The sequence below is a fragment of the Nicotiana tabacum genome, chromosome 20, assembly GCF_000715075.1.
Source record: "Nicotiana tabacum cultivar K326 chromosome 20, ASM71507v2, whole genome shotgun sequence".
NCBI lineage: Eukaryota > Viridiplantae > Streptophyta > Magnoliopsida > Solanales > Solanaceae > Nicotiana > Nicotiana tabacum.
This window is the reverse complement of record NC_134099.1, coordinates 87,363,819-87,435,907: the sequence shown is the minus strand read 5'-3', so window position 1 is coordinate 87,435,907 and position 72,089 is coordinate 87,363,819. Positions and strand designations below refer to the sequence as shown.

Genomic DNA, 72,089 nt, shown 5'->3' with positions numbered 1-72,089 from the left:
TTTAGGGTGTCCCAAGTCACCAATTTTAATCCCGAATCGAGGAAAATAATGACTCTATATTATAGTCTGCGTACCAGAAATCCGGATAAGGAATTCTGTTAACCCGGGAGAAGGTGTTAGGCATTCCCGAGTTCCGTGGTTCTAGCACGGTCGCTCAATTGTTATATTCGGCTTGATTATCTGATTTTATACAAGTACGAACTTATGTGCAAATTTTAACTTTTAACCGCTTTATTATTATTGTTTTTACGAGAATGTGAACGTCGCTTAAAACATAGGTCTTTGGACTGCGTCACATGAAATGCACCCACAATCCGGAACATATTTTATTTGACGTTTTGGGATTTGGATTTGGGTCGCATGAAATGCGCACCCCAAGTTTTAAGAAAGTAAATTATTAAACACGCGCCTAAAGAGACTATCGCGTCATTATTTTGCGGAGGCCGTGAAATTCGCTAAACGACCCTCCTGAAATCTAAGTAATTTTAAACAAGTATTTACTGGGGGCCCCGCAATTTGTATTTTTGTTTGTCGAGGCTCGTCTCATTCTATTTATTTAAAGGAATTTGCAACGTCATGGAAATGCATCTCAAACCACGTCACAATCAATGCACCCGTGATTAGAGACATATTTCGATTTTGTTGAGATTTGGATTTGGGTCACATAAATGTGCACCCGAGTTTAGGGAGATACATTATTAAGACGCCCCTAAAGAAACCAACGCATTATTATTTTCGGGGAGGGCCGTGAAATTTGTTAAACGGCCCATCCCGGAATCTAAGTATTTAATACATATATTTTGTGAGGGCCCCGCAATTTGTCCCTTTTATTCGGCGAGGCTCGTCTCATTTTATTCTTTATTATTATTATTATTATTATTTTTTATTTTTTATTTTTTTAAAAAGGATGCCATTTTTATGTCTTTAACAATACTAAAACTTACGGCCTCTTTACAACTAAAATCCCATGACTTGTTAGAAGTTTAATAAAAGGAGTTTAGTGAATGAGTGTTTCGGTAGTAGTAACAGCATGCACTAATACTATTTTTTCGAATGACCTAACCAAAGGAAAGGACGAACAGATTAACGTCAAACTTGTGTCATAGAACGACTAGTCCAACTTAATTAAACGACATCAAATAAACAAGAATAACATAACATGAAAATGAACCAAAATGCAGACAATGAATCATAGGCAGAAAATTTCCATACCAATTTTTATATTGCATCTCAAACATTCAACGTAAAGTTTATTTATCTAATACATCGAGGTTTACTGACCTTTGCACCTCGACAAACTCAAAACGACAAACACGATTCCGACGGAACTCAAGCCGGACCTCTCTGAACGAAGAACAACGACGGAACCTCGGACAGCACCTCGACGTACCGGACCTCGACGAATCAAAATCGACCTCGACGGAAAACAGAAAACTCGGCCAAGCAAGATCGCAGCAACCCACCGCTGCTTGGAGACGCAACTACGACTGCTTGGCACGCAGCAATAGCTGCTCGTCGGATTGAAAATGGCAGACTGGTTCTTGGCTACGGCGAAGGAGAAAAATGGTCGTGAGGCTGCTTGGTTCAGCAGGTGGTGATGGAGGTAGGAGTTGGTTGTGACGGGCTGTCGACGATGGAGCTAGGAGGAGGAGGAAGGGTCGTAGGCAATTTGGGTGGTTTGACGATGCTGAGGAAGCTGGTGGCGACGTGAGGAGATTGTGGTTGACGATGGTTATGGCGGAGAGGGAGCTGGGGAAGGTGACGGGGTGGTCTTTGGGTTTGTTAGGTTTTTGCGTTGGGGGGGGGGGGTAGGGACGGAGTGGTGTTTTTGGTGTTGGTTATGGTGGTTATGGCGTGAGGTGACGGGGAGGAGTCAGCTGGGGAGGGTTTTGGAGGTGGAAGGAGGGTGGTCGTTTGGTCGTGACTGGTGGTGGTCGCAAGGTGGGTTTGGACGTGGTGGTTCCGGCGTCGTTGGGTCGCTGGGTTTTTCTTCTTTTTTTCAGTAGGTTTTCTTACTTCCCTCTTTTGAAGAATACTTTCTTCTTTTGAAGAAGAAAGAGGAACAGTAGTTTTCTTCCCAAAAATTCAAAGTCCTCCTGGCACTTTTGCCTTTGTCCGTGTTTTGTACTGGGTTTTGCCCAGAAAAATGAGCCCACGCGTGGTGGGGTTCGAGGCATATGTCCCCCATGCGTGGTGGGGTTCCCCATGTGTCCTGGACACGGTTTATTATGGGCTAGATCCAAAAATTAGGCCTAAAACCGGGTAGTTTGAACCCGAATATTATTCTTTTGCCCGGACCCGAGAAATAGGAACACGTTGCTTAACTAGTCCTACGTAAGCAAAATAACTACCAAAAATAAGGCTAGTATTTAAACAAAACTATATCTTTTTAAATATTTTTCAAGATTTAAAATAGCTACAAAATATTAATGAAACTATTTTTTTGTAATTTTCGTTTTAAATATTAAGATAAAATATGAGGTAATATTTTTGTATTTTTCAAAGTTAAAATGACTATAGAATATTAATAAAACTATTTTTTTTGTAATTTTCGTTCTTTAATAAAGACAAAAAATATGAAGTAATATTTTTGTATTTTTCAAAATTATAAAGACTGCAAACATTAATAGAACTATATTTTTTGTAATTTTCGAATTTATATAAAGTACCAAAATAAAGTACAATTTTTGTATTTTTCAAGTTTATGAGAGATAGATAAACTAAAATTTATATATATATTTTTTGAAATTTTCTTTTTGCAACGAAATAAAGTAAAAATAGTAAAAATAGCTATACTAGACCCAATTTCACTTATTCATGCTAAAAATGTGAAAATTCTCGGGGAGGGTCAAAAATCACGTGCTTACAACGGGTACTTGTTTTTTATGGTAACCTTGTTCAACTGGCGGTAATCAATGCAAATCCGCATGGTTCTATCCTTTTTCTTCACAAACAACACTAGTGCACCCCAAGGTGACACACTAGGTCTCACAAAACCCTTTGCTAACAATTCCTCAATATGCTCCTTCAACTCCTTCATATCTTTCGGAGCCATACGGTACGATGGGATAGATATAGGCTGGGTAACTGGAGCCAAATCAATACAAAAATCGATATCACGATCCAGTGGCATGCCTGGAAGGCCAGAAGGAAACACATCGGCGAATTCCCGGACTATTGGATCTTTGGAAAGCTTTGGACTGGCTTGAAAGACTCCCCAACCATTCCATCACTACGTGGAATGAGTTGGACAACAAGTTTATCGCCAAATTTTTCTCACCGGGACATATGGCTACATTAAGGGATGAGATCTTAGCATTTAAATAGGAACCAAATGAATCCCTTCATAAAATCTGGGATATATATAGAACTATGGTCAAGGAATGCTCCAACAATGATATGACTGAAGCAATGATCCAACAGATATTTTATCGGGGTATAAACACGACCAATCAACGTGTGGTAAACTAGTTAGCAGGGTAATTTTATGAAGCTATCTTATGCTAAGGCCTGTAAGATTCTTGAGAGATGGCTGACACTTCATCAGCCTGGCCGAGTCAGGCGAATGTTCCTCAGGGGGATCCTTGTGAGCACGTAATTTTTGCCTTACGAAAACTACTCCAAAATAAATCAAAAAATAAAATAAATTTCTTTTACTGTGTAATTATTGAATTTGCGTGGTGTTAAATATTTGTGTTATGTCCGTAAATGTTTACTTTGTCATAATAAAATGAAAATTAAAATAAAATACGTGTTGCATACATATAGGATTTAATTATGCATTTGAAAGATAATTTAAATAAAATCACAAAAAATATGCATTCGTTCTATTTTTAAATATGTTACTGTATGATTAATGTTTTGACTATGTGTTAAATAGTTGTTATAAAGTAATTAATATTTTGTGTAAGGTTAAAATTGTTTTATAATTTTTATTAGGATTTTTTAATGATAAATAATAAAATAAAATAAAATAAAATAAGTTGTAAATAAAAAATTGGACCTGGATTAAAATCCAGGCCCAAATCAAATTACCCCCTCCCCCCCACAGCCCAATCCAAATAACCTGTCCGGTCCAATTTACACGAGCCAAAACGACAGCGTTTGGTCGCACTTCATCAAAGACCGTTGGATTAAATCAATCCAACGGCGGAGATCTCACCCCATTACCCGTAACCCTTTACCCGACCCAATGACCCGATCCAGGCTGACCCTGAACTTAGACCAAACGACAACGTTTGGTTAAGTGGATTGATCTCAACTGTGCATCTTAATTGATCCAACGGATGAGATCAATTCACCCCACCCCTATTTAAGGATCAAACCCCTACCCCGGCCCCTAACTTAACACCCCCCTCCTCTCACTGTTCATCATCGTTCCCAAACCAAACCCCTAACCCTAGCCGCCCCTATTCCCCTTCGCCTGAAACCCGGCGGCATCAACGCCGCCGGTCACCACCTTAACACCCCAGAACCCCCTGAACACCCTCTATCCGAATATGTTAGCCTCTTGGCTCGAATCTTCCTGAAGGTTCTCGAATCTTCATTTGAAGATTCGAGCCGAACTCAGATCTAAACCTAACAGCCCCAAATCGACACCATAGCTTCCCCTAACCACCCTAGGTATGGATCTGTTGCTTGTTTGGATCGAATCACTTCCGAGCTTCTCGAATCTTCTTTTGAAGATTCGGACCAAACAAGAACAAACTCAGATCTGTTCTAAATTGACACCAAATGACCCCTAGGTTACCCTCACCTTTGTGTCGTATTTGGTCCCCCTCGAATCTGACCAGAAATGGTTAAGTCCCAAATCGAATCTTCAAAAAAAAACCTAGACTTTTGGATTCTGTCCAAATTAAATAAAGATTGAGGTTTAATCGACCTTAGTCGAAGTATTTTCAGTGGAAAATACTTCGACTAAGGTCTGTTTGATTTCAAACAAAGTCCGAATCCAAGTTGAGTTCGAGTCCGTATGAAGTTTGAAGATTCAGAGGTATTTTTCTATTTCTTTTGTGTATTCTACGTGTATTGTTGTTTGTCTTAATAGCCTGTTAATTTTTCATGATTTTATTTGATTAATTCTGTCATCTTTGTCTCATGCCCGTCTATATGATCAAATATGAAACTATTTCTGTTGGTTGTGATTATTTACAATGTAAGTAATCGACTCGATTAAGTTCGTCGATTAGTTATAATATGAATTCTCATTTATGATAATGCTGATTGAAATAGTCTGCTTCTATTATTTTAGACTGATTATGGACAAATGTTGTAAATAGTCAACTGATTAATACTCGTCAATTAAATCATGTTTGTTTACAAATCAGTAAATTAAAATGTATGATGTGTATATATTGTTTTTTTTAACAGGGCATTGTCAGTATATTGACAATGCTCCTGTGTTTGTTTAATTTTTCGTCCAATGTTGAAATTCAGTTGAACTATTAAGCTGAATTCAGTATAATATTGTTGTGATGTTAGTTTTGAATTCGAATTTACAAAGGTTGGTTAAATACAATTGTATTAGGAGGTTAATCCTAGGAATGGTTATAATTGTTAAAATAGACTTTAAAATCTGTTTTGTAACAGATTCTGACTTTAGTTTAAAGGCTGTAAATACAGTAGTATTTCAGGTTTATTTTGGATTGAAACAGTAGGGTAATGTGATAGTGTGCTTATAATGGAATGATAGTGGCTATAATTTAAGTAATAATGGGGAACAAAGGATAATGGGGCTGCTGAAAAACAGGATAATAGCACTCAATAGGATTTAAATTATTCAAAAGCAGTTTTTAATGGAAACTTTCTGATTTTAAAAGGAGAAAAGGGTCCATCCAACACTAAAAGAGTATAGGACCAGCCCTGTATAAATACAGGGAGCTGGACAGACTTTGGAGGGAGAGATTTTTGAGAGTTCAAGAAAAAATCTGATTTAGGAGAAGAGAAGAAGAAAAATCTGATTTAGGAACCTTTTCAGACAGAAAAGAAAGGAAAGAGAGAAAATCAGTAGTTCAAAAGAAAATCTGATTTAGCAGATTTTAAGAAAGTGAAAAGTCAGATTTGAGTGTGCAAAATCAAGCAGAAAATAAAAAATGAAAATGTGAAGAGGAAAAAGAAACAGAAAAGAAACAAAAGAGAACAGTCACACACACACACACAGATACAGCAGCAGAAACAGAAAATCAGAAAAATGGGAATTTGAAACTAAAAAGAAACTGAAATCTGAAATATTGTTCTTTTGTTGAATCTGTTCAACTTTATTTGATTCCACTGTTCAGTTAAAATCTGAAGTGTCTTTAAAAAATACTGTACTGTGCATCTGGTTTCCTCGGGTCGTATTATTGCTCAAATCTGTGGAAATACTGCTATTCTGCTGAATTTGTTACTGTTGCTACTGCTGAAATTTTAACTCCTTCCTTCATTGCCAGGTACACATCTTTTAAACTTATGTTGTGATGGGTTTCAACATGACAATAAATACAGTTTGAGTTGTAATATTACTTTCTATTCATTTGAGCTCTTTAGCTAAAAATTCAGTTTTGTTTCTTGATCAAATAAGTAGTATATGTCGACAGGATGACTGTAAGTTAAATGTCATTTATTGCAGTCTGTATAAGTGTTGTAACAAGGTTAAATTTCTAAATTTTCATTAAAGTATAGTTATGATTGAATGGTTAAGATATGAAACTTGGCGTAAAGTTGGCCATTATTTAAACTTTATGGTATTGTTAGCTAGGTATAGCATAATATGGAAATATCAAGGAAAATATGCTATTAGTTTATTCTGTTAGTTAATTAGTTTCTTGTTCAAAGCTAGTTAATGATTGGTTGCGTTTTATTCATATATGGTGTAATAATGATTATGGTTAACATCAATAGTTGGAAGTTGCATTAGTATCCTCCGCTATGTTTGCAAACGTCAAAATAGGGCGAATAATGTTGTATGCAAAATTACTTATTAAGTCAATTAGGTAGATTTGTTCTCTTTTTTAAAATAACAAATGGCCTAGGAATGTTATAATGTGAAAGTTAGCAACAAAGGTTCTCATAAATTGAGAATCTAATCGGATTAATTATATATATATCTTACATTTAACCATAAGCAGAATCAATAAAATAATTAGGCCTGTTAGATTAAAAGTAAATATATGAGAAAAAGATGAGATGTACAAGCACAAGTTGCAACACTTTATATCAATGCCAATTAGAGATAGAATTTGTACTAAATAAATAAATAAAAATTGTTCAAAAACACTTCTTCCCTTCATAAATCATTTTTATGAGTTTCATATGCAATTCATCCTTTGGTATATGTATATAACGCATTTGTGAAGAATAGTATTAATTATGTTCCTATTCTTTACTTTGAATTTGAATAGTCTGGATGAATATAATTTATACGCGGAAAAATATAATCGACTGTCTATATTTAATAAATTGTGAATTCTTTTAAAAGAATTCAAAGCTCCCTTAAATGTGAATTTCTCAGGATTTTCATATAAAAAATGTGTAGATATAATAAACAATTTTGTGGAAAATCCATAATATTATTACAAAAATTTTACGCAATTAGGGATGCGTTCGCGTACCCTGATTATTTTTTTAAAAAAAAGCAAATTCGGATTATGCGTACGCGTAATTTCGAGCGAATATTTAAGAAAAGGATTTTTTCAAGGATGTTAAAATAATTTCATATAACCCGAGGTGTGCAGTTCATTATTTAAATAAAAAGGGTGATGATGTTCCTGATTTTATTTTAAATTTCGAACATATATTTTTATAAAAACTATAACATGGACAATTTTATTGTGTACACGTACGCGTGGCATGATCCCCGGTAATTATAAAAAGTATATAATACGAATATACGTACGCGTAATTCGTCCATATAATTGTAAACAATAAGTAAAAAGCGGTAGTAAAATCATGCAATAAAAACGTATTTAGTAAAATCAAGATAATTAAGCCAATAATAAAAACAGTTAAGCGACCGTGCTAGAACCACGGATTTCGGAAATGCCTAACACCTTCTTCCGGATTAACAAAATTCCTTACTCAGGATTTCTGGTTTGCAGAATAATAAACAGAGTCATATTCTCCTCGATTCAGGAATTATAATTGGTGACTTGGGACGCCTTAAAATTCCCAAGTGGCGACTCTGAAATAATTAAATAAATCCCGTTTCGACTGTCCTTCAATTGGAGAAAACTTCCCCACGCGCCCCGCGGGCGCGGTAAAAAGGAGGTGTGACAATCCTCACGTTATAAATCTTCACAAGGAACTTCAGGACCACGGACAAGCCATAACTAAGTTGACAACAACCATGAACCAGTTAGCCAAAGCACAACTTCAGCAGATTCAGGGACCAAAGCAAGTGAACACAATGGAAGGAGTTAATCTATTAGTAAACAAGAGGAGACAGTCTGGTTAACAAGTGCAAAGCAATCAAGATCAGTTTGATCAATGTGGTGGTGGTTACAACCAGGATGATGGGTATTGTGAGCAAAGTGAAGAGGTTTTATATGCCAACAACTATCAAGGACAACGCGGTAATGCTCCAAATCAACAATGGAGATCGCAAGGGAATAATAAGAATTGGGGTAACCAAGGCCAAGGAAATTGGAACAATAACAACAACAAATCCAACAATTGGGGGAACAACAATCAGAACTGCGGCAACAACAACAATTGGGGTGGCAACAACAACCAAGGAGGTTGGAATAATGGAAATCAAGGTAGTCGGGGCTGGGCTTTCAGAGGCCTCCAATGTTTCAACGACCTAACAATTCGCCTCCTTTTTCGTCCCAAGGTCTAAGTTTTTCAAACAATGAGATGGGAAGGATTGAGTTGATGTTTGAACAAATGATGAAAAAGAATGCCGACTCTGATGCCCAATTGGCATCCCATAATACTTTTATTCGCAATCTAGAGGTCCAACTTGGCCAGATTTTGCAATCTTTGAACACTCGCCCTAAGGGGGAACTACCTAGTGATACGATAGTAAACCTGAAGTTTGGGAACGATACTGGCCATGTAATGGAGGTGACCACTAGGAGCGGTAAAGGTGGTGAAGCAAGTACCTCCAAGCAAAAGGGAGTTGTGAGTGATGATGTTGAAGTGCAAAATGATGATGATCCTATAGTTGTTGAGCAAGTGAATGAAGAGAAGTTGGATGGTGAGGTGAGAATTGATATTCAGTATATTGAGGATGAGATTCAAAATGACGTGAACCCATCTATGGAACATGTGATAGACATGCTGGAAACAGTAATGCCTACTGCCAAGGCTCATTTGTCAAGGCCTCCTCCACCTTACCCTCAAAGACTTGCAAAGTAGAAAAGTGAAAACCAGTTCAAGAAGTTTATTAAGATGATGAAAAGTTTGTCGATCAATGTGCCCTTGGTGGAAGCTCTTGAGCAAATGCTCGGATACACTAAGTTTATGAAAGACTTGGTAACTAAAAAGAGATCTATGGATTGTGAGACCATTAAAATGACTCATCAAGTGAGTGCTATTGTGCACTCGATGGCTCCAAAGCTTGAAGACCCCGACGCATTTACCATTCCATGTACCATTGGGAGTGCGGATATTGCAAAGGCATTGTGTGATTTGGGAGCTAGTATAAACTTGATGCCTTACTCCGTATTCAAAACTTTGGGTATTGGTAAACCGAGATCTACTTCAATGAGATTGCAAATGGCCGATAGAACAATGAAGAGGTCGCTTGATATTATTGATGATGTTCTTTTCCGGGTGGACAAGTTTATTTTACCTACTGATTTTGTGATTCTGGACCGTGAAGTCGACTATGAGGTACTGATAATATTGGGAAGGCCTTTCCTTGCAACATGGAAGGCATTGGTTGATTTGGAAGCAGGGGAGCTCACCTTTCGGGTGGGTGACAAAAAATTTATCTTCCATATGTGCAAATCAATGAGGCAGACGAATAGTAGTGAGGTTTGTTCTTTTGTAGATCTGGTGACGGAGGTGATAATTGATGACACGAGTGCCATGATTAATGTGGAGGATCCTTTGGAAGCGGTATTATTGAACCATGATGTGACCGAGGATGAAGACCGGGTTGAGTGTGTCAATTCCTTGTATGGAATGGGTTCTTACTCCTATGAGCCCCGTAAACTCTCCTTGGATCTTGAGAACAGAAAGACTCTACCAACAAAGCCCTCCATCGAGGAACCTCCCATGTTGGATTTGAAGCCTTGACCTCCACACCTCATGTATGAATTCTTGGGCCCTTGTTCAACTTTACCTGTTATTCTTTCTTCTTACCTTACAAACGTGTAGGTAGATGCCACCCTTGAGGTGCTTCAAAGAAGGAATAGGGCAATTGGATGGACTCTAGCTGATATTCGGGGGATAAGCCCCGCCTTTTACATGTACAAGATTATACTTGAGGATGATGCCAAGCCCTCTGTGGAACATCAAAGGAGGTTGAATGAGGCTATACAAGAGGTCGTCAAGAAGGAAGTTATCAAGTGGCTAGATGAAGGGGTTGTGTATCCCATCTCGGTTAGTTCTTAACTTCACTGGTACAATGTGTGCCGAAAAAGGGGGTATGACTGTGGTCACAAATGAGCAAAATGAGTTGATCCCTACTAGGACTATCACCGAATGGAGGGTATGCATGGAATACCGTAAGCTGAAAAAAGTGACCCGCAAAGATCATTTTCCATTGCCCTTTCTTGATCAAATGCTGGATAGACTTGCTGGGCATTCCTACTATTGCTTTTTGGATGGGTACTCAGGTTACAACTAGATTATGATTGCACCAAAGGACCAGGAGAAAACCACCTTTACATGTCTGTATGGCACCTTTGCATTTTCCCGGATGCCATTTGGTTTGTGTAATGCACCGGCTACCTTTCAGTGGTGTATGATGGCTATATTTACCGACATGGTGGAGGACTTCTTGGAAGTGTTCATGGATAATTTCAGTGTTATGGGTGACTCTTTTGAAGAATGCTTGGGTAATCTTGACCAAGTGTTGGCCCGATGTAAGGAAACAAATCTAGTACTTAATTGGGAAAAATGCCACTTTATGGTCGAGGAGGGTATTTTCCTCGGCCATAAGATCTCAAATAATGGTATAGAAGTGGACAAAGCGAAGATTGAAGTGATCACAATCCCTCCTCCTACTTCTGTCAAAGGAGTGAGGAGCTTTCTTGGGCATGCAGGATTCTACCGAAGGTTCATCAAGAACTTCTCTAAGGTAGTGAATCCCTTGTGCAAATTGTTGGAGAAGGATGCAAAGTCTGTGTTTAATGATGAGTGCATGAAAGCTTTTGAGCTTCTCAAATATAGATTGACAACCACTCCCATTATTATTGCACCCAATTGGAGCTTGCCATTTGAGCTCATGTGTGATGCTAGTGACGTTGCGGTAGGAACGATCTTGGGTCAAAGAGTAAACAAGGTATTTCACCCGGTGTATTATGCAAGCAAAACAATGAATGATGCTCAGGTAAATTATACGGTGACGGAAAAAGAGTTGCTAGCAATTGTGTTTGCCATGGAGAAGTTTAGGCCTTATCTCATGGGTGCCAAGGTGATTGTTCACACTGATCATGCGGCACTCCGTTACTTGATGACCAAAAAGGATTCTAAAGCTAGATTGATGAGATGGATTTTTTTGCTTCAAGAATTTGACCTAGAGATTGTTGATCAGAAAGGTTGTGAAAACCAAGTGGTGGACCACTTGTCCCGCTTGGAGAAGGAAGGGAGACCTAAAGATAGGTCTCGAAATTAATGATGCATTCCCGGATGAACAACTCCTCTCAGTTTCTTTGAATAGTATGCCTTGGTCCGTCGATGTGGCCAATTTTCTTGTGATCGGCATTGTTCTGAGTGAGCTCTCTTCTAACCAAAGGAAGAAGCTTAAACAGGATAGCTTAGACTATTACTGGGATGAACCTTATCTCTTCAAGATTTCCAATGATGGAGTGATCCGGAGATGTGTTCCGGAAGAGGGACAAATGAGTATTCTTGATGCTTGACATTTCTCGCCCTACGGTGGTCATCATGGTGGGGCGAAAACTGCTTTAAAGGTTCTTAGCTGTGGGTTTTATTGGCCTACTCTGTATAAAGATGCCGATGAGCTTGTCAAGAGATGTGATGAGTGTCAAAGAGCTGGTGGAATCTCCAAGAAGGATGAAATGCATCTCACCACTATTCTTGAGGTTGACATTTTTTATGTATGTGGCATAGACTTCATGGGGCCTTTTGTGAGTTCGTGTAGCAACACTTACATTCTGGTGGCTGTTGATTATGTTTCCAAGTGGGTTGAGGCCGTGGCTTTGCCTAACAATGAAGCCCAGAGTGTGGTAGCGTTTCTCAAGAAGAATATCTTTACACGGTTTGGCACTCCTCAGGCGATCATCAGCGATGAGGGTTCTCAATTCTGCAATAAAGCATTTGATACTTTGCTTGTAAAGTATGGTGTCAATCACAAGGTATCAACCCCTTACCATCCTCAGGCTAGCAGGCAAGTTGAGGTCTCTAACAGGGAGATAAAGAGCATATTGTCAAAAACTGTTAATGCAAATAGGACTGATTGGTCAAAGAATTAGATGATGCTTTGTGGGCTTACATGACTGCTTACGAGACTCCAATTGGTATGTCTCCGTACCGATTGGTATTTGGGAAAGCGTGCCATCTTCCGGTTGAGTTAGAACACAAGGCTATGTGGGCACTGAAAAAGTTGAATTTTGAGTGGGATGTTGCAACAAATCTCCGGGTAGAGAAACTCAATGAACTTGATGAGTTCCGGTTTCATGCCTATTCTAGCTCGTCCTTGTATAAAGACAAGATGAAGTACTTACATGAAAAATATGCACAGAGCAAGGAATTCAAGGAGTTGACTTGGTTCTCTTATTCAATTCTAGGTTACGACTGTTTTCGGGAAAGATCAAGTTAAAATAGAGTGGCCCTTTTGAAGTGGTACATGTGACTCCATTTGGTGCTCTTGATTTGAAGAATGAAAATGGTGAAGTTTTCAAAGTTAATGGGTACCGAGTCAAGCACTACCTAGGAAAATTTGATGACAGCCACGTGGTAGCAATGATCTGTCTAAAATGATTGATGATAACCTGCGTCGTGCCGCGACGTTAAATCAGGCACTTCTTCGGTGGCAACCCATGTGTTTTTCTTCTTTTTGATTTTCTTCTTAGTGTAGGATTTGTTTTGGACTAACTGGTTGTGAGATGTGTGTAGGAATGATTGATGCAGTGCAGGACAATACTAGAAAATTTTGGTTAAGTCTGTAGCTGGACCGCTGACCGCGCTTAAAATTTTGCAGTCACCGGAAGCATTTCGCAGAGGCGTAATTTGGTAGCGGACGCGGACATAAAAAGACTAAAATGAGACTTCTCTGAAGTTTCATCCGCATCCGCAGAGGCTTTTTCATGGTCAGCGGAGCGGTTCCGCGGTCGCGCCTAGTTTTTTGCTCTTATCGGAATGTTGAACAGACAACCCTTCTGAAAGGTAAAAGCACGGACCGCGGTGGAATTCCGCGGCCGCGCCAGGTAAGACTTGTGGCCCCCTGTGCTATTTAGTATAAATAGAAGGTCCTAAGACCTTTTACCCTTTTCGCTCCTTGAAATCTCACAAGCATATTTTTTACTGTTCAGTATCTTTACACTGAGTCCTAATCAGCACAATCACCAAATTAGAAGTCCATTTCCATAACTCATCAAACAACTGGTAATTTCAATTCATCATTGTTTTTCAATTTGTACTTTTTCTTTCTTTTAGCATTAATTTCTTCATTTTTCTTTTAATTTTCACTAGGGTTAATTAGTTGTTGATTCTTTGATGCTAAATTAGTTGGGGTTAATGGGTTATTGATTGGTGATGCCTAGTAGGGATTGGTAATGTTCATAATACCCATTAATAACTAGAAAAAAATAAAACCTTAAGTTGCCCAGCTATTTTTGTTGAATTCCGTGGCCGCGGATGTATTTTCGTGGTCAGTGTTTATGAGAAGGTTGGAATTAAAATTTGTTAGAATTTCACGATCAGTGGTTGAATTTCCGTTGTCAGCAGCCTGTTTATGCGGTTACCCTTCATTTTTCGCGGACATCAGAACTTAAGTTCAGAGAAGTACCAAAACTGGGTCCGCGGCTGCGATTGTTTTTCTGCGGACATCGGTGTAACTTTCGCGGCTGCGCCCAAATTCCGCACTCAGCGGTTCTGTAGATTCAAAAGATGAGTAGTTTGATCCCCATTCCTCCACAGACATGGACCTTTTTTTATTGTCAGCGGATCTCTATTTATGAAACATTGCCAACTTTTCTTCTGCTTTTCTTTACTGATTCTTTTAGCACCAATACTAATGATCTTTCATTGATTGTGTATGCAAACAATGGTAAAATCTAGAGGTGGAAGCGAGAAACAAAAAGGAAAAGCAGAGTCCTCCCAGCGTAGGGGACGAGGACAAATCAAGTTACCCTTAGCAGTACGACAATCCTTTGGGAAAATGCGGAAGGATATCAAAGCTGCAGACAGAGCCGCATCCCACTCCGAGGGAAGTGATTATGTTTCTTCCCGAGAAGCCTCATAGGTGATTCTGTACCTACTCATGTCCTAGACTTCCCATAGAGGTTTTGGTTGAGAGACGTGCCTACACCCCCCAGCTTCACCTACTTCTCCTACTTCTTCTGAGTCATCTGATGGCTCAAAGAAGAGTAGTGAATCCTCAACATCAGCCTCTCCACATAGACAGGAGCCAATTGATGTAGATGCCGAAACACCAGATGAAGGGAGAGGGGGTGGTACCTAGACTGGAGGGTTGGAGAGAACACAGAACCCGGTGGTATGGCAGGAAAGATTCGTCAGAGAGAAAGCATACCACAAATTTCGGGAATGGTGGCCTCAGAGGTCACTCACACATGAGCGGCAATTCATCGAAAGGGATCTTCTACCTCACAACCCCAATGTGAAAAGGCAATTTGATGAAAGAGTGGGGTGGAAGTTCTTCACAAGCAAGCTACCGGAGGCCAATGAGCATCTAGTAAAAGAGTTTTATGCCAATGTCGCCCACATAAAAAAAGGGCACATTTGTGACCAAGGTGCGGAACTTTAAGATTAAATTTGATGGGAAGACTCTGAACGACTATGCTAGATTCAATAACGAGGACGAGTCGTTGCATTTGGAGAAAGTGGCCATGGATGAGTTGGCCCGCCCGTGGTTGCCATCAATAATTGCTCTCCCGGAGACTAATCCATCTTGGTTGACAACGGGGGTCCCAATCTATAGGAACACCCTGAGCTTCGAGGCGAAGGGTTGGGAGACATTTGTATGCAGTTGGTTAGACCCCCTACCCATGACAGTGACATGCCGGTTTCCTGGGCGATTATAGCGGGGGCCATCACAGCGGGGTACCCGGTCAATATCGGGAATATCATGTCCAGGGTGATCACCAGAGTGGTCAACAAAAATGAGAGCTCTTACCCATCCCCGAACTTCCTTACTATGTACTTGGAAGATCAGGAAGTCGAGGGGAAGGATTTTGATACAAAGGTAAAACCCAAGAGGTCCTTCCCATGGTACAGTCTTCAGGGTCCAGACAACCCCAAGTCCAAAGGAAAATCCTCCACTTCCACTGGCCAGTCTGAAGAGCCAAGGGTGGTGGCTACTGGTTCCGAGCCTCCTACTGCCATTCCATAGCCTCCAACCGGACCATCTACTTACATGCCTACTGTGTGCCATCTTCATAAGCTTACCCTCTCACTGTATTGCGGGTTAACCAGATACTATCCAGCATCAACAACTGGATGCAGTCAGCTACATCAAAGCTATCTGCCATATCCAGCACCGTGGTAGCTCAGGCAGTTCCAGGTCAGCCTTAGGTGCCAGCTTCCGTAGAGGAATCACTGAAGGAGCTTCTGGACAACCAGAAGAAGCTCCCGGACAACCAGAAGTTGATTATGGATGCTTTGGAGTCCCAGGGAAAAGCTATCACAGACTGAGTAAGCAGACAAAGAAGATGAAGAAGACCTGGGCTTCAAAGGAGTCGGTGAAGCTGCTAAGGAAGAAGGTGGACAAGATTACATCCGTCGGGGACATTCCATTGGAGATATTACTAGAGGACCCATTTCCAGCAACTCAGGCATCACAGACAGAGGAGCAGGAGCTTGATAAAGAGCCTATGAGGAGAGGGGTGATCCCCCAGACAGATGACTTGGTGATTCAGCTGGAGGACTCCGAGGGAGGCGACCCAGGGACCCAGCCACAGTCCCCCGTTGATGTTCCGGACCTCATGCAGACAGAGGATCCATAGGGAGTTTTCTTTACTCTCTAAACCCTCTTTGATCTTATTTTTTGTTTTTAGTATTGAGGGAAATGCTAGTTTTTATTCAGGGGGGAGGGGGGAGGGGTCCTATTTTGATGATTTGAACTGGATTGTAATTATGATACTGATTTTTCTCTATTTTTATTTTTCACTTTTGGTATGTATATAACTTTACCATTTACTTTTTGCTTCTCGTTATTTTTCAATTTCAGTATGTATATAAAGTAACTTTTACATGTATATATTCATTCCCTGTTATGTATATTCGTCTAAATTCCCTATTGTACATATTCAGTTTACTCTCCGTATTTTACTTTATAACTTCTTTTGCAATTTTCATTAATATCATAGCTTCTTATTTCATTTAGTAGCTTCTTTTTCAATTTGTAGCTTTTTATTTTTACAAGTTTTCGTAATCAATAAGCCTTTGGTTTTCTTAATGCCATAGTTCTTTCCAAAGGTGGAGTTTGTGTGAACCGGGTGGCTTTTCCCGATGATAGATGACATGACAACCTTCTTAAGAGTTTGAGTCCGTTTTCTTTTCGTTTTTGTGTAAATAGTAGTAATGAATAAAAGTGTCTCAGGCAAAGCTTCACTTAGGCCTAACACATTTACATTTGACCTTATGGTTAGAAACAAATTGATGTGTAAAGGATGGTATAGTTGTGACCTTTAGACTCTTGTGTTGGTTAAACAATCATCGAGTGTTTTTTAGGAGACATTTATGTTGCTCAATCTTAGTTAAAGTTGTTGTGGGCCCTCGACTCAATTCTCTTTAGCAATCCAATAGCTTGTGTGGTGAGGTTTTGATTTGCAAGTCCAAGTCCCGTGCCAATAAGTCTAGAACTTGCCCTGAATATTTGTCTAGGCAAAATTCTAAATGTAGTTTGACTTGAGAAATGATTATAGGCTCTCCATGATCCAAATTGAAAACTTGAAAGCATCCATAGCCTACCAAATATGAGATCCCTAGTCAAACCCGTTGAGCCATAACCCTTGTTCTTTCAATAACCACGATACAAGCTTTTATCCGTTCTAAAATGATCCTTTCTTGGCACCCGATCTTTCCTTAGCACAATTGGCAAAAGTATAAGTTTGGGGGGAGAGAGACGAGGAATGAAAAAGTGATAAAAGGTACAAAATAGAGAAAAGGGAAGGAAAAAGAACAAAGAAAGAAAAGCCAAAAGGCCAAAAAGAAAGTAAACAATGTAGAAAAAGAAGGGATTCAACAAAAGCAATGATGAAAGGCTTGGAATGATTAGAAAGGAGAAAGATGATTGTAATGAACAAGAAAGAGTGACAGTGTGTCTCTCTAGTCCCCTAGGAAGAAGAAAATGACTCAAAGAGTCAAGAAAGTGTGAGCCGAAATGAGAAAATGAAGTGCTTAAGGAAAGATAAAGCCTACATAGACCGATATATCCTACATTGAACCAAAAACCTTCATTATATTCCCGCAAAATTCCTATATGATTTCGAGTTGAGTGAGCTTACATTAGTGGTGATTCACATGAGGGACAAGCTTATGGTACTTAGAGATGGACTTGTGACCTTCCTTTAAGAGAGATAAGTGTATTTTTCCATAATCCTTGTTCTGAGTGCTATAATCTAAGGTGAGATTTGCTTACGGAGAGCAGAGGAGAAAGAGTTTGGGTTCTAAAGAGACCTATGTAGTAGAGTGAGCTTCCTTGATGATTTAAGTCAACTCTTGAAGCTCTTGTGTCGCACTAGAACCATGGTGCTAGAAAGGTTGTGTGTTGTTGATAATACATTGGTGTTGAGGGTAATTGTTAGTCCAAGTGATACTTGTTGAAGTCACCTTAGAACAACTGAAATTCTTCTTTCTTTTACTTTGTGGAGGTGGGAATTACTTTGTTTGTTTGAGGACAAGCAAAAGCTTAAGTTTGGGGGAGTTGATAGCAATAGATTCTAGCCTATCTTATGTTCCTTTTTCCTTAGGTTTTGGATCAAAAATGTGTAGGAGTATTCCTAAAACTAATTTATTATGCTTGTTTGCAGTGTTTGGTCAAAATAAGGCAAGAAAATCCTAATCAGCTCATAAAGGAGTGAAACCTGCACAAGTCCAAAGCTGAGCTAAAAGCGCCGACAACAAAAAAATAGTGTGGCCGCGGAAGTTGAACCGCTGAGGCGACCATATTCACGCTCTTAGCAGATTAAGGTTCAGAGAAGGCACTTTTAGGCTCAACAGACACTGCTGCCCGCAGTGAAATTCCATGGCAGCGGAATTATTAACGCGGTCACGGTCCATATTCCGCTGAGGGCGAAAGTTAGAATCAGAGGACCGGAGATTTGGGCTCAAATAAAAAGTGCGGTCCGCGAACATATTTCGTGGCCGCGGTTGAAGACTATGCTGAGGCGGTTAATTTTCTGCTCCCAGCGGAATCAAGTCTAGACCAAGCCCAGAGGAGAAGAAATGCGGTCCGCGCTTACTTTTGCGCAGCCGCGGAAGTCCCAGCATTGAGGCGCTCAATTTTACGATGTCAGTGAAACCTCCATACGGGCATGTTTGTCCAGTAATTTCAACTGTGTATAAATAGATCTTTTTCAGATTTTAGGGTATCTATTGTTTAGTAGATCACGTGAACAACCATTTTTGCCTTTTTGTAGTAATTTTAGAACATCTTTAGTAATTAATCTTAGATTTTAATCTTGTAATTACTTTTTATGGCTTATATTTCATCTCCATCTTTGATTTCTTCCTTGATTATGAGTAGCTAAAACCATTAGCTAGGGTTGTGACCCAACCCTAATGTGGGTATTTAATGAGTCTTCTATTTTAGGGCTTAATTGTTTATAAGTTAGTGATATTTAGCTTGTTTCATGCTTTAATTGTAGAATTGGTGGTTGCAAACACTAATTTATGCCTTTATGACTTAGAGTCTTCTTGAGAAAGAGGATCTAAGTCTAGAAAATTCAGGCTAACAAGGAATTGAGATGCACTCAGAGATTGATAGACCCAATTAAAGGGTTAAACCTAGAGATAATAATACCCGATTTGAGCCAATTTTACTTGTATTGTTTGAACACCCAATTGGGCTTGAGAAAGCCAATTAGGGCAAAGTTATTCAAACTACCGAAAGGTGTAGAGTGAGTAATTATATGTAAAGGTTATATCACGACCTCAAATATAACAAGCTTGTCCTAAATTTTAGATCCCATTAGATACTCACCTAGGTGTAAGTCACTTCCCTAGTGCCTTTTATTACTTGAGAAAACCCTTACAAAAATATTGTACTTAGCTTAGTTTCAGCATTCATTAGCATTAAAGTAGAATAGTAACAAACCAAACCTTTTTAGAAGTGCAATTAAGAACAACACACGTAGCTAGATTGGATAGAAACCCGATTCCAAACCAATATTAACTCTCTGAGGATTCGATCCCGACCTTTCGGGTAAAAGCTGCATCGACCACTCTTGCCATTCTATAGTGGTACAGGGTTAGAGCCGATCACTCCCCCAGGCTACGTAAGTAGATGAAGATGTCATCAATGAAGAGAATAATAAGGAATCAATGTAAGGCCTAAACACCCTGCTCATCAAGTCCATAAACGTCGCCGGGGCATTAGTCAAGCCGAAGGACATCACCAGAAACTCATAATGGCCATATCTAGTATGGAAAGCAGTATTCAGCTGATGATACCCCGATCTCAAGTCGATCTTAGAGAATACCCTAGCACCCTGCAACTGGTCGAATAAATCATCAATGCGCGGCAACAGGTACTTGTTCTTGATGGTAACCTTGTTCAACTGGCGGTAATCAATGCACATCCGCATGGTTCCATCCTTCTTCTTTACAAATAACACTGGTGCACCCCAAGATGACACACTAGGTCTCACAAACCCTTTTGCTAATAATTCCTCAAGTTGTTCCTTCAACTCCTTCAAATCTTTCGGAGCCATACGGTACGGTGGGATAGATATAGGCTGGGTACCTGGAGTCAAATTAATACAGAAATCGATATCACGATCTGGTGGCATACCTAGAAGGTCAGAAGGAAACACATCGGCAAATTCCTGGACTACTGGAACTGAATCAATCGTCGGAAACTCTACGGTGGTGTCCCGAACATAAACTAGATAAGCCAAACAACCCTTCTCGACCAATATGTCAAGCCTTTAGAAAAGAAATAACCCGACTAGATGTCCTAACTAAGGAACCCTTCCACTCCAACCTCGGCAACTCTGGCATCGCTAAAGTAACAGTCTTGGCATGACAATCTAGTACGTCGTGATATGGGGATAACCAGTCCATGCCTAGGATGACCTCAAAATCAATCATATCAAGCAACAAGAGATCTACTCTAGTCTCAAAACAATAGAATATGACCACACAAGACCGATAGATCCGATCCACAACCACAGAATTGCCCACATGAGTGGACACATGAACATGAGTACCCAAGGACTCATGAGGAATATCTAGGAAATGAGCAAACATAGATGATACATATGAATAGGTAGACCCTGGATCAAATAGTACTGAAGCATCCCTACCGCAGGCGGAAATAATACCTGTGATAACGGCATCTGAGGCTAATGCATCTGGTCTGGCCGGAAAAGCATAGAATCTAGCTGGAGCACCGGCTGGCTGGCCTCCACCTGACTGAACAGTAGTTGGCTGACCTCTCACTGCCTGGCCTCCACCTATAGGACGGCCCCTACCAGTCTGCCATCCGCCTCTAGGCGGCTGGATAGCCGGTGTTGTAACCATGGGCTGATGACCTTGCTGTACTGCCTTTCCTTATAGTATGGGGCAGTATCTCCTCATATGACCGAGATCTCTACACTCGAAACAACCACTCGGTGCGGTGACCTGCTACCCTGAAGTCTGACCCTGATGGCCTGTAGACCCACTAGAAGAAGCCTGAATAGCTGGTGGGTGGTATGAACACTCCGGTATAGCACTAAGGTAGGATCTGGAAGAACCCTAGGGACCTGAATACCCACAGGAAGAACCCGGGATAGCTGGCGGGTGGTAATAACTCTCTGGTATGGCACTAAAATAGGGGTGCGATGGAGCACATCAAGGAGGTGGTGGTGTTGAATATGGGGCCTGCTGGGCTGGCCCCTCCTAAACTGACCTCTGCCCCTAGCTGGGGCACCTCTAAACTCTTCGGAGAATCGAGCCCTCTTGTCCTGCTGCATCTTCTCTCTACCTCTCAAATGGTAGCCCTCAATACTCTGATCAATCTCTATTACCAGCTGATAAGGAGTCCACATATCAACCTCTCGGGCCATATTGGCCCTAAGACCAGAATGCAACTGCGTCAATAGGAAGTATCATTAGTGAATGGCGAGATAACTCAGAAAATCTTGCCTCATAGTCGGTCACGGACATTTGACCCTGCTCAAGCTGCTCAAACTGATACCGCAACTCTTCCATCTCGGAGGGTGGAATATACTTGTCCAGGAAAAGCTGTGTGAGCTGACCCTAAGTAATGGAAAGAGAACCCGCTGGCCTGCCAAGAACATAAGACTACCACCATCTACGGGCCCTTCCCTCCAGCTGGAATGTAGTGAAATCAACCCTATGAGACTCCAATATCCTCATGCTGTGCAGTCTGCCCTTCACCTATCAATGAAATCCTGGGCATCCTCATGACGCTCACCTCCGAAGATAGGAGGGTGTAGCCTAGTCCATCTATCCAATAACTTCTGCGGATCGACGTCCGCAGCTGGTCTGGGCTTAGGTGCCACAGCTACAACTGGATGGGCCCCATCTACGGGTAGTGCACCCGAAGTCTGATACACTGCAGTTGCATGACCAGGAGCCTGAGCAGTAGGGGTCTATGCTCCCTCTCCCGCCTGAGATGTGGCTGGGTCTACTGGAAATAAACCAGCCTGAGTCATAGAGTCCATGAACCGCAGTATACGGACCATGACCTCCTAGAAGCCTGGTGCTGTTATGAAATCTACCGGGGCAAGCGCTGTTGCGGGCACCTCGCCCTACTCCTTAATAATGGGATCTCCTACTGGATCCATGGTGGTGCAACTGGGGCAGCTCTGGGATGCCCTCGTCCCCTACCTCGGGTCAGTTCCCTCCCTCAGCCTATACCTCGGCCTCTAGCAACGGGGGGAGCAGCTCCTCCCGGGTTTGGAACGACCGTCGTGCGCGTTCTCGCCATCAGCGAGAGAATAGAAGAAGGAAATTTAGTATACCATCAACTGCACGATAGAAGATAAATAAAGAGTAGTTTCCTAACACCCTACAACCTCTCGAAGATAAGTACATATGTCTCTGTACCGATCCGCAAGACTCTACTAGGTTTTCCCATGACTTGTGAGACCTACGTGAACTTAGTGCTCCGATACCATGTTGTCACGACCCAATTTCCATTACAGGTTGTGATGGCACCCAACACCATTGTTAGGCAAGCCAACCCTAATCAACTAGTGAGTTCTCATTCTTTTATTTAATCATTCTCGACATTTACTTGACTTAAATTCAAAACAATCGACAATTAATAAATTAAAAAAAAGACGACTGAATCGGGAAAGACTAAAGGGGATCATAACAATATTGATACAACCCAAAAATAATAGTCTACTAATGTGTGTGCTAGGAACTAGTGTCACAAGTACGAGCGCAACTAGTAGAATGTACAAAAGAATATAACTATTCTACTGCCTGGAATAGAATAGACAGTAATAACAAAAGGAAAGTCTCCGGCATGCTGCTGAACGGCTCAGAAAGGGCAACTCACCATGAAATCTCGATCAAATATCAAGGATGCGCGTCGGCTGGGTAGCTAGATGCACCTGCCTTAGATCCCGTACAATTAAGTACAGAAGCGTAGTATATACATAAATAATATGTACTCAGTAAGTATCCAGTCTAACCTCAAAGATGTAGTGACGAGGGGTCGACTTGACACTTACTAGGATCAATAATAATATAATTTAAGTGTTACGCTAAGCATAGATAGCATGAATAGTAATGACAGTTTAAGATTATGAAGAAGTAAGATATTCTTTCATAAATAACATGTCAAGTTTCAGTCATATCATGTAACACTTACATTTCAAGCATTTAAGAAGTGTAAATCACGGAAAAATTCCAAATATATAACATGCGCACATTATGTTGAGGTCGTACGGCCCGTTCCAACATAATATTAAACTGTGCACTGCCAGAGGGTCAAATGGCGCGAACCATAGATGCATTTATTTACTACCGAGGCGATCTACACGATCCACAAATAGCAATTTATTATCAAGTAAGCACACATTGCCCATTTGTAGTCAAATAATTCATACAAGTTCTCGAGTAAGTGCGTATAGCCGTCTATATTTATTTACCAAATTTCTAACATGACCTAAGTGATCTTAGTAGCAAGCAAGGACGCAACATTTGCAAGTATATCATTATATAGGTCCTAAACTACCCGGACAATTAGCATAATAGTAGCTACGTGCGGACTCTCGTCGCCACGTACGTACGTAGCCAGCATAGATAGTCACATACATTAATTTTATTCACCTATGGGGTTAATTCCCTCTTACAATGTTAGAAAGGAGACTTATCTTTCCCCAAAGCTTACTTTTGAATTCAAGAACACGGTCAAACCCTCAAATCGGATCCGGACGATCCAAAACTTTCAAATGAGGTAAGAACTAGTCAATACATGCTCAAGAGTTCATATTCTAATCATTAAAATAGTTTCCTAACCCTAAATGCAAAGTTCCTAAAATTTATCCCCGGTCCCACGGGCTCGGATTCCAAATTTTTTTGAAGAAAGTTGTTACCCATAACCTAAATATCAAGGATATATAATTTTTACTTCATTCCATAATGAATTTCGTGGTTAAATCTTATTTTTATTAAAACCCTAGGCTTTACAATAATCCCAAGATTTTCACTAATCTTTATGTGTTAATCTACCCAAAAACCAAGTATTTAACTCACATATAGTAGAAATTACTTATCTCCAAAAGCTTGGTAAAAACTCCTCTCAAGAGCTCTAAAATCACCCAACAATGAAGTGGAAATGAGCCAAAATAACTAACTCCCGTAATAAATGAAGGTTACTACCTTCCGTGATTTCCGCATCTGCGGTCCTGGGCCGCACCTGCCCCCACCGCATTTGCGAAAAGTGGTCCGCTTCTATGGAACTTTACTGGGCCTGCTGGACCGCTTCTGCGGAGGACCAACCACTTCTGCGGAGTGAGGACCGCTTCTGCGGTTTCTGGGCTGGCCACCCATGGCCGCATCTGCGATGGCTGGCCAACCGCAGATGCAGTTATGACAGAAGCCTGGAGCTTCAGCTCCTTCTCACATTTTCAACTAAGCTCGAGTCTCGTCCGATTGATGCTCTGGGCCCCAGAGCCCCGCCAGAACATACCGACAAGTTTGGAATAATAAAACGGACTCGCTCGGACCCTTGGAATACCGGAAACAACATTAAAACTAGAAATTACACCCTAAAACCAATTGATTCAAACTTATGAACTTCAAGTTCTTCAATTTACTTCCAACGTGACGAAACACACTTGTACTATTCGGATTGACACCAAATTTTGCATGCAAGCCTTAAATGACATTATGGAACTATTCCCTTATTTCGAAATTTCGTTCGGACCTCGATATCACAAAAACCTGCTCCAAACCAAATTTAAAGAACTTCAAAATTCTTAAGGAATCAACTTTCACTATTAGGTGCCAAAATGCTCTCGGGTCATCCAAAATTTGATCTGAACATATGCCTAAGTCCGAAATCATCATACGGACATGTTGGAACTTTCAAATCCCCATTTCGAAGTCGTTTACTCAAAATATTGACCGAAGTCAAACTTGGCCTTTTAAGCCAACCTTAAGGAACCAAGTGTTCCAATTTCAACTCAAACTCTTCCAAATCCTGAACCAACCATCCCCGCAAGTCATAAATTAGTAAAAGCAAGTGTGGAAAGTCTTATTTAGGGGAACGAGATTCTAGAAAGCAAAACGACAAGTCGGGTTGTTACAACAATATTCAATAACAAGGATAAAACATTAAGGCCTTTTAATGGTTTCTAAATTTGATAGGGGTATATCAAATATGGATTTACGGGATGGCACGTTTAGGAATGACCCATATAAGTGTGAAGTGTTAGCCCCGCTTCAAGGAGAATTTGTAATGCCAGTTTTTTACGCGCTTATGAAACCAGGCTGTGTTCATGGCTGAAACAAACACAACAATGGGAACCAATGACTATAGATGATTGATTGTGTGACTTATGGTTGTCTAGGTTTACACCAAAGTTTCACAGTTCAAAGATATCAATTCTACCGATTGACCGATTATATCTAATATAAGTTCACTATGGAAAGTTCAAATCTACTTATCGAGATGCAATTAATCCTGGCTTGCGAATCACACAACTTTTCATGCATATTTCAGTTGTATAACCATTTCTCATTCATGCGGGGGATTGTTGGGGATTTTTTGTTAAAAAATGAGGTGAATGAAAAATGGAAAGAAAAATAAAATTTTGAATTTTCTCTTGTATAAAGGAACATTGTTCCATATTGGAGAATATTGGCCCATTGGAGGATGAAAGATTATGTGTTGGGTATATATATATAATTACATTTCTTCTAACTCTTAAAAAGTTGAGAAGAAGTCAAGCCTCGTGCCGTCGTCGTCGTCGTCGCTCAGCTTCGATTTCGGCTTCAGATTTGGATTTGGATTTGGTTAAATGATTTGATTGATTAATTTTTTGGACCAAATTTATTTGTTGAATATTAAAATTATATTAATATGTTTAATCCAAATCAATCATTTTTGTAACAGTAATTTAACTTTCCCTCTAATTTTATTTTTTCGTTTTATTTTGCATAAATAGCCCTTTTTGTTATATTCGTTTTATGCGAAAGACCATCTGGAAGAGTTGCACCTCTTATTTTGTACCCAATATATTGGCTATAAATACCAGAACATTCTCTCAGATTTTCCTTACGAAAATTCTGAATTTTCCTTCCTTTTGTATTGTTTTCTAACAACAAGTAAACAAAAGTAAGTGTGATTTGCTACCGATCTTTGAGTTCGTAGGTCACTGGGGTTTGAATTATCACTACACCAGCGAGGTTAATTCGTTCTAACTTGGTGGGAAATAATCCTAAACCTCGAATACTAGGAGGGATTAAGTTCCTTAAGGTAATACTATAAATTCAGTGGGCTCACATTAATTTTTGCTTCTTTTATATTTTTATTTTTCCTTGTTATTTTTATTTTCAGAATATATTTTCGAATATATAATTACTAAAAATTACGTAGAATTTTGAAACACCAGTAATTCAGCTATAATGCTAGAAAATTCTGATATGAGAAAATTCTCTTGAAAATTTTGCCACAAATACTAATAATTACAATAATTCGCTAAAATTATAATATGACACCAAGCTATTTTTCTAAAACTTCTGTTACGGGGGGTCAAAAATCAGAAGTGAAAAAAATTCTGATACATAATGGAATTCGAATTATATGGAATCACATTAGAAGTATTAAACATTAAACAATAGATAACAAAAAGTAAATATACTTCAATTGGGTTAGATATTTCCTTATATGACTATTATGACTACATAAACATTAAATAACTCCACCAAATCTCTCCCCCTCAGTTTCGTTCATTAGCTCCTTTTTCTATACTGTCTTTCAGAAGATTCGAATTCCTTCTTTCTGGACTCTTTTTGCTGCGATCATCTTCTCGGAGTCTAATATTACCTTATGCTAAACTTTTCAATCTCGTTTTCGTCAAGCAATTGTTTAATCCAGAATTGTGGATTTAGCAGACGGTTTTTAGAGATTTTCGCTTCATTTCAGATTATTTAAACTGGCAAATTGAATTTGAATTTGAGCTTGAGTTCTACTTTTGGTTGAAAGATCTTATTTATCTCGGTGAAAAATGGAAACGGTCGCATAGTGTTCATCGAACTGGCGGAAGTGAGGATTCAACTCTAAGCTTCCGGATTATCTGGCAATTTTATTTAGGTCTTTTATCGTTAATTGTAAGGGATCATAGTATCAAAAGCTTGAACCTTGTGGATCTCAGTGAAAAAAATATGTCGAAGGTCGTGTATGAAGGGTGGATGGTGAGGTATGGGCGAAGGAAGATAGGCAGATCCTATATTCATATGCGCTATTTTGTCCTCGAGACTCGATTGTTGGCCTACTATAAGAGGAAGCCTCAGGACAATGTGGTTAGTTTCCTCAATTTTGAATCATTTGTTTTGAATTTTAAATATATTTTTTAGTTTGTTTTGAAATTTGTATGTTAGTGGAAAATTTTGAGAACTTCTAGTATTAGAGAACTCGGAATTATTGACTTATTGGATGAAACAAGTAGAAAATGGAGCTAACATGTACAGTGAGAATGAATTCATATATCAGGCCCGTGGTGGAACCAGGAATTTATACTGGGGGGATTCAAATGGAGATTTGTAGTGCAAATGGAGATTAGTATCTCAGTAGAAAGTTTAGAGAACCTACAGAAATCCAATGTATTGATTATTGGATAAAACGAGTCCAAATGGAGCGAAATGTACAATGACAATTCATATATCAGTCTAGTGGCAGGGCCAGGAATTTATACTAGAGGATTCAAAATAGAGATTTGTTTACAGTATAAAATTTAGAGAACCTCTAGTGTTAGAGAACTCCAAATTCTTGATTATTGGATGAAACGAGTTGAAAATGGAGCTTTGTAGAGTGAGAATTCATATTTCAAGCCAGTGGCGGAGCCAAAAACTTATACTAGGGGATAAAAAAAATGTTACACCTGGAGTTTGAACCTTTGACCTAATGAAATTTTTGAACCCTCTTTGCAACTTTCCCTTTGTCAAGGGGATTCAACAACTTATATATAACCGAAAGCACTAGTTTTTATCCTATGTGCACAGCATAATTTTTTAACAAAGGGGATTTCAGACCTTGTATCAGATCCGAACAAGCTTGGATTCCTTGGAATTGATCCATGCTGTTATTGTTAGTTTGGTCATCCTTTTGTTGATGTGTGACTTTGAACTCAATTTACTTGACCTTTTGATTTGGGAGAGAAGGATTTCTGAATTGAATTCTTACATAAATGATGTTCTTTCAGGATATCAGCTTTGCTTAGTGTAGGATGTTGAAATGTGAGTTGTGGAACTTTGATTGGATTGTTGTTTCTAATAGTGCTGTATCAGTGGAGAAACTGGTAGTCTTTTAACCCTTAAGAGTTGATTTATAATGTTGCTTTATTATTAGGTACCAATCAAGACCCTTCCCATAGATGGCAATTGTCGAGTGGAGGACCGAGGCCTGAAGACTCATCATGGACATGTGAGTTGTTCTTTACTGTTGTTGTTTACTTTCTGATCAGTATACATGAAGTAATAACTTTCTTTGAGAGAAACTGATCAATTTAATGGAATTTTCTAGGTGTAAGTGTTAAGTTGTCATTGTTCATCTAGCATTTTTTCGTCTGGTCTTCTAATATGCATGAAAAATTAGGTAATAAAAAAATCTGAGTATGGGCGGTAATAGTTTAATTTGTTTATTCACACTATTTGCTTTATGAGAGTGTAGTCCAGTTAAGAATGTATGATAAATGCTTGTGGGAAAAAGAATTCCTCTTTTACTGTTTTATTTTTTATTTAATTAACAAGAGCTGTCCCACCACCATGGGAGGTGAAAGCCGGGGTGGATGACTAATGAAAAAAAAAGTAAACACGAGCTGTCTTTGCTATTTAATCACCAACTGTAGTTACTAAATATAACAATGCAAAGGGGCACAATATGTTTAAGATGTATAATGCTAGTATTGTTTAACCCATCAATGGTTGAACTGAGTTGTTGTATGACCTGGATGTGTCAAGTATTAAGTTGCACTGTGACTTGTGACAGATTTCTAGAGTTATATTTATTGCATATTTGAGGTTGAAAATTCTTGGAAATTGCTGGGTTAAAAAGGTTTTTATGATGGATAAAGGCCTAGGGATGCATGAACCATTGCGGGTCCAGAAAAGATGATAAACATGCTGTATTAAAGCTGGGAGATTGATGATAGTTTTTGAGAGGGAGGGGGAAATGACGGTGGAGATGTTCTAGGAGTCCCTCTTACGTCCCTTAGTCAAAACAGCGTAAGGTAAGAAATGCATCATACAATTAAAAAGCAAAATAAATCTTCTGATTAAAATGTAGCCTAAATCTGCCTAACTTAAAACATTTGAAAAGTTACTCACTAACTCAGTTAGACTCCATGAATCAATCCTACTCTAAAGAATTCCACAAACTGCACCCTCTTACATATCGTTCAATTGATTCAGATTACCAAAATAATACGCAGACCAAAAAGAGAGACGGGGTATGCACCATGCGAACAATTTCTTCATACTGTAGGAATTTTTGGAGTTACTTCTCAAATTAAAAATTAAGAAAGGTTAAATATCATATTCCATCTCCATCTTTACGATATAAAATTGATCTTCGCCGTCAACTTTAAGTTGTAAACATTCCCCCTTCCTATTTCAGTATACAGTAATTGAGGTGGTTTTGTGTGGACAAAGTCTAGTTTATTCTTTAGATTATTAAACTCCCCCATATGTAATTCTTTTAGTATTTCGTAGCTAAAGGGTCTAAGTCCAAAGTCTATTTTTCACTTTAGATTAATAACTTACCCCGGTATATAACTTTTTAGTATCAAGTTCCGCTTTCACTAGCTAAATGGAGTAAAATAATTGATCCAAATAACTAGGAAATACATTCATTAAATATGATACCGCATAACAAAAAGAAAAAGTTTTTTGGGAAAAGAAGAAAATAAGTAAAAAAGGACATGCACATCTATAATCTATTTTACAAAAATTGTGAGCTTGACCAAAGTTAGAGAAAAAAATTGATGGAATAAAAAAATAGAAATTATGAACATTCAGCCAAAATTTCAACTAGGTTGCCGAGTTATTAGGAGGGTTGTAGGTGGTGGTTGTCGCTCTGGGATGTTTTTTATATTTTTTTGTGATGGTACCTTAATAATAAAGTTTTATTTTATCGGAAAAAAAGAAGAAGGTTCCTGAGTTAAAAGAAGCACACTTGCACCTTTTCTCTTTCCAAAATTAATAATTACACTTTATATATTTATTCATGTATTATTATCTTTATTATAAATGTGAATGCATATTCTTCCTCATCATGGGTTTTACGGGGTTTGATATCATGTTCCTATCATGATATTTCATGTACTTCATTTGTCACAGCTTATAATCTTTTAATTTTGGGACGTTTCTTGTTTGACACTATTTCATGTATAATCTCATTTTATACAACTTTTAAAACATTTGAGAATACGAATTGATTTAGCTTTCTACTTAGACCAAAGAAGGTTTTAGATGCGACAATATCAACATCGAAAATGTCGTTTTTGGAGGAGAGGTTAGTACTTGATGCTGCTTTGGTGTCCTTTAAAGTGTGGAACTCCAAGATAAAAGGGAGGGACCCAAGAATCTTATGTATGCTTGTCCTAGAAAAGTCATATAATCATGTAAATTGGGGTTTCTTGGATTATGATATGGAGGATGGTTTTCATAGAAGGACGAATCGAGAAGGTGGACTGATTATTGTATATGTACGGTGAGATTCTCCATTCTAATCAGTGGGAGTCCTTCAAGCTTCTGAAATAGTTTCGGGGGATTAAGGCAGTGAGACCAACCATCACCTATATATCTTTCCGGTGATGTAAGCTCAAGGCAAGATGATGGATAAAGTGGTCACAGGAGGATTTCTGAAGACATATGATTTAAGTTTTGTGTGAGACTGCTAAATTTTGCTACGGCTAGAATTTTGGATGGCATTTCGGAGGTATTAACAAGGAATGACTTTTATGACGTATGCATGAGACCATCATATTTTTGCCCGTGCAATTATTGTGTACTTCCCTTTCCATTTGTGAGGCAGCCTGGAGCTAAATTCAATCGAGCTGTGTAGGGTAAAGAATACCATTCCATCACCTTCCTCTTCTGTTCCTCCTCTCTGAATGAATGAATTTGGTGATAGTTCATTGTTACATGAATCAAATAACCAACCATCTTTTGAGTGTTGGGATAAGAAATACTTGTGCAGACAATGATTTATCTCAGTTGAATTTTGAAATTTTGTATGATGTCCTACACTAATGTTTTTGATCCGTGTTATGATATATGCTTGATGAATAGGCATACTTAATTTTTCTCTGTGATATTAATCTCATGTATATCTTGCAGATGGTTTATGTCTTATCAGTTTACAACAAGAAAGACAAGTATAATCGTGTCACGGTGCGTGATCTTTCTCTATCCTCTCTGTTCTTGTCCCAAACAAAAGGTTTTATGTCATATACATCCTGGAGATTTAGCCAGATCATTCCCTATATATTCTTGTAGAGATGCCAAAAAATCCAATCCAAGAATCTATATCAGATACATCCTGGAGATTGCACTGCATAGCTAATTGATTCAAACCCCTAAACTTGTAACTTATATGCAAAGTCATCCTTTCATTCAAAGCATCTGTTGTCCATTCTTTCCAGAGTGCCAACAAAGCACCAAGCGGAATGGTGCTCCAGATCATTTTTCTCTGACCAATTTCCTCGTATTCCAACATAATAGAAGATCTTTAAACAACTTTGGTATTGTCCAATGTGGTCAAAAAATGTTTAAGAATTGGCTTCACAGTTGTGATGCTACTAGACAGCAAACTAGGTGATCAGTATCTTCAGCAGCTTCTCCACACAGGTAGCATCTGTTGCAAAGTGATAAACCCTTCTTTGTGAATTAGACTGAATTATACATTTAGTGTGAGCAGCTATCCAAGTAAAGCATGCTGCTTTAATTTCCATATCTTTTTTCTGTTGCCAATAATTTCTGATGTGGGAAATCAAAGTGTTGCAACAAACCTAGACTGTGAAGTTTCCACCTCTGGTTCTGATTAAAAAAAAATTCCACCTCTCTGGTCAGTCCATTTGAGGGAGTCAGGCTGCTTGAAGGTTGAGTTGCACAGCCTCTAGTTTGTTTAGAAGGTTAACCAACAACAACGACTCAGTAAAATCCCACAAGTGGGATTTGGGGAGGGTAGAGTGTACGCAGACCTTACCCCTACCCCAAGGGGGTAGAGAGGCTGTTTCCGATAGACCCTCGGCTCAAGCAGACGAAAAAGACAATATATCAGTACCAACAATAAAAAGCTTAGAAATAATAACAACATCATAAGTACCAGAAAATAGATGAAAAACAATAACAGTAACACGTAAGAAAGGCTCGGTACTATGAAAAGTGAAAGAAAAGTGTGGACACAACAATAACCACTAGCACTCTAGGACACAACCCTATCAGACTAGCCTCTCACCGGTACGAAGTAGACAAGAGCTCCACTACCTCGTAACCTACAACCCTAATGGTAGACCTCAACACCTTCCTATCAAACTGTCCAATTTTCAAGTCAAGACACTGCCTTCTGAGACTGAGAGCCCACCAATCAGTGGGTGTATATTTTGCTACTGTAACTTCAGAATTTGTTGCAAAGAAATAGAGGTCTAGATGTTGGAAAAAGTTCATTTATATTAATCATTATCTTGTTCCAGATGGCAGCTTTCAACATTCAGGAGGCACTTATTTGGAAAGAAAAGATTGAGTCAATCATTGATCAGGTTGTTTCCTCTTGTGCATTAAAGATTCACCTTGATATTCTCTCTTCAGACATAGAGTTCTTCCGTTTCTTCTTGTCTCGATATACTTGGAGGTAGTAATGTGTCTTCAGTTTTCAGCATCAGGAGTCGCAAGGAACTAATGGTAATAAGTACGTTTCATTTGAGTACAATTCTGTGATGGACAACGGGAGGAATGCTTCCTCATCAGATCATGAAAGTCAGTAAGTATCTGCTTTTGCCTTCTGCGACTTATGGGGATGTCGATGTGTTCGAATCAGAATGTAGAAAAATAGTGCATTCCGCTATTTCTTCGTGCTCTATTTCTTCTACATTCATCTTTTGAAGTTAGTTTTACTCGTGACTAGTCACTGCAACAGTAAGTTTGGTTTTTAATCTAACTGTGAAAAAGAAAACTGTGCAGAGAAAAGAGTGAGTTTGCTAAATACTTCCTAATGTTTGCTGATATTTGTTCATTAAAGAGATCAAGTCCACTACTAAATAGGATGGTCAAAATCAAAAGTAAAGGTAAATTTACTAAGCTCTGTCTTTTCCTTCCCAATGTGGCCTTTGGGGGTCCTTAAAACGGACTGGGTCTGGCTGCTCTCAATTCCAAACTTAGTGGCTTTAATTGGCATTGTTAAGCTTTAGAGAGTCAAATTTGATCTACTCTAATAAAAAAATAAATGTTTAAAGACTTTTAAAAGTGCAAGAACGTATATCCTGTAGTGTATTCATGTTTCAAGTATCTTATTTTCGAAAGATAAATCACCTTCTGGTTTCGCTTCTGAAAGTGGTTTGAATTGATTCTATGAGTGAAAGAAGACATTTGGTTTGGGAGGACCAAACAACTAATCATGCTTGCTAAGATTGTGAAGCACACGATAATAATTTGGAAGATTATGGTTCGGTTCCCGATTGCCCCTTTTACACATACAGACACATGAACATCTTATAAGATTTAGGTGGCAATGTAGCACATATATTTTAACCCAAGCACCTATCTTTCAACTGCTCCAACTTTTACAAAATGTAATGCTTCCAATTTTATAGGTTCAGCGCTGCTGAGGATGACGATGATTCTCATCCAAACTTGCTGCGAAGAACAACCATAGGAAGAGGTTGTTAGTTTGTGTCTTGCCTTGTCTTGTTTTGCTGTCTAAATGTTTTCTCAACTATCCATTTTGCATATTGAATGGACAGGTCCTCCTGAGTCTGTATTTGACTGGACCAAGGAATTAGATTCTGATTTGGCAAACCAGAATGGGAGTAACCAAGCATTCTCCAGAAAGTACTGGCGCTTACTTCAATGCCAAAATGGTCAGTTTAATGTTTTCATCCGTTTTATCTTCCAGTAAGCATGAGTTGTCTGGCAATGATTTGAATCTGTGTTTTTTTATATTCATTTCGTGTTTTTCAGTATAGTTAAGCTATAGAACATATCAAGGGTATCTTCGTTGACCATTGACCATTTTTCTCCACTAACGTGTGGCTGCAGGGCTTCGCATTTTTGAGGAGCTTCTGGATGGCGATTTACTAGTATGAGTTCATCTTTGTGTTCTATGCTGGCTCAAACATTGCCTAATTTATAGAAGTACGGTGTTACAGGGTATTTTCATGATGTAGTCCTCTTTCTCTGTGTAGCCAAAAAGCTGTAGTAGAGCAATGAAGGCTGTTGGGGTTGTGGAGGCTAGTTGTGAAGATATATTTGAGCTTGTTATGAGCATGGATGCAACACGTTTTGAGTAAGTTATCTATACTGTCTAGTTAGTCATTGTAGTTTTCGTATTTACTTCCAAATTTGTTCATTGATAGGTTTATTTCAGGAAATTATTTTTTAACTGTTTTGCCAAGAGCTCTCAATTGGCAGTAATTCCTGATGGCTAAATTTTCTCTTGTTTTTATACCGAGTTTGCTTAACTTATGCTTTTTGGAATCCAAAAATTTCTGGTTCTAGGTGTGTAGCAAGTCTAGGTGTGCTTTGGGCTTATGTTGGTTACTCTATGGGTTTACTAGTAATCTAGGGACTAACTCTCTTCATTCCATTAGGTGATTGTAGAAAAGGTATGGGATTCTGTGAATTCATGATTACTCTCTCAAGTTATTGAGAATTAAGTAGTGTTTAGAAGAACTCTGGAAAAAATAGCTACAACCCTATAATCCTCCTAATTACATATTTTCTTAAAGAGGATTTTCCTAATTACATAATTTCGGGGATAAAAGATCCTTTCAACATTTAAGTGGAGAAGGGTAGAGGGATGGGCCCATTATCCCCCGAGTTTTGAATTTCAGTTATAAGAAGAAAAAAAAAGATCCTTTCTATATTTACAGTGAATAGAATTATGGATTTTTTCATATTTCCTGATTCTTAACATTCTTAATGCTCCCCTCAAGTTGGGACATGCTTGTTCTATAATTCCAGTTTGTTGCAAATGATGGTTTGGTATGTCCAGCTTCAACCTTGAGATGCACCAGTCTACATGGTGAGTGAAGATGTTAAAGAGACAAGGTAAACTAAAATCACATGGGAGGAAGTTCTCTCGAAAGGCCTACAATCTCTTGGAATCCATGTAGACTTACGGAAAATAGAGCTCAAATCGAAGAAAAAAAATCTATATAGGCAATACTAATTAGTTAAGAATATGTTTCAGTCATACTAGTACGTTTACTTTTGGTCCTATGCTTTTTATGAGTCTTTTAGTCCTGTTGTATAGAATATAGATTACATAAAAGTAGAAAGTATTTCTAGTTTTTTTTATTATAATATTTGCCTGAGATGAGCTTTGTAATGGAGTGACATGGTCCGTGAGGATTCGTACAGCCTATCCCAACTTTTTTGGGTTTGGGGCGTAGTAACATTTAGCTTTATGTGAAGAAAACTAGGAGTGTGTAAATCATTTGTTTCTTCATTGCCGGCAGACTAGACAGATTTGGGATCTATTCCTTAATATCTATGGTGTGAAATGGGAAATGCCAAACATTGTTAGAAGTTTGCTGGAAAGTTGGCAGGGTCAATCGGTAGGCAAAAGGAAGAAAAAGATATGAATGACCATTCCCTTAGGCATTATGTGGACCGTCTGGTTGGAAAGGAACAAAAGATGCTTTGAAGATCAGAGGACCCAAATTTCTACGCTAAAACATAGTTGCTTGCAGAATCTATATTTTTGGTGTAAGGAAAGGGTAGTAGAAGACTTGGTGCAGTTATTAGATTTTATGGAATTTTAGAAGCTTTATTTGTAATTGCTATCCTATGACGTTTTGCTTGTACTTTGAAATTACCCCCTTGGTACTCTTTTAAAGTTTCTTAATAAGAGTTACCTTACCTGATTAAAAAAACATTTATCTTTCCATTTACCTATGTAGTATTTGGGTACAATGTAGTTCACCTCTAGAGGCTAAGGAAGAATCACAAGACTAACTGAAAAATTATGTTTTCTTTTCAAACTATTTTAAGCTTCCATTAACCACAACTTATGGAAACTAGACTGTCAACTGCTTTCATATCTACTTGAATAGGCTTGTGCATAGATTTGCTTGGTTAATATTTTTTTAAAGGTCTATTTTCCTTTTTCAAGTACTAGACCAAAAAATAGTTGGAGTTTTAAACAACTGACTTTTTGGTGAAAGTTGTATGCCCTTTTTGAGAAAATGATGACCTAATGTATCAAGTAGATTATATTGTTAGATATATGATCTTTGTGTTGAGTTGGTTCCTAAGTATTTCTTTGGGTAATTCCTGATATTTTTCTGAATCGATGCGTAATATGAATGTTTTTTTTTGAAACACAAAGATCATGGATCCATTATCTAAGGTAATTATCTCGGGTCTATTATCTAAGGTCACAGGGGATTGACGAGGATGTCACACATCGTATTGGAGGGGATGGATGAAATGGAGGCTCACATCCGGTGTTCTATGTGATAAGAATGTGCCGTCAAGACTTATAAAGAAAATAAAACAGAGTGGTGGTTCGACCAACTATGCTATATGGGGCTGAGTATTGGTCAGTCAAGAACTCCAATGTGTAGAAGATGAAAGTAGCAAAAATAAGGATGTTGAGATGGATGAGTGGGTGTACCAGGAGAGATAAGATTAGGAATGAAGTTATTTGGGATAAAGTGGGAGTGACCTCCGTGTAGGACAAGATGCGGGAGTCAAGGCTGAGATGGTTCGGACACGTTAAGAGGGTTAGGAGGTGTGAAAGGTTGGCCATGACTGGTTTGAGAAGAGGTCGAGGTAGGCCAAAAAAGTACTGAGGGGAGGTGATTAGACAAGACATGGCGCTGCTTCAGCTTACTGAGGGTATGACCCTTGATAGGAGGGTGTAGAGGTCGAGGATTAGGGTAGAAGGTTAGTAGGTAGTTAAAAGTATTAGTAGCATGTACCTTCATGTTCTTAGATCTATATTATGTCATGTTGTGTAGTTCGCTTCAGTGATCGTCGTATTGCTTATTCTTTTCTCCCTCTTTTTCTTCTCTCTTCCTTTTCTTTATTTTTCTTCTTCTTCCCACCTTCTTTTCTTTACTTTTCTTTTCCTTCTTCTTTTTCTTCTTCTTCTTCCCACCTTCTCTGAGCCAAGGGTCTGTTAGAAATAGCCTCTCTACCTTCACTAGGTTGGAGTAAGGTCTGCGTATAATTATCCTCCCCAAACCCCACCTGTGGGAATATACTGGTTTTCTTTTGTTGTTGTTGCTTTGTGGAATAGGTCCAAGCTTCTTTTATACTAAAATGCATTTGTGTAGAAGGATGCAGGATTCATGCATCTAATTAGGAGACTATTTCAGGCTGCATGATGTTGAAGTATGGGCTACATCATGTGATTGTGTTATTTTGTGCTACTTAAAATAGAGCTTGATGCAATACAGAAATTGAAGTTGGGTGGACAGTAAAAAAATAAAGCAAATTTTGGATTTTGTAATCATCCAAAATGAGATAAAAGAAATGGATTTTTGGCTTTAATAAGCGGCATGGTGTATGTGCAATATTAATGGTCAATGTAATTTTATTCTGTTTTTGAGTTTTTCTCTTTTAACTTTTTATAAGTGACAAGATGTTTTTGTGGAGGGAAGGGTATACAGAAGATGATAAAATGTTCTTAACACTAAGAATAAGCTACAAACAAACAAAGCTCTGCGATATCTTGACGATCGGTTATGCCAAACACTTTTTCAGATGCTTATCATGAAATATGAAGCATTCCTTTTAATTAGTCTCTCACTTTGTTGAACGAAGTCTCTAGACAAGGTGATTATATGCAGCCATTAAAAAAGGGTTACATCTATGTTAACCTAATGGTAAAAGACATTATCGTTATATTCTTTGGGTGTTCAGGATCTAACTACTGGCTAAACAGGTGGGACTGCAGCTTCCAATATGGTAGTTTAGTTGAGGAGGTAGATGGACACACAGCAATACTTTATCACAGGCTTCAACTCGACTGGTTCCCTGCGTAAGATTACATACTTCTTTGTTGTAATGGTTGCTTATCTATTTTGTATTTCTCATTTGACTAGTGTTTTAGTTTAGTTAAATTAGCTCCAGCAGCAACACCTGTTGAATGAATGCCTAGAATGTGAATGTGCTGTTAGGTGCTCCTAACCTGGCTGCTTTTGATAAGTGTGCATATGCATGTATTGTGAATGCTTGAGAAGAAATAGAACGGACGTTATGAACTTGGGCCTTGGAAAGGGTGTGCTCCACGGAGAAGTTCCTTTTCCTCTGCTGGAAATTGTTGAAATCACAAATGTCTGCTTATGCTTGCATCTTCTGTTTACGACTTATTTATATTATGGTTATGTTGCTCGTGTTTGGATTGCATTGTCCTATTTAGGTTTCCCCATGACCTTGTCCACTTCCTTATTCTAAAAATATTATTCTTAACTTCCTGTATTTCTGGATGATAGATCTTGTAAGAATATTGAGTGTTATAACTTAGTATAACAACAATGTGTCCTAACGGTATGTATACATGGTTTAAATTTAGGCTTAATACCCAATGTGATGTCTATACTTGCACAATTTTCAAATAGATATCTCAAGTTGGTTAGAACATACGATTTAAACACCTCCGGCCCTGTGTGTTCCTCACTTGCCTTGATGTGGAGAACATATCAGATCCACGTCAGGTGAATTCATGCCACTTTATCATTATCTTGCAGGACAAAGAAAAACTTTTTGTCTTCTCTTCTCCATTTTTCTTCCTCCAATGTTGAAGTTTAAGCTTTTTAATTTGTCTTCACCATTATTGATGTCTAAATCTCTCTTTCCTCTCTAAAATGTTTAGTAAATCCTGAATTTGACCCCATAGGCAAGTTTACGCAAGATTACATAGAAGCTGCAAATTCCTTTCCCTTTACTCGCTTTTCTTTTTTCCTTCAGATCTCTCCCAAGGTCTTTCAATCAGTGGAGATATCCCCAGACTTAAGTAACCTCCTGTTAATGCATAACATTTAGTTTCAAAATATCTGATACAGAATCTTAACTCCAACTTACTACTGGTGTGCTTTATTAGGCAATTTAAGGCTGTACCAAACATTTTCTTCTTCTTAAATAGGCTTCACAGTTCACACCCAGATCAGTATCACTACTGGGCTGAGATCGAGAAGCCTTTAGGCTTTTAAGAAGAGAAAACCAACAATGGGGACCCAAGAAAGAAGTTTTGCATGTGGGCTGAAACTTCTGAAAGGGAAAAAGGGCGAGAGATACGAAACAGGGAAATTGAGGTTGAAGATGAAGGGTTGCTTCTTGTGAGAAGGCACGGGAGAAAATATGATATATATTGATATTGTAGTATGTGATGCAATACAAGAGGTGCTATTTATAGCTACTCTATACAAAGGGGATACTACTCCTATTCCAATGTGGGACAATTACATAGCTATCTCTAAACACTCCCCCTCAAGCCGGAGCATATAAATCATATGTACCGAGCTTGTTACATATATAATCAATGCGAGGACTAGTGAGGGACTTGGTAAAAATATCTACAAGTTGATCATTCGATCTCACAAGCTTCGTAGTAATATCTCCTGAGAGTATCTTTTCTCTGACGAAGTGATAATCAATCTCAATGTGTTTAGTTCTCTCATGAAACACCGGATTTGATGCAATATGAAGTGCAGCTTGATTATCGCACACAAGTTCCATCCGACTAATTTCACCAAATTTCAACTCCTTGAGCAATTGTTTGGTCCAGACTAGTTCACATGTTGCCATAGCCATTGCTCGGTATTCTGCTTCTGCACTAGACCGAACAACTACATTCTGTTTCTTACTTTTCCAGGACACCAAATTTCCTCCTACTAAAACACAATATCCAGACGTAGAACGTCTATCAGAAGGTGATCCTGCCCAATCAGCATCCGAGTACCCAACGATCTGCTCATGACCTCGATCCTCAAACAGTAATCCTTTACCTGGAGCCGATTTTATATACCGGATAATGCGGACAACTGCATCCCCATGACTATCACAGGGAGAATTCATAAACTGACTTACAACACTTATAGGATAAGAAATGTTGGGCCTAGTCACTGTGAGATAATTTAATTTACCAACCAGCCGCCTATAGCTTGCAGGATCGCTAAGCGGCTCCCCCTGTCCAGGCATAAGTTTAGAATCCGGATCCATCGGCGTGTCAACAGGTCTGCAACCTGTCATCCCTGTTTCCTCAAGAATGTCTAACACATATTTCCTTTGAGAAATAACAATACCTGAGCTAGATTGAGCAACCTCAATACCTAGAAAGTACTTCAATCTGCCTAGATCCTTAGTTTGAAAGTGCTGGAAGAGATGCTGCTTCAGATTAGTAATACCATCCTGATCATTGCCCGTAATAACAATATCATCAACATAGACTACCAGATAAATACATAGACTTGAAGCAGAGTGGCAATAAAACACAGAGTGATCAGCTTCACTACGAGTCATGCCAAACTCCTGAATAACCGTGTTGAACTTACCAAACCAGGCTCGAGGAGACTGCTTTAGACCATAAAGTGACCGACGCAAGCGACATACAAGGCCACGAGACTCCCCCTAAGCAATAAAACCAGGTGGTTGCTCCATATAAACCTCATCCTCAAGATCACCATGAAGAAAGGCATTCTTAATGTCCAACTGATAGAGGGGCCAATGACGAACTGCAGCCATGGATAGAAAAAGGCGAACTGATGCCACTTTAGCCACTGGAGAGAAGGTATCACTGTAATCTAGCCCAAATATTTGAGTGTATCCTTTGGCAACAAGACGTGCCTTAAGTCGATCAATCTGGCCATCGGGACCAACTTTGACTGCATAAACCCAACGACAACCAACGGTAGATTTACCTGAAGGAAGAGGAACAAGCTCCCATGTACCACTTGTATGTAAAGCAGACATCTCGTCACTCATAGCCTGTCGCCATCCTGGATGAGACAATGCTTCACCTGTAGACTTAGGGATGGAAACCGAGGAGAATGAAGATATAAAAGCATAATGGGGAGATGACAGACGATGATAACTCAAACCAACATAATAAGGATTAGGGTTTAGTGTGGTCCGTATACCTTTTCGAAGTGCAATCGGTGTACTAGGAGCAGGATCCGCAGTAGGAGCCGTGTCAGGTGCAGGACGAGAACCAGATGGGCCTGATGTAGGGCGCGAACGACGATGATAAGTCAAGAGTGGTGTTCCTGTGGCTGGGAACTAGGAGGGATAACACTGGACTCCTCAAAAGTTGGTATGGGTGAAACCTCTGTGGTTGAAGGTGGAGGAGGATTACTAAACTCCTCAAAAGTCGGTATAGGTAAGACTTCAGATATGTCATGGTGGTCAGCAGAAGTGACATCAGTTGTGAAGAAAGGTTTAGACTCGAAAAATGTGACGTCAGCTGACATAAGGTACCTATGAAGATCAGGTGAATAACAACGATATCCCTTCTGAACACGAGAATAACCAAGGAAGACACACTTGAGAGCACGAGGAGCTAACTTATCTTTCCCCGGGGCTAAGTTATGAACAAAACATGTGCTCCCAAAAACCCGAGGTGGAAGAGGGTATAAGGCTGACTGGGGAAACAATATTGAATGTGGAATCTGACCCTTGATGGGAGATGAAGGCATCCTATTAATCAAATAACAAGCTGTGAGAACTGCATCGCCCCAAAAACGCAACGGAACACGAGACTCAATTAGAAGTGTGCGAGCAGTCTCAATTAGGTGCCTATTCTTTCTTTCTGCAACCCCATTTTGCTGAGGGGTATAAGAACAAGATGTCTGATGAATAATTCCATGAGAAGGCATAAACTGCTGAAACTGAGAAGATACATATTCTAAGGCATTATCACTGCGAAAAATGCGGATAGAGACACCAAATTGGTTTTTGATTTCAGCACAAAAACTCTGGAATATAGAGAATAACTCAGAACGATCTTTCATTAAGAAAAGCCAAGTACATCTTGAGTAATCATCAATAAAGCTAACAAAATAACGAAATTCCAAGGTTGAACTGACTCTACTAGGACCCTATATATCAGAATGAACCAAGGAGAAAACAGAGTCTGCATGACTCTCAACACTACGCGTAAAGGAAGCTCGGGTATGTTTCCCAAGATGACACGACTCACAATCTAATCTAGACAAACTGGATAAACTAGGTACCATCTTTTGAAGTTTGGATAAACTCGGATGTCCTAAACGTCTGTGGACTAGATCTGGAGGATCTGTAACTAGACATGTTGTGGAAGGACTGAGCGAGTTAAGGTAGTAAAGACCTTCTGATTCACGACCTGTACCAATTGTCCGTCCCGTACTGCGGTCCTGCATAATAAAAGAATCATCAATAAAATATATACCACAATTGAGGGCACGAGTCAAACGACTAACAGATGCAAGACTAAAAGGACAACCAGGAACATAAAGAACGGAATCTAGGGTGATAGAAGACAATGGGTTGGCTTGTCCAACTCCTTGTGCCTTAGTTTGACATCCATTGGTCTAGATCTCCCAAAACGACCGCCTCCTCGTCTATTCTCCATAGCTTGAGATGCCCGAACATCCACTGTCTGGGATGCAAGAACAGAGGAATCAAGTATCTGTGATGAAATCACTGGGTGACTTGGTGCTGCAGCAAGGCGTAGTAATCGAGAGAATAATTCATCAACTGTAGGGACAGTCGGACTCGCCAAAATCTGGTCTCGTACTGAATCAAGATCATGAGGAAGTCCAGCGAGTGTAAGAACTAGAAACATTTTCTGTCGCTGCTCTTGTTGTTTTGACACACTAGCAGAAACTGACATCAATGTCTCAAATTCCTCCATGACTGCCTGTACCTGACCCAAGTAAGTAGACATATCTAATTCTTGCTTCTTTAAGTTTGTCATCCGTGATATCACATCATAGAAGCGAGATATATCATTAGTGTATAACGTACGAGCCTTTGCCCAAACCAAATAACATGTCTGGAATGGCCGAAACAAAGGCATCAACATAGAATCAATAGAACGCCACAAGATGCTACATAATTGAGCATCAATTTTTGCCCAAAGCGCTATCGCCTTTTCATCTCCTTCGCTAGACTGTTTAATCAGATGATCTTGCACACCTTGACCTTTACACCACAACTCGACAGATGAAGCCCAAGCTAAGTAGTTTGAACCTCCCATTAAAGGTTCCGAGGTAATCATAACATTAGAGTTTCCAAAACTCATGCTTTTAGACCCAAAAACATCAATTCCCAAAGACATCTTGTAAATTATTACCAAATAAGAGAAATAATCAATTGTAATCCACTGAAAATAGGGTAAGGAACACTGAACCAGAATAGGAAACTACTGTAGCAGTTGGAAAGTTACTGTTGCAGCCGGAAAATATTCAAAGTGGACGGAATGAAATAAAAACAGTAGGGGTAGGATCGGAATTACCAGAAGACCCAACTGTTCTGAAGGAACTTATTTTTTTTTTGAAATCACTATTCACGCCGGAAAAATAAAAAAGTGGTCGGAATTTGGTGTAACCTGGATGGGTAGGCTCGGAATTGCAAGGGAAACAATCTGTCCTGAAGAGTCGTCGCCAAAAAATGGCCGGAAGGTGGCCCACGCAACGTTGGAACTTCGCCGGAAAATTTTCTTTGGACAGCTACAGTACCGCCGGAGATTTTCACTGGGATTTGGTCGCCGGACAGTGACTACTCTTGTGGTAGTGTTGGATTTTGTGCACAACACTGACCGAGACAAAGCAGACGCAAAACAACTTTGAAAGTCGTCGGAAAAAAAGGGTTCCGGTGACTGATTTTACTTCCCGGAATCGCTGGAATTTATGCACAGCGATAAATCTCTCACGATAGCTCTGATACCATGTGAGAAGGCACGGGAGAAAATATGATATATATTGATATTGTAGTATGTGATGCAATACAAGAGATGCTATTTATAGCTACTCTATACAAAGGGGATACTACTCTTATTCCAATGTGGGACAATTACATAGCTATTTCTAAACACTTCTATATCAGATGTATAAGCTCTCATTTGTTCCTCTGTCTCTAATGGTTAAATTAGAAATCCAGCAAGGTTACAGCTTAAAAATGGAGTTTCTCCCACAGGTTTGACTCAGATGTTCAAAAATGGAGGAATGGTGGAGGAAAAGATATAAAAGGAGGGCTTTCTTGCTGTTGGTAGCTATATTTTTCAGCTTCGCTCCCTAAATTCATGTATACCATGCACTTTGTCCAATTCATCCATATCAATGCCACATAAGCTTGGTCAATGGTTAGAGGCATTTAAAACAATAGGTTTGTACAGGTTTATGTGTCTGGTTGAGAACCCGTGGAGATGAAGGGCTGAGAATAGAAATCTTTACAAGTACGAATGTCAATTTGGGTATTAAGCCTTAATTTTAAGCCACTGTAACTCCATTTCATGGGCTATTATCTTTAAAATAATTTCTCTCGATTAAGTTGTGAACTCTCTTCTTGAACTCTTCCTCTAGTCAAGTACAACAAAGCAAATTGTTATGGAGCTACTTTCTGGATGCTTTATGAACTGGTATACAATTTACTGGGAAAGGGTATTCTCATATGTCATTTTGTTCAACTCCAAATGAGAAGATCTCAACAACAACAACATACCCAGTAAAATCCCACTAGTGGGATCTGGGGAGGGTAGGATGTACGCAGACCTTACTCCTACCTCGGAAGGATAGAGAAACTGTTTTCGGGAGACCCTCGGCTCAACAGAAGAGACAATAATATCAGCAAAGAAACGAAAGAAGATATCTGTAACAACAAAAGAAGCAAGAGAAGTAATAGTAATATCTTAAGATACACCAAATAAGTGAAAGGGAGTGCAATAATACAATCCTATGCAAAACAACAAAATAGTGTGAACACAACATAGACCGTTAACAGACATAGGCAAAACTCTATTAGACTGCCAGGTACAAAGAGGGAAAAACTATGAACTACCCCCTAGCCTACAACCCTAATGCTCGACCTCCACACGTTCCTATCAAGAGTCATGTCCTCGGAAATCTGAAGTCGTGTCATGTCTTGCCTGATCACCTCGCCCCAATTCTTCTTAGGCCTCCCTCTACCTCTTCCGGTACCTGCCAAAGCCAACCGCTCGTACCTCCTAACGGGGAATCTATGGTTCTCCTTCGCACGTGCCCAAACCACCTAAGCCTCGCTTCCCGTATCTTGTCGTCCACGGGAGCAACGTCCACCTTCTCCCAAATATCTTCATTCCTTATTTTATCCAGTTTAGTATGCCCGCACATCCATCTCAACATCCTCATCTCGGCTACTTTCATCTTCTGGATATGTGAATTCTTAACTGGCCAACACTCAACCCCATATAACATAGCCGGCCTAACCACCGCTCTGTAGAACTTACCTTTGAGTTTCGGTGGCACCCTCTTGTCACACAGGACTCTAGATGCTAACCGCCATTTCATCTACCCCACCCCAATGCGGTGCCTGACATCCCTGTCAATATCCCCATCTCCTTGGATAATAGACCCTAGGTACTTGAAACTTTCTTCTTGGGGATGACTTGTGAGTCGAGCCTCACTGCCTCGTCCACTTCTCCCGTCACGCCGCTGAACTTACACTCCAGATATTCCGTTTTGGTCCTACTCAGCTTGAAACCTTTGGACTCCAGAGCCAGCCTCCACACCTCCAGTCTCTCATTAACACCGGTACGCGACTCATCGATCATAACTATATCATCAGCGAACAACATACACCATGGCACCTCCCCTTGAATATGGTGTGAAAGCATCTATCGCCAGAGCAAATAAGAATGGGCTAAGTGCATATCCTTGGTGTAATGCCATAATCACCGGAAAAAGCTCGGAATCACCTCCCGCAGTCCTGACCCGAGTCAAATGAGAAGATCTCATTATTCATAATTTACTGGTTTTAAATCATTATCAGAGTTCATGCATCTCCTAGTCTCTTTCTTTTTTTTTTTTCTCCGACAAAATGTAAATTACTAAAAATTATGATTTTCTGTTGTGCTCCCCCCCCCCCCTCGACACAAGAAAAAAGAAAGAAGATAAAAAAGGAAATTTCATTGCGAAATTCCAGTCCAATCAATCAAGGAGGCTTCCATGAACTAGTTGTACTTTGCCTATATGAATCCCTGTAACCTTCTGCTTTATGCTGGCCCAAATTTTTTCGACTATTGTTAATATTTTAGATTGAATTTAACTGTGTATGCAGGTTAGTATGGCCTCGTGATCTTTGTTATGTACGTTATTGGCGTCGAAATGATGATGGAAGTTATGGTAAGTATCACCCAAACCCTCTTATTCTTGCTGGTTTATCTTTTCTTCCAGTTTATTTATGACTCTACTTGATTTGTCATCATTATTGCAGTTGTGTTATTTCGTTCCAGGGAGCATGAGAATTGTGGTCCACTACCTGGATATGTTCGAGCTCATATTGAGAGTAACCTCTATTTCCTTCCACTCATTTAGTTCACTGCACTGAATGCATATTAAACCTTATTATTGATGATTCATATATATCTTTCGCAGAAGTATTCTGAAGGTCGTATCTTATATGCTAACCACTTATCACCACTTGCAGGTGGTGGATTCAATATTTCCCCACTGAAACCTCTTAACGGGAGGCCCAGAACACAAGTGCAGCATCTTATGCAGATCGATTTAAAAGGGTGGGGCGTTGGCTATATCTCGTCATTTCAGCAACATTGTCTGTTGCAAATGTTAAACAGTGTGGCGGGTTAGCTTTTCTTATGCTCTACTGAAGTTAACATTCTTGAGAAACTTCAAGTTTGTTATGGCATACATTTTCATTTGCATTAAATTTGCTAGTGCGTCCTTTGTCAAAAAAAAAATAAAAAATTTGCTAGTGCGTCATCTGTTTATGATTTATAGTGTTTAGTGGTGGAGAGTCGCTACTGCTTGTAAGTGACTTCAGGAAGCTTCAGCCTTCCTCTTCCCCCTGTTTGCTTCTTGTTGCAGGTGAGGTAGTGGTTGTATTAATAGCTGTTTGGTCAACAGAAAAGCAAGAAGGAAAAAAGTGACTAAGTTAACGGTTCTTTTCCCCTTCTTTGTTCTTTTTCTTTTCTGTTGGTGAAACAACGACTATGGCTGAAGTGAATATGGATGGTCCACTCGAAGTAACAAACTATATGGGTTGTGTGCATGGAAAGGGATAATGAAGGGATTTGGGAGACTAGGCTAAATTAATAGATTTCCTAGTTGGGAATGGAAACCAGATACATTTTTGTCTCGATATTTGGTGTGGGGATTAACATTAAAAGTTTCCCACTGTTGTACTCCATAGCAAGTCAAGGAGAAGCGAGATTGGCATATTTGATAAGAAGGAATACAGGTGGAATATTTAGGGATATTGTCTTGAGGATTGGGAATAGCTGATACGGAAAAGCTCTGCACCATAATATAGAGATGCAATCTGGGGGAGGGGAAGGATCAAGGGCCAAAGGGGAAGGGACACAGATCACCTACATTTGATTGCAAACACCCTACGGGCTTGTGAAGTTTCATTTGTTTGCTGTTCAGCATTGAGTGGGTATATTTAAGACAGAGAGAGGCCTTTGGAGGAGAAGCAGTATTTAAAAGAGAAAGAAAGGCACGTGGAAGATTGCGCTTTATTGTTTTGGATGATTAGGAGGGAGATGAACAAAGGATTAAAAGAATTAAATAGTAGTATTTATGGAGGATCAGGAGTCCTTTGATGTTTTGTTTATACTGTGTAAAGAGATGTTCCTTTTGTGTAGATAGTTCTATAAACTTAGAAGCGTAATGTTGTAGACGAAGTAGTAAATTTTGGCACCATATTGGTGCAATTTAATGAATTGATTTGACTTTAAAAAAAAATGAAAAAGAAACTAAGTTAACTGTGTACTTTCTTACTGATCTTTTGATGATAGTTTAATGTGAACTTATGTTTTAACTTTCCTCCTCCAGGACTTCGTGAATACTTTTCTCAAGCTGATGAAAGGACTGCTGCTCCAAGAATCCCAGTTATGGTTAATATGACATCAGCTTCAGTTTCTTCCAAGAGGAGTCAAAAGTTCCAGGAGACTCTTCATCATCGTACTCGTTCTTTGGACCAAATACGTGCTGCAAATAGAAATGCTTCAATGATGGATGAGTATTCTGATGAGGAAGAAGATTTTCAAGGGGCTGATCAAGAGGTTTGAACTTTATACATATGCATAGTACTTTAGGCATCTCCTTCTGAGCATGTGGCTTGGATTTTTTCAGGTAATGCCACCCAGTCCTGAACATGAAATGAAGAAAACTGGTAGGTGCTGCCCCATACGGATCGTGGTTGTAGTATTCACTAATTATTTATACTGTCTGCACAAATATTCTTTAGTGACAATAATTTTCTACTTTTGAAGCCCTCGAAGAAGAACCTTCGGATCAAATTGATTTTTCCATCTTTTCGGGTAACCTTCGACGTGATGACAGTGATAAGGGTCGTAACTGCTGGAGAATATCTGATGGAAATAACTTCAGAGTTCGTAGCAAGAACTTTTGCTATGACAAATCAAAGGTCCTTTGACTGTTTCTCATTTCCTTGATAAGCGCCTGGTTTTTAGATTATTTATGTCACCATGCTCTAAAATCACTTTGAAAATGCATGCAGATTGCTGCTGGTAAACCTCTGATGGATCTTGTTGCTGTTGACTGGTTTAAAGATACTAAACGGATGGACCATGTTGCTAAGCGTCCTGGTTGTGCAGCACAAGTAAGAAATACATTAGTTTAGTTTCAGGGGAGGTCTACCCATTTAGGGTATTATGAGTTGCTAACTGAATGAGTAACCAGAAATAGAAAACATCAAATTGCAGTCAAGATGTTTTCCTCATTTTGTTTTGGTTCCAATAGAAAATGTTGGAGGAAGAAGTGAGCATCACGACGCTCATGCACGCCACACACACACCATTCATCAAAATTTCCAAGAACATGGCTTAGTCTATGAAGGCTATTATGAGAAATAAAAGACGCATTGAAAAAATTGAGAGAATGCGATTAGGAGCACACTTCACAGTGTGCATAACTGTGTTTTCTTGATGGAGAACACTAGATCAAGTATAGCTATTTATACTTTGCTACTTAACTATCTAAAATTCTGCCTCAAGCTGGTGCATACAAGTCGTCATACCGTGCTTGTTACATATGTAACTAATGTGGGGACAAGTGATGGGTTTCAGTTTGACTTCATTGTTACAACGTCTCCTAAAAGTTATTTTCTGTGATGAGTAACAATCAATCTGAATGTATTTAGTTCTCTCATGAAACACCAAACTCGATGCAATATGAATAGCAATTCATTATCACACTGTTTCCGTCTAGCCGATTTCTCCAAATTGCAATTGTTTGAGCAGTTGTTTGATCCATGTGAGTGCATTTGATCTAGCAACCACATTTTTTCTTACTCGTCCTAGGCACCAAATTACCTCCAACTGGAATGCAATATAGAGAAATAGAGCGACTATAAATATATAGGGAGCCAGTGGGGAGCCAGAATCTATACAAAGGGGTGTCAAAATCTAAAGAAGAAGCAAAAAAATAGAAACTATGCTGCAATAGGGAATGGAACTTGCGACCTTCAGTCACTTTTGACACCCCTAGACCGTTGCACTAGGAGATTGTCTTGTGTCAAGGGTTGTCAACCCATTGTATATATTTAATTTTTTTAAAAAAATACCTATCTACACAGTGTTATTTTCCGGCGAAGGGGTGTCAGTTGACACCCCTCGGACAAGGATAGCTCCGCCCCTGTAGGGAGCAACCACCGGGTTTGGGGGGAGTCTCATTCGTGGGCACATTTTTTCTCTTTCTAATAAAATCATTCTTATTTTATTCTTCAAAGACATAGAAGGTTATCTTATGACCTTGTGTTCTCCCAACAAGTGCTTGGTCAAATTAAAGTATTCAAATTGGACGAAGGTTGTGTGTCGTAAAACTTCACTACTCGGAAAGGTGGATATTTGATTGAGATAGAGGGAAGAAAAAGGAAGATGGATTTTTCAAATAGTAACTTATTGAGACATGGAAATGAAGTTAGTTGCAATACTATTTTGAGATGCCTTCTATTTTATAGAAAAGAAGGATATCTACCTTTGTACTTTACTATTTGAAAAATATTGACGAATTTAAACCCTCAGGGGTTGGCCTGGTGGCAATTGACTTGAGCCTTGGGGTTTGCTCCCTTTCAAGGTCTCAAGTTCGAAACCCACTGGGTGCAAACAATTTTTGAGGGTCATCGGACTGGGTAAAACCTGAATTAACCGTGGTGCACTTGCGGGAAACTCCTTGCCGAGGGCTTGTGCACCCCCGGGATTAGTCGGGGCTCGTAGAGACTCGGACAACCGGTGCAAATCAAAAAAAAAAAAATATTGACGAAGTTCAATAAGCCCTGCTTTTATTCTTCCAAGTCACTCTAATAAATGAGAAGTAATGGCTACATCGTTTTCCTCAATTTTGTTTCACTCTTACGTCAAATCACCACACCAAACATTGGATGTAAGCAGTAGCTTCTGTATAGCTTTATTTCACTGTTCATTATAGTCTCAACAGTGAACTTTAGAAGATCAAATGGCCATTTTTCCATAAGCAAGAGTTTCAAGACCAGGTGATGGCTGATAATTTTCCCTTGTAATTGGCTTATGTTGGGGTAGGGCTCTCTAGAAGACCTGTATGGTTTGCTAGGTTATAGTTTCTTTACCAAAGGCAGAAAAATCATATTCCTAAGAACAGACGTGATCCTACTTAAGTCTCCAATTCACGTGCTTTAACTTTGTGCATGCTATCAATTTTAGCTATAGCACTTAAGCTTAGCCTATTATACTCAATAGATTGATTACAACAACAACAATACTAAGCATCAGTTCCAAGTAAGCTTGGATTAGCTTTATGAATCCCCACTGCATTTAAGCTCAACTCATGTCATCATCATACCAAATAACATAAAAGTGAAAAATAAGTGAAACATATATAATGCTCCCTCCGTGCCAATTTATGTGGTACTCTTTCCTTTTTAGTCAGTCCCAAAAAGAATGTCATCTTTCCTATTTAGAAGCAGTTTATCTTTAGAATTCATACTTTACCCTTAATGAATTGATTTACAGCCACACAAATATCTATGGTTTGTTTTAGACCACGTGTTTCAAAAATCTTCCTTTATTTTTCTTGAACTCCGTGCGAATTCAAACACCACCCACATAAAGTAGGACGAAGGGAATAGTAATAATACTAATAATATTAGAAGTTTCTAACAAGTCTAAAACCTATTCCTAACTAATAGATATCACCTATATGAATCTTTTTCTTCTTTTGCATCCTATCTTTGTTGGTCTTTTGAGACAACTTTCTTCCATGTGATTTTAGGTCTACCCGCCCACTTTTAACACTTCACTCACCATAGTTTCACACCTACGGACTAATGCATATGTAGGTCGATGTAGGATATGACCAAGTTATCTCAAGAGACCTTCTCTCATTTTATCCTAAATGCATGCTACTTGCACCTTGCGAATGTGGCCATTTTTAATCTACGCACTAGATTGAGTACCATAATTTAATTTGTCTTTGTGAATTTGTTTCCAGGTTGCTGCAGAAAAAGGACTGTTTTCTTTGGTTATAAATGTGCAAGTAAGTTATGCCATAGTATTTTGTGTTAAACTTCCAAGTGCTTCAGGGAGAAATAGGTAAATAACATTTGTCTTCTGAAAGGTTCCTGGATCAACACACTACAGCATGGTTTTCTATTTTGTCATGAAAGAGTTAACGCCTGGTTCTCTTTTCCAACGGTTTGTTGATGGGGATGATGAGTTCCGCAACAGTAGAATGAAGCTCATCCCATCAGTTCCGAAGGTATCTTTTATTTCTTTCAGCTCTTTTGAATGATTTCCGGTAGTAGAATGTTGATTGATGATGTTTGTGATATTGTGACGAACACAAACCATACCGATATTTTAACTAGTTATGGTTTTATACAATTCTAGGACAATTTTGATGGTTTGATTTTAAACACATCTCTTCAGAATGTTTTTCTCATCAGTAAGAGAAGCAAGGAACATCTCTTCAGAGTTCTATGAATAAGGAACACATAACTTGGCTGAAGAGCTGGGTGGGCTGAGATAGAAAGTGTTCTCAGGTCTATATGATGATTTGTGGGTAGAGGATGGCAACGAAACAGCATAAGTGAAATAACTCAAAATATTACTTTGAAACTTTAACCAGTAGCTGAAGAGTAACAATGGAACCAATACAGAATTTACTTGAGCGATCAGGGACACACTGTCTTGGAATGAAACGTAGATGACCCCTCTTTCAAGAAGATGTTCTCTCTTGAGATTCTTGTGCATTTCTTGTCAGATAATTTATTGGTTGTCGGCAGTGAAATTTCTGTTTCTACTCCCCTATTTAAAGTTGCCAGTGTTTGACCAATCTCTGCAAATAAAAGTAGTTTGATGTCATTTTACAAGTTTCCTTTTACATCATGCATGTGATTATCAAATGCATGTTAAACAGATATGCATGCTGAAACTTGTGGGTAATCTTTGAGAGATTTTGCTGTGTTCTCCACTTCCTTCCTTCTATATCTTTGTTACAATGTATATGTGCTTAGAATTGACCACTCTCATGTACATGAAGGGCTCATGGATTGTGCGTCAGAGTGTCGGAAGTACCCCTTGCATACTGGGGAAGGCAGTTGACTGCAACTACATCCGTGGTCCCAAGTATTTGGAAGTAAAGACTTATGCCCTTTTCTCTTTTGAGTTATTTAACATGTAGCGACACAATGTGTGCTGTACATATATCATACTGGTAAGGAGTATTTGTAGTCTCGGATTTGATCATGTGCTGTTTATGTTCTGTAGATTGATGTTGATATTGGTTCTTCCACTGTGGCAAATGGAGTTTTGGGGCTTGTGATTGGTGTAATAACGAGCCTAGTAGTTGATATGGCTTTTCTTGTACAGGTATGTGAGCAGACCTTCACCTGCTAGATTTTGTCGCATTGATGATAAATTGAATCTGGACAGTTTGTTGAACTCTGTCAAAGAACGTATGGGTCCAACTATCTTTGAATGTGTGAATTAGTATGAGTTATATAGGTACAAGTATATAATACTTCCTCCGTCACATTTTATATGACACCATTATTATTTGGAGAAGTCAAAAACAGATTTTTTATTACTAAGATTTTTTAAATACTTCTTAAATACAGTTATAAAACATTGTGACTTGTGGTGCTTTTTAGTAGTTCTTGAATATGAATAAAATTCATTTAAAAGATTAAGGTTTGATGTCCTAATAGAACCTAAATTCAGATGACTTATATTATTCCTCAACTTCTAGATCTATCATTCGTTCGGAGAGGAGGGAGTAACAAAATGAATTAATGCAGTTAGTCTAATACATATAACTTGATACATTCGGCTGTTTTCTGTATAGACTTGTAAGTTTGCACTACTAGACGGGAATAAAGGAAGCTCTTTTATCTACTTCGAAATGAAGATGGATTATAGGGGATATCCCAGAGTACTCCTTTATTTTGGCCATTGTATGTTCATGATTCTTTAATAAATATTCATTTCTAATCTAAAGTTTCCTTACTAATAAAATTCATCCCCACCAACCAACATGCAACCCAGCTGCCTAACTACAAAAAGAAGGCGAAAAATATGGATTGATGTATTTGGCGTCATGCAAATGTGTAATTCATCTTCCTTTTAAAACTTCCTTGCACTGTAATCCTTTTTACGAGGCTATGTATGCCCTAATCTGATGATATATTTGGCTATTTGTGTTAGGGCAACACCCCTGATGAGTTGCCGGAGCAACTTATAGGTGCCGTACGTGCGTCTCATATAGAACTCTCATCTGCTATTGTACCAAAGTTGGAGTCTGATACTTCAGAGTAGGTCAAATCATACCCATAGTTAACTTGTTGAAGAAATTGATTTTTGAAAGATATGTATACATAGATGTAGTTCTTTTCTATTTGTCATTCATTATGCTCTTCAAATTCGTTTCAGCTCAGAATGGAGCGAAGTCTTTTTATAGATGTCAACTTTATTAGGTTCAATTTTCTTAGCTCACTTATCAGAAAGAGCAGTGAATATAGTCTTATTTCCAGGTGCTGATCCGGAATAAATAACATGAAGTTTATTTGATAGTTTCTTCTTCCTTTTAAAATTTAAAAAAAAAAACTGAATTCTGTCTGTACATATATGTGAATTATACTATGATTTTGTTGTCTGGAATTTTCCAGTTTAAATCACGTCATAGAGGTTGTTTTCTCATGTAGTTTGCCGAACAAATTGGAAATAAATGATTTGCTTTTTTTATTTCCCCCCTTTGGTAAAAGGAAATAGGGAAGGTCATAAGAGTGGTTCTGATAGAATGTTCTTGTGCCTTGTTCTCTTTTAGTTTTGTTTTCCCAAATTCGCCAGTCTTGAAATTTTATAAAGTTATCTATCAACCATGCTGGCAACCTAATTCGCATTTGGAGCTAATGCCCGTTTTAATTCGGTTTTGGAATTGGCTTAAAAGAATTAACTTTAAATTTCGTCTTGGGAAACAATTGAGCGAGCTCGGATTTATTTTTGAAAACGGTTTCGGAAAAACTTTTGGTATGAATTTGGGTTATAAATTGCAGAAGATATATCGTTGAAGCTCTAAATCATTGTATATATCTTCGTATGTTTGAAAACTACGACGAACATTAATACTACAAATTTTATTTATGCATAGTTTGAAAGCGAAGCAAGAGGGGTTGCGTACAATTTATGACTATTCCTATGACGAAATAAATTCCTCGTGCTTTTTGTTCTTCTGTTGTGAACCAACGTGATTTAGTAAGGGATTATGGGCCAGAAGTGTAGATGAAGCTGATACAATTGGGACTATTGGGGCTGGAGCTAAATGTCCAATAATTAAACAACTGAATAGAATGTTAGGACATTATATTTGAGACGATCCGGGGGAGATATAGAGGAGCTGATTATTGTTGAGTAAAGTGTCTGAGTCCTCTTATCCCCAATTCTAAGTCTAGCTTCTCATCCCCTTCTTTGGTTTTCTTCTATCTTATTTAGCCTATGCATTTTATATTTCCATTGTTGTTCTACGTCTTTGAGTTGTAATTGTTAGTTGCTACCATCAATATAATCTGTATTTTGGAGTTATTACATTGGTGCTTTCATCCAGATGTCTTCAATGAAGGACCAAATATTTAAACTAGGGGTGGCAAAATGGTTAAAAGAAAACAGTTAACCACTCATATTATCCACTAAAAAATGGGTTGGATAATGAACTTTTTAAAAACGGATCAAATATGGATAAGGACCATATTATCCATTTAGAAAATGGGTAACCAATGGATAACTAATGGGTCTAACTTTTACTTTTATAAAGCTTCAAATTGGGGGTTCCTCAAGTTAGGGAGATTAAAACTCTTCCAAAAGTGATCATATGCAAGAAGTCATGGATAATATGATTACTCATATTATCCGTCGGTTAACCTATTTTTTATCCGTATTAAATATGGGTCGGGTCGAATAATTTATACCCAAACCATATTCGACCCGCCCCGCCTGTTTGCCACTCTTATTTCGAACTATTGATGATTTGGTTAGGGTTGTAAAGGATTCATGGTCGAAGGATATCGCTTAAATTCGTTCATTATTACATGAGTTGGTTGAAAACCTTTCAACGAGTAAGCCTACTCTGGTGGAATTCCAACGATTCAGTGGCAAGGATCCAGAGTTGTGGATTTCTCAGGCTGAACACTACTTTGAATTCTATGGTATATCGGAAAACAACAAATTATTACGTGGGCTTATTTACCTAGACAGTGAGGCGTTGGAGTAGTTTCGATGGCTTTTCCAAAACAAGCAATTGACGGATTGGGAACACTTTGCTGCAAAGGTTCGAATTTATTTTTGTAAATAACATTTCGAATCGCTGGAAGGTCACATGGCTACAATCAAGGAATATTCTACCGAAATCAAAGCCCAGGTGTTCGATAATATGTCACATGGATGTTGCTGTTACAAGGTATTTGCTACTGAGTGATCAGATGTTGGAGTCTTTACTGATACAACGGAATCTACTTTAAACAAAAAAAATTAAAGAATGTCCATGTATTTGATGAAGGCTCTCACGGAAATTGCAATATGCACCAATCTCACTCCGAGACCTTGAAAACCGAGGTTACTGCTGAAGCTCTAGTTAATAAGATCGGTATTCCTTTAAATTCTATTCCCATTACTTCCTTAGTGGATCTATTAACTAGTTTCAATTGTAATGTGATTAAACTACTAGAATATGAAAATAAAAGAGAAGGAAAATGCAAGAGACAATGCAGCTCCAGTGTTAGAAATTTCTCCTCTAAGGGATTTAACTGGTTATCAGATTCTTTTTGCTAGGCAAGGATATGTTATGTCGAATGCTATTGGAAGATTTCCTGGGATAGAATTTCGATTTGCTGGTGCTAATCAAAATATATTGTTCCATCACTATGATTTGCTTACATAAATGCAATTGGGTTGATACGGAGTAAATAATCGAGGTTGGTGGTTCTTGTTTAGAATTGTTTATAAACAGTATGCACAAATATTTTGACACCATGCTTGCTATTTTATTGTTTGTGTCTTGGACCTGCCTCCTGGACTCGCTCAAGGATGTGGTAATGACATGAAAAATCTGGTTTCTCAAAATAATTTAATCGAAAAGGATGTAATCTTTCATGTATGGGACCCAGGACTAAGTCTGCAGCCCTTGAAGTTAAACAATTCGAGTTCTGGCAATCTGTCCTTAATTGTAGTCCCAGCTGGTGCAACATATGTCTCTTCTACGGAGGCATCTGAAATGCTTGAATATATTATTATTGCTTGTGCTTATTTTAGCCTATCATGTAGTTGTGTGGACATTTTCGATACGAGACATGATTGTCAGGTTGATTCCAATGCGCTTTAATCTAGTGAATCTGAAGAATTACAACAATATGATGGATTTGTATCATTTATCACCCACGCAGAGTTTGACTCTAAAGGTGTCGAGGTTGTAACATCTTTTTCTTACATATTCGGACAACTATCTATAGCCTTGGTACCTAATGATGTTGACTATGAAAACACAAATGCTGAATTTGGCGGTAGTACTTTCCTTTTGATCTTGATACTAGTTTTCTTGCGGTACCTAATGATGTTGAATATGAAAACAAAAATGCTGAATTTGGTAGACTTTCCTTTTGATCCTGATACTAGTTTTCTTACTACATGCCTTGGGATTACACGAAATGATGATTTCTATGAGGCGTTGGGGTTGACGTTAACCATGTAGGTTGCCTACAGTGAACCCTCGAATCTTCAATTGAAAAATATTGAGGCTAGTAAGATTGCTCTTGCACTTACTTGTGCTGATGGGAATTCCTCAATTCAAAGAGGAGCTATAAGATGCTCGAGTTTTGCTTATGTTAGCACCCCGAATGAGCAAATCTCTAGTAATTCCACTCATATATTTAGAGATGATATTACTCTTGTTATGATTGTGTCAATTGCTCGATTTGTGGAACTGCTATACTTTCACTCATGCATCAGAGAGTTTGTCCATGAGATTGCATTTCCCTGGATACACCAGAGTTGGTCAAAGTGGGAGAAGCCCCTTAATCTTATCTTGCTTTTTGGTCATCTTTATGCGCTTTTGTTTTCCAAATATCGAAAACAAATAACGGAGACACTTGTCGCAGTTATTGAGAAAGTGAGTTTAATGTCCTATGGTCACCAGCTTGATTATTATGATATGGTGACTAAGCATTCGACTCAATTTATTACTACGGATCTAAGTGGAGCTCTATTAAAGTTCATTGTTACATCTATTGTTGGTGTTAGCCGAGCCATTCACCTGGTAGTTATTGAATTTCCTATGAGAATGACAAAGAGAGGAAGGATATAATTCCCTTTCGCTAAAGCTTGTATTGCGGCTGAAGAGATGTTTTTTGGTTTGTTTAAACATAAGGTTGATGGGGTCACAACTTTGCTTGAACAGGTGAGTTGGCGTGTCTGCTAGCATGATGAGCTCATTTTCCTTGGAACTCTAGTTGTTTCTGTGTAACATATTTTCTCTGTTTAAGTTCTCAAAGGAGTTCTGCCAAATGCTCTCTTTCACATATCTGGAAAAATAAAGCTTGGAAAGCCAATATGCAATCTAGAATGTCTGTTACAATTTTGGGAGTAAGATATTATAAGAGTACTTTCCTCGATACTTGAACTCATCTACATATCCAACTCAAAGGGCGTTATCATGGACACTATGAGCATCTCTTCACGTACTAGTGTCATTATGAACTATGGGGCTGGTGTTTTTTTTGGTACGCAAGTGCACCTCGAGCACTTTGATATTAGTGTTGCTCTACTCGAACCTTGAGGATAAGTTTTTTTGTGAGGATAAGAGAATTGTTGTGAATCAATGTGATTTAGTAAGGGATTATGAGCTAGAAGTATGGAACGAGACTGATACAGTTGGGGTTATTGGTCCTGGAGCTAAAGGCCCAATGATTAAATAACCGAATAGAATGCTAGGACATTATATTTGGGACGATCTAGGGGGAGATACAGAGGAGCCGATTATTGTTGAGTAAAGTATCTAAGTTCTCTAATCCCAATTCCGAGTCTAGCCATCCCCTTCTTTGGTTTTCTTCTATCTTACTTAATCTCTGCATTTTATATCGTCACGACCCGGATTTTCCACCCTCGGGGGTCATGATGACGCCTACTAATGAAAGCTAGGCAAGCCAATTGTTCTAATTACTTAACCTTTTTCATATATTTTAATCATTTAACAATGGTGAACAAACATCATAAAAATAACGGAATTAAATAAGCGGAAGAAACAAAATGTAACAGTTTAATATTAGTACCAATACAATTCCATAAACTAGAAAGCTACCCAGATCTGGTGTCACAATTTCACAGACGATCTAAGAGTACTACAAATAAGGGTCTGAAAGGTAAATACAAGTTATTTCAGAAATACATAGAAGAAACAGTATAGAGAGATAGAAGGAGACGCCAGAGCCTGCGGACTCCTGCAGGATTACCTCAGGTCGCCTGAATGGACTGAAGACAACACCCTCACTGCGGTCCAAAAGCTGTAGCACCGGGATCTGCACATAGTGTAGAGTGTAGTATCAGCACAACCGACCTCATGTGCTGGTAAGTGACTAGCCTAACCTCGGCAAAGTAGTGACGAGGCTAGGATAGAACTACCAAATAAACCTGTGCAGTTAAATCATATACAGCAAAAAAATAAAAGCAGAAATGTACAGTTAATGATAGGAGGGGGAACATGCTGCGGGGAACATCAAGTAATAACAGAAGAACAATAGATAAATATAAGGAACACCAAAGTTCAATTATCAACAAGAATCAGAAATAAAGACAAGTGCACGGCATCACCCTTCGTGCTTTTACTTTCGTCTTCACCATAAAATCAATAAAATCGGCATGGCATCACCCTTCGTGTTTTTGCCTCACATAACCATGGCACGGAATAATCCTTCATGCATTATCACTCATATCATGGCACAGAATTGTACATCGTACGACACAGCATCACCCTTCGTGTTTTAACCTCATAAAATCGGCACGACATCACCCTTCATGCATTAACACTCTCTCACAAATATCATGCACGACATCACTCTTCGTGCTTTAACACTCTTCCTTACCCAAATAACAATCACAAAGCAATAAAGGCAAGAGAATCAATAAAATCATAATAAAATCCCGGCAAGGGAACAATAGTATATCAACCATATCCCGGCAAGGGAAACAATGTCAAAACAATAACATCCTGGCAAGGGAGATAACATCAAAAGTAACAATATCCCGGCAATGGAGACAATTTCATAAACCTCTTCTCTTTTCCACATTTACTTCACAACTCAATTCACAACTTGAGCCAATGCTCTAAAATGTTCAATTGCCAATAATACTTCCACAAACCTTGTTCAACAAAAGAAATCATCAAATAAAGCATGAACAATATGAATCAGAGTCACATTAATCATAGTACAAGACTCACGAGCATGCTTGACACCAACGTATAGATACTCATCACCATGCCTATACGTCGTACTCAACAATTAACACATAGCAAATAAGACACGACTCTTAATAGCGCAAGCTAAGGTTAGACCAAACACTTACCTCGATGCCACGAACACAATTCAAGCCTCAACTACCGCTTTACCTCTTATTTCCACCACCAATTTGCTTGTATCTAGCCACAATTTACTTAACGATATCAATAAATGTTAAATGAATCAATTCCAATGCATGAAATTAGGTTTTTCAATGATTTCCCCAAAAGTCAAAAATTGACCCCGAGCCCACATGGTCAAAACCCGATGTTCGAACCAAAATCTGATTACCCATTCACCCAAATATATAATTTGTTTTGAAATCGGACCTCAAATCGAGGTCCAAATCCGCAAAATTTGAAAAACCTAAGTTCTACCCAAAACACCCAATTTCCCCTATGAAAACCCTTGATTTTGAGTTGAAATCATGTGAAAAGATGTTAAAGATTAATGAAAACGAGTTAGAAATGACTTACAATCGATTTGGAAGAGTAGTTGTCTTTGCAAAATTGCCCAAAGGTGTTTAGGTTTGAAAAATGTAGAACAATGTGTTTAAGTCCCAATTAACTGGTCTTTGATGTTGCATTTGCGACCAGGGTTCGCAATTGTGAACCCTTAAGAAGCCTGCTATCTTCACATTTGCGAAGAATAATTCGCATTCGCAACTCTAGCCCCTTTCGCATTTGCGATAAAATGGCCGCATTTGCGATCAAGGCTTGCCCAGGCCATCTTTGCATTTGCGATACAACTTCGCAATTGCGAAGCCTGCAGACCTGCAACACACCAACAATTTTCTAAGTCAAATTTCACTATGTGGCCTATCCAAAACTCACCCGAGCCATCGGGGCTCCAAACCAAACATGCACACAAACCAAAAAATATCATATAGACTTGATCGTGCAATCAAATCATCAAAATAACATCAACAACTATGATTTAAACCCCAAATTCATGAAATCATTCAAGAACATCAAAATTTTCAATTTCTCAACTTTAGGTCCGATTCATGTCATATCAAGTCCATTTCTTACCAAATTTTACAGGCTCAATCCCATATAAGACATGTACCAGGCTTCGGAACCAAAATACGGGCCCGATTCCATCAAATTCAAACATATTTAAATTTCTGAAAACTCTTATTCAGTTAAACAATTTTCTTCAAAAATTCATTTCTCGGGCCTGGGACCTCGAAATTCAATTACAGGCATACGCCCAAGTCCCATATTTTCCTACGGACCCTCCGGGACCGTCGAATCACGGGTCCAGGTCCGTTTATCCAAAATGTTGACCGAAGTCAACTTAAATTCATTTTAAAAGCAAAATTTATCATTTTTCACAAGTTTCACATAATGGCTTTCCGGATACACGCGCGGACTGAGCATGCAAATCGAGGTGAGACAAAAAGAGGTATTTAAGGCCGCGGAACATAGAATTGACTTGTAAAACAAGTGATGACCTTTTGGGTCATCACCTTCTCCACCTCTAAAAAAACCGTTCGTCCTCGAATGGACATAAGAAGGAAGTACCTGAGTCGGAGAAAAAATAGGGATATCAGCTTCGCATATCAGATTCGGACTCCCAGGTTGCTGCTTTAACAGGCTAACCTCTCTACTGAACACGAACAGAAGGGAAACTCTTCAAACTCAACTGACTACCGGCTCCTCCTCATAGGACAAGTCCTTGTCAAACTGGACAGTGCTGAAATCTAACACATGGGATGGATTGTCGTGATACTTCCGAAGCATAGACACATGAAACACTAGATGCATGGCTAATAAGCTCGGCGGCAATGCAAGTCTGTAAGCCACTTCTCCCACTCGATCAAGAATCTCGAAAGGACCAATGAACCTAGGGCTAAGCTTGCCCCTCTTTCCAAATCTCATCACGCCCTTTATAGACAATACCCATAGCAACACCCGCTCGCCGACCATGAATGCCACATCACGAACCTTACGGTCGGCATAACTCTTTTGCCTGGACTGAGCTGTACGAAGCCTATCCTGAATGATCCTGACCTTGTCCAAGGCCTTCTGTACTAGATCCGTACCCAACAACCGAGCCTCTCCCGGCTCAAACCATTCAACTGACACTGCCTACCATATAAAGCCTCATAAGGAGCCATCTGGATGCTCGATTGGTAGCTGTTGTTGTAGGCAAACTCTGCTAAAGGCAACAACTGATCCCACGAGCCTCCAAAGTCAATGACACAAGCTCGGAGCATATCCTTCAAAATCTTAATAGTATGCTCAGACTGCATGTCCATCTGAGGATAAAATGTTGTGCTCAACTCGACCCATATGCCTAACTCACGCTGAACTGCTCTCGAGAAATGTGAGGTAAACTGTGTACCTCAATTTGAAATGATAGACACGGGCACACCATGAAGACGAACAATCTCCCGGATATAGATCTCAGCTAACCTCTCGGAAGAATAGAAGACTGCCACAGGAATGAAATGTGCTGACTTGGTCATCCTATCAACAATAGCCCACACTGCATCAAACATCCTCTGAGTCCGTGGGAGACCAACAACGAAGTCCATAGTGATACACTCCTACTTCCACTCAGGAATCTCAATCTTCTAGAACAAACCACCAGGTCTGTGATGCTCGTACTTTACCTGCTGACAATTCAAACACCAAGCCACATATGCAACAATATCCTTCTTCATTCCCCTCCACCAATAATGCTGCCGCAAATCCTGATACATCTTAGCGGCGCCAGGATGAATAGAGTACCGGGAACTATGGGCCTCTTCTAAAATCAACTCTCGAAGTCCATCTACATTAGGCACACAAACTCGACCTTGCAGCCTCAAAACCCCATCATCTCCTAATGTAACATGCTTGGCACCACCGTGTTGCACCGTGTCCCTAAGGACACACAAATAAGGGTCATCATACTGCCGATCTCGGATATGCTCCAATAAAAAAGAACGAGCGACTGTGCAATCTAACACCCGACTAGGCTCAGAAACATCCAACCTCACGAACTGATTGGCCAAAGCCTGAACATCCAAAGCAAGCAGTCTCTCACTGACTGGAATATAAGCAAGACTGCCCATACTAGCTGACTTCCTACTCAAAGCATCGACCACCACATTGAACTTTCTCGGATGATATAAGATGATGATATCATAGTCCTTTAATAGCTCCAACCACCTTCTATGCCTTAAATTTAGCTCCTTTTGCTTGAATAAATACTGTAGACTCTTGTGATCCGTGAACACCTCACATGACACGCCATATAGATAATGCCTCCAAATCTTCAACACATGAACAATGGCTGCTAACTCCAAATTATGAACTATTCTTCTCATGAATCTTCAACTTCCGTGAAGCATAAGCAATGACCTTGCCATCCTGCATCAACACCGCAACAAGTCCAATACGAGATGCATCACAATAAACTGTATATGGCCCTAAACCTGTGGGCAAAACCAACACCGGCGCCATAGTCAAAGCTGCCTTGAGCTTCTAAAAGCTCGCCTCACACTCGTCCGACCACCTGAACTGGGCACCCTTCTAGGTCAACCTAGTCATCGGGGCTACAATAGATGAAAACCCCTCCACAAACTGACGGTAATAGCCTGTCAAACCTAAGAAACTCTGGATCTCTATAGCTGATGCGGGTTTAGGCCAGTTCTTGATTGCATCTATCTTCTTCGGATCTACCTGAATACCCTCTGCTGATACAACATGACCCAAGAATGAAACCGAACTCAACCAGAACTCACACTTCGAAAACTTAGCATACAATTGACTATCTCTCAAAGTCTGAAGAACCACTCTCAGATGCTGCTCATGTTTCTCCCGGTTGCGGGAATAGATCAAAATATCATCAATGAAGACTATCAAGAACGAATCCAAGGCTTGAACACTCGGTTCATCAAATCCATAAAAGTTATTGGGCATTGGTCAACCCAAATGACATCACCAAGAACTCATAATGCCCGTGCAAAGTGCGGAAAGCTATCTTAGGTACATCAGATGCCCTAATCCTCAACTGATGGTAGCCATATCTCAAGTCAATCTTCGAAAATACCTTGGCACCCTGAAGCTAATCAAACAAATAATCAATCCTCGGTAATGGATACTTATTCTTGATTGTAACCTTGTTCAACTGGTGGTAATCTATACACATCCTTATCGATCCATCCTTCTTCTTAACAAACAACATCGACGCACCCCAAGGTGAGACACTAGGTCTAATGAAGCCTTTATCAAGCAAGTCTTGCAACTGCTCCTTCAAATCTTTCAACTCAAGCGGGGCCATACAATATGATATAATAGAAATAGGCTGAGTACCTGGAGACAAATCAATGCAGAAGTCAATATCCCTATCGGGTGGCATACCCGGCAGGTCTGAAGGGAATACCTCAGGAAACTCACGAACAACGGGCACAGAATCAATAGAAGGAACCTCAGCACTAGAATCACGAAAATAGGCCAAATAGGCCAAACACCCTTTCTCGACCATATGTCGAGCCTTCATATATGAGATAACGCAACGGGTAGAATGACCAGGAGTCCCTCTCCACTCTAAACGAGGTAAACCTAGCAAGGCTAAGGTCACAGTCTTGGCATGACAGTCTAAGATAGCGTGGTAAGGTGATAACCAGTCCATCCCCAGTATGACATCAAAATTAACCATGTCCAACAGTAACAAATCTACACGAGTCTCAAGACCCCCAATCACAACTATACATGAATGATGGACATGATCTACCACAATAGAATCACCCAACAGTGTAGACACATAAACATGAGCACTCAAGGGATCACTAGGAATGACCAGATACGATGCAAAATAAGATGGCACATAGGAGTATGTAGACCCTGGATCAAATAAACCTGAAGCATCTCTACTACAAATCAGAACAGTACCTGTGATAACTGCATCAGAAGCCTCAACCTCAGGCTTGGCTCGAAGAGCATAACATCGGGGATGGGCCCCACCACTTTGAACTACATCTATGGGACGACCTCCTGCTAGCTGGCCTCCACCTCTAACACCTCTATCTCCACCTCTAGTTGACTGGGCAGGCGGTGGAATACTCGGTGCCTGAACCATGGCACGAGAACACTGATGCTGAGAGCTGCTCAGTGCTCGAGGGCAAAATCTAGCAATATGCCCCGTATCGCCACATTTATAACAAGCCCTCGGCGGCTGACACTACTGACCATGACGACCTGAATAACCACCCTGAAAATTTTGGATCGGAGGTGCACTGATAGGAGCTGGCAGTGCACTGTAGGGAAACTGATCAGAATACTGCATACGAGAACCACGACCACCTGGAGCACCGTGAGAAGACCTGAAGTGCTGAATGAAACGGCCTGGGAGGATGGCCTCTACCAAAAGAATCTCTGCCTCTAGATGAGGCACCACTGAACTTGCCCGAATGACGAGGTCTCTTGTCAGACCCCTGACCACTCCCCTATGGTAGACCCATCTTAACTCTCCTGGCCATATTGGCCGTATCCTGAAAAGAAATCTTGCTCCCCGTCTCCTTAGCCATCTGCAATCGAATAGGCTGAACGAGCCCCTCAATGAACCTCCTTCTCCTCTCTCTCCCTCTATCTCTCTTAGTGGGGAGTATAAAAAGAGCATGACGGGGAAAGTCAATAAATCTAGTCTCGTACTGAGTAACAATCACAGAACCTTGTTGAAGACCCTCAAACTGCCTACGATAGTTCTCTCTCTGAGTGATAGGAAGAAACTTCTCCAGAAATAGCTGAGAAAACTGATCCCAAGTCAAAATTGGTGACCCAACTGGTTTAGCCAAACAATAATCTCTCCACCAAGTCTTGGCGGATCCAGACAAGCAAAAAGCAGCAAAGTCGACCCCATTGGTCTCCACTATCCCCATGTTCCTGAGAACCTCATGACAACTGTCTAAATAATCCTGGGGATCCTCAGAAGAAGCACCGCTGAAAGTGGTAGTGAAGAGCTTGGTAAACCTGTCCAATCTACACAAGACATCAGCAGACATAGCTGCTCCATCACCGCTCTGAGCTACCACACCCGACTGAACTGCTTCAACTGGCTGAGCTGCTAGAGTCTGAAACTGGGGAGCCAACTGCTCCGGAGTGCGAGTAGCAGGAGTCTGTGCTCCTCCCCCGGCATGAGAGACGGTTGGTGCTACCGAAAGTAAGCCTGCCCCGATGATACTCTCCATAAGACCCATTAGACGGACCAGAGCATCCTGGAGTACTGGGTAGCAATGAACCTCTCTAGGCCTGAGCTGGGCCCACCGGAACTACCTGGGTCGGAACCTCATCATCAAACTCAACCTGAGGCTCCGCCGTTGGTGCTGCTGCTCTAGGCTGAGCTCTACCATTGCCTCGGCCTTGGCCTCTACCCCTCGGGGGAGATGCTATTGGGGGCTCGGGCTGCTGATCAGTGGATGAGAAAGCGCGTATTCTCGCCATCTACGAAAGAATAGAATAGAAATTCAATTAGCATTGAGAAACAATACTGCACGACAGGAAAGAATAGATGTGAAGTTTTTTCTGACTCTGTAGCCTCTAAGATAAATACAGATGTCTCCATACCGATCCCTCAGACTATACTAAGCTTGTCTGTGAATTGTGAGACCTAAGTAACCAAGAGCTCTGATACCAACTTGTCACGACCCAGATTTTCCACCCTCGGGGGTCGTGATGGCGCCTACTAATGAAAGCTAGACAAGCCAATTGTTCTACTTAACCTTTTTCATATATTTTGATCCTTTAACGATGGTGAACAAACATCATAAAACAACAGATTAAATAAGCGGATGAAACGAAATGTAACAGTTTAATATTAATACCAATATAATTCCATAAACTAGAAAGCTACCCAGATCTGGTGTCACAATTTCACAGACGGTCTAAGAGTACTACAAATAAGGGTCCGAAAGGTAAACACAAGCTATTTCAGAAATACATAGAAGAAACAGTATAGAAAGATAGAAGGAGATGACAGGGCTTGCGGACGCCTGCAGGACTACCTCGGGTCGCCTGAATGGACTGAAGACAACACCCACACTGCGATCCAAAAGTTGCAGCACCGGGATCTGCACACAGTGCAGAGTGTAGTATCAGCACAATCGACCCCTTGTGTTGGTAAGTACCTAGCCTAACCTCGGCGAAGTAGTGACGAGGTAGGACAAGACTACCAAATAAACCTATGCAGTTAAATCATATATAGTAGAAAAATAAAGGGAGAAATGTACAGTTAAGGATAGGAGGGCGAACATGCTGCGGGGAACATCAAGTAATAACAGAAGAACAACAGATAAATATAAGGAACACCAAAGTTTAATTATCAACAAGAATCAGAAATAAAGACAAGTGCACGACATCACCTTTCGTGTTTTTACTCTCGTCTTCACCATAAGATCAATAAAATTAGCACGACATCACCCTTGGTCTTTTACCTCACATAATCATGGCACGGAATGATCCTTTGTGCATTATCACTCATATCATGGCACAGAATTGTATATCGTGTGGCACGGCATCACCCTTCGTGCTTTAACCTCACAAAATCGGCACGACATCACCCTTCGTGCATTAACACTCTCCCACAAATATCATGCACGACATCACCCTTCGTGTTTTAACACTCTTCCTTACCCAAACAACAATCACAAAGCAATAAAGGCAAGAGAATCAATAAAATCACAATAAAATCCCGGCAAGGGAACAATAGTATATCAACCATATCCCGGCAAGGGAAACAATATCAAAACAATAACATCCCGGCAAGGGAGATAACATCAAAAGTAATAACATCTCGGCAAGGGAGACAATATCATAAACCTCTTCTCTTTTCCACATTTAATTCACAACTCAATTCACAACTTGAGGCAATGCTCTAAAATGTTCAATTACCAATAATACTTCCACAAATCATTTTACAACTTGAGCCAACACTTATCAATGTTCAATTACCAATAATACTTCCACAAGCCTTGTTCAACAAAAGAAATCATCGTATAAAACATGAACAATACGAATCAGAGTCACATTAATCATAGTATAAGACTCACAGGCATGCTTGACACCAACATATAGATACTCGCCACCATGCCTATACGTCGTACTCAACAATTAACACGTAGCAAATAAGACACGACTCCTAATCCCTCAAGCTAAGGTTAGACTAAACACTTACCTCGATGCCACGAACACAATTCAAGCCTCAACTACCGCTTTAACTCTTGTTTCTACCAACAATTCACTTGTATCTAGCCACAATTTACTTAACGATATCAATAAATGCTAAATGAATCAATTCCAATGCATGAAAATAGGTTTTCCAATGATTTCCCCAAAAAGTCAAAAATCGACTCGGGCCCACATGGTCCAAACCCGAGGTTCGAACCAAGATCCGATTACCCATTCACCCACGAACCCAAATATGTAATTTATTTTGAAATCGGACCTCAAATCAAGGTCCAAATCCCCAAAATTTGAAAAACCTAAGTTCTACCCAAAACACCCAATTTTCCCCATGAAATCCTTGATTTTGAGTTGAAATCATGTGAAAAGATGTTAAAGATTAATGAAAACGAGTTAGAAATGACTTGCAATCGATTTGGAAGAGTAGTTGTCTTTGCAAAATCGCCCAAAGGTGTTTAGGTTTTGAAAAGGTTTGAAAAATGCAGAAAAATACGTCTAAGTCCCAATTAACTGGTCTCTGATGTCGCATTTGCGACCAGGGTTCGCAATTGCGAGCCCTTAAGAAGCTTGCTATCTTCGCATTTGCGAAGAATAAGTCGCACTTGCGACTCTGGCCCCTTTCGCATTTGTGATGAAATGGTCGCATTTGCGATCAAGGCCTGCCCAGTCCATCTTCGCATTTGCGATACAACTTCGCATTTGCGAGCCAGGCATTGCGAAGCCTGCAGACCTACAACACACCAGTAATTTCCTAAGTCAAATTTCACTCCGTGGCCTATCCAAAACTCACCTAAGAACATGCAAACTAACCTAAAAACATCATTCGGACTTTCTCGTCCAATCAAATCATCAAAATAACATCAACAACTATTAATTAAACCCTAAATTCATGAAATCATTCAAAAACACCAAAATTTCCAATTTATGAACTTTAGGTCCGATTCACGTCATATCAAGTCCGTTTCTTACCAAATTTTACAGGCTCAACTTAAATCCCATAATAAGACCTGTATCGGGCTCCGGAACCAAAATACGGGCCCGATACCATCAAATTCAAACATATTTATACTTCTGAAAACTCTTATAATTTCAGTTAAACAATTTTCTTCAAAAATTTATTTCTCGGGCTTGGGACCTCGGAATTCAATTCCGGGCATACGCCCAAGTCTCATATTTTCTTACGGACCCTCCGGGACCGTCGAATCACGGGTCCGGGCCCGTTTACCCAAAATGTTGATCGAAGTCAACTTAAATTCATTTTAAAAGCAAAATTTATCATTTTTCACAGATTTTCACATAATGACTATCCGAATACACGCTCGGACTGCACACGCAAATCAAGGTGAGACCAAACGAGGTATTTAAGGTCTCGAAACACAGAATCGACTTGTAAAATAAGTGATGACCTTTTGGGTCATCACATATATTTCCATTAATGTTGTTCTACCTCTTTGACTTGTAATCATCAATTACTACCATCAATATAATCTGTATTTTGGAGTTGTTCCATCTTCCAAGATATAACATTAGTTTACGTTCAGTTAAAGTACAAATATTAGTTTACTTCCAATTAAAATACAATACCCTAGAAGTTAAATGTGAGGGAGATTATGTCTAAATTGCGTCAAAATGCACAACAATATGTGCACGCCCCTAGTTTTCATAATTATTGAGAATCCTCATACCTATAATTTGAGTCTCTACATTTTATTGACTATCACCAGGAGCTTGGAGAAAAACTTAGAATTGTGTGACATTATGAAACATTAAGCTAGTAGAGATGATATTTTTCTTTATTAATTTCGCTCTTCGACAAAACTAATCGCGTGCGAGTTTGATCATTTCCTTGCATTAAGAGAAACTGTTAATTTCTCTTCCCTTATTATTATGTTTAAGAATATGAGCGTTCAACTCAAAACTGTAAAACGCCTTTAGATGCCCTCTTCTAATCATCAAGTGACAACTATATAACTCAACAGATGTTTCCTCAACTATGTTACTGTTTCAACCTACCTTGAAACTGTAATGTGTTCAGCCAAGCTCCTCAAAACACATTTTCAACACAAAGTACTTGTAGTTTTCAATTTATTTGGTTTATCTTACATTTTTAATATACTTAAATTTGAGGTACTTTTTTTCTTTTGTCTGGTATGCTCGTTGAGAACCCTTACTTATTTTTCCTTCTTCGGTTAAATAAGATGATCCAAGGTTTCTCTTTGTTTCATGTCATTCAAATTAATGAATTATTTTGCATAATAATTTTTCAAAAAAGAAATTGGAGAAATTCTAGTGTCAAAAACTAAGTTAGAAATAAGAAAATAATTTTTATATTTTCATTAGATTTATTGAGACTAAATTAGTTTAGATTTGTGTCACATAAAACTTATCAAACGGGAAATGGTCCTACCAGAATATTTTTGGGGTTTTGACACAGTTACCCAAAAAAACAAAACTATTTACCCTTGTCTACCAATTTATTTTTCTACCCATAAACTAATTACATTTCCTACCCATAGTAGTTTTTGTGGGGAATTTTTCTTTATTCTCCAATTCTTTTTTATTTCCATGCTTCTTCTTTTTTCTTTTTTCTCGGTTTCTTCTTATTTTTTTCTTTTTTCCTTTTCTAATTTCATTTAACTTCTTATTTTATATTCTTTTTCTCTTGATAATCTAATTTTATTTACTATTTTCACTACTTTTATTATTCTTTTTTATACTATTACTAAAGAAAAATTAAATTGTGTACCAATTAAATGTAGTTAATACAATCAAAAAATCTTAACTAACATATGATACCAGTATAGTATATAGCTACACCAACAGGGTATAAAATTGTACGCAAATAGTTAAAAAAATTTAATTCAATTATTAAACTGAAATAATATCAGATGGCAATAAAAATTTCAAAAAATTCTAAAAGGATCTAATTGTAAGAGTATATCGTTACATTATATATCATACTATAATAGATATTTTTTTTTTTGCATTTTCAACTTGCCCCTCACGTTGGGTAAGAGCTTAAAGCAAATTAAAAGGGAAAAGGCAAGTGAATTTACGCGCAATAAGTATACTATTATAGTATATTGTAATACTATTACAGCATACTGTTACAGTATATTGCATATTATTACAGTATACTATAAAAATATATTGTATACTGCAATAGTATATTGTTGCAGTATAACTATATACTCGTATAGTATATTGTATACTGTAGCGGTATACTGTTAGGTAACTGTGTCCTTCTTCGATTATTACAATATACCATTGTAGTATATTGTAAACTATAATAGTATACTGTTGCAATATAGCTATATACTCCTACAA

The 72,089-nt window shown here is 39.1% G+C and overlaps 1 protein-coding gene across 1 annotated transcript; it reads left to right on the top strand.

Annotated features, from left to right (window-relative positions):
* The first annotated feature begins 26,867 nt into the window (after window positions 1-26,867).
* LOC107817129 (protein ENHANCED DISEASE RESISTANCE 2) lies at window positions 26,868-54,624 on the top strand. Its single transcript, XM_016642902.2, has 22 exons — window positions 26,868-27,504; window positions 28,550-28,624; window positions 31,540-31,593; window positions 32,895-32,960; window positions 33,078-33,181; window positions 34,011-34,078; window positions 34,161-34,277; window positions 34,456-34,496; window positions 34,602-34,702; window positions 38,312-38,407; window positions 46,657-46,721; window positions 46,813-46,884; window positions 47,026-47,181; window positions 48,393-48,622; window positions 48,693-48,732; window positions 48,833-48,987; window positions 49,081-49,182; window positions 52,047-52,091; window positions 52,173-52,313; window positions 53,097-53,192; window positions 53,324-53,425; window positions 54,260-54,624. Exons 1-22 carry the CDS (start codon window positions 27,367-27,369, stop codon window positions 54,368-54,370), a joined length of 2,175 nt encoding a protein of 724 aa, XP_016498388.1. The 5' UTR covers window positions 26,868-27,366; the 3' UTR covers window positions 54,371-54,624.
* Window positions 54,625-72,089: the final 17,465 nt, after the last annotated feature.

Excerpts from the sequence above, each read along its gene's own strand:
- LOC107817129 (XM_016642902.2), top strand. The coding sequence starts at position 27,367 with ATGTCGAAGGTCGTGTATGAAGGGTGGATGGTGAGGTATGGGCGAAGG. Across the intron at positions 38,408-46,656 it reads CAACTCGACTGGTTCCCTGC|GTTAGTATGGCCTCGTGATC; the intron begins GTAAGATTACAT and ends CTGTGTATGCAG. Across the intron at positions 48,733-48,832 it reads ACATGAAATGAAGAAAACTG|CCCTCGAAGAAGAACCTTCG; the intron begins GTAGGTGCTGCC and ends CTACTTTTGAAG.